This window comes from Pseudopodoces humilis, chromosome 4, assembly GCF_049639895.1.
Source record: "Pseudopodoces humilis isolate 2021_Gansu_Grassland_sample_001 chromosome 4, ASM4963989v1, whole genome shotgun sequence".
NCBI lineage: Eukaryota > Metazoa > Chordata > Aves > Passeriformes > Paridae > Pseudopodoces > Pseudopodoces humilis.
Window position 1 is genome coordinate 28,899,706 of NC_142203.1, and position 72,089 is coordinate 28,971,794.

Consider the following 72,089-nt stretch of genomic DNA (forward strand, 5'->3'; position numbering starts at 1 on the left):
TGTATGTACAGAGATGTCAAGCAGAATATTGACATGATAGACTTTTTTTTTTTTTTTTTTTTTTGACAACACATGCAGAAGGGAGCCACTTGGCTAAACTTCGGTGCCATCACCCCAGTGAGGAACTCATGGAGTTTTGATGGCAGGGAATGAGCAGTCAAAATCTGTAGAAAATGTCCAAATCTCCACGTCATGAAATAGTACAATAAATACCCCACTGATGATAATTTGGGATGTCTCTTGAGCAGGTAAGTGGCATTTTCTCACTCAAACCAAAAATATTTTCAAAAATAAACCTTGGTAGAGAGCTGCAGTTTGCACTTTTACCAGTTGACACCCCACACACCAATTGGTCAGGCATCATGTGGACCAGAGCACGTGTGAGTCTGTTCCACATGGGTGAGGTTATGCAGTTCTGTGCATGTCTGCTACAACACAGGAGGGGTGATACCGACCAACACTGTATTTTGTGGACTAAGATTTATGTAGCATTCACTGGGTTCTTCTGAGAATCTAAATGTTATATTTATGTGTGTCATTGTTTCAACTATATTATGAATTTAGCCTTTGAAACTCCTACCCATCTTTCAAACCTAAGTTTTCTCACCTAGTTTAATAGACTAATTCAGAAAGCTACACAAGTCTGGCATGTGAGAGATCAAGAAGGAATGTAAAAATATCAGACTGTCTTCTTCCCTCATTAAAAGCTTATTATTCCTACTAAATTATTTTACATTGAAAGAAAGAAGAAATGTTCCTATGGGGATTGTTCAGGCAATGAAACATTTAAAGACAAGGCAGATCAGTAGTACATAACTCAATTAGGAAGACAGTGAATCCTAGAACTTTAATCAGCTTAATGATGTTTTTAATATATCTATTTCTCCTGTCCAGGAAAGTGCTAATTCCAAAAACTTAGACAAAATTAATTATTGCAATTATGAAGGAAGAAAACATATTCAACACACACATGAAAGTAACAATATCTCTACAAGTAAGACTCATATATTAAAACAGCAACTGACATTTTGTTATTCTTGAAATTCAAAGTGTGCTAATATTCATATTTCATGGGAGTGAGTCTGCTCTTACACTTCCTGTCCTATGTTGCAACAGCCATTTTGCTCCTCTCATCGGCACATATTCTATTCCACCAAATGGAAACTACATTGCAGCATGAAAATATGTGAGCTCCTACTTACTTATAATTATTTAGTACTATTTTGTATACAATTTTGTAGTTTTTTTATCAAATTGGGTAGGAAAATGTCATAAGGACTTGATCCAAAAACAAACAATTTAAACAGAAAATCAGAGACCAAATTTTCTCTTTTTTATTTCTTTTCCTTTTTTCTTTTTCATTTCCTTTCTCTCTTTTCTTTCTCTTTTTCTGTTTCTTCTTTTTCTTCTTCTCTTTCTCTTTTTTAAACTCTTTTTAATTTTTATTTTCATTCTCTTCTACCATTTTTTTTTCCATTTAATTTTCTTTTCTTTAAGTTTTCTGTTATTTGGTGTCCTTTTACCCCAGTCTCTTTATTTTAATTTTATGCTTTATTTTAATTCAGTTTTATCTTGCTTTTGTTTTTATCTTTGTTTGTCTTTCCTTTTGCTTTTGTTTTGCTTCATGGTCATGAACAGCTACTTTCCTTACAAAAAAACCCCAAAACTGTTACATAATACTACACACAGATAACTCTCTATCAGTATATTAACTTTTTAAAAAATTAGTTATTAGAATGTGGCAACTATGCAGTAATCTTGCCTCTTCAGACTTTAAAAAAAATATTATAGCCATCTATTACTTTAAGAAGCAGAATTTTTAGTTTTCTTTTTTGGGAAGAAATATAAGTATTCTTCAAAAATAATATTTTTTTTCAATAAATACATTAAGAATAAAAATAATTGAGACTAAATCTTTGACCTGTCTCTTTCCCACTCATTACCAACTATTGTGGTTTGTTTGTTTTTGTTTTTTTTTACTTCTAGTATACTGAACTAATACTTGAAAAAAATTACAATATTGACATGTTAGTTTTTTTTGAGAAGGAAACCCATTTTTCATAAAAACCCTAAGAAGGAAAATAACTGGATGGCAATGTTGGATAGAAAACCAAACATTTTTACTTCTTCTGAAGTAATAAATATATTTTAATATTTTTTTCGTCATAGCTGCCTGACAGGAGTCATGATACATACCTTTTTAAGTGGCAAAGGAAAGTTAATGTTTGTCATAATGAAAAAAGGTTTTATCTCCTAGTCAGGTATCAATTTATCTAAGGAAATACATTAATGGAAATATTGCTGACAGTAACCACAGGTGTCTTTGAGGTTCCCACCTTCTATATGAAGTCATGTGCTTTGTTAATGCTCTTTAATTTCTGTACAGACAGTGAAAACAAAATGAGAAAAAAAAAATACCATCCCCCCCAAAAAAGATGACAAACATCATCCCCACACCAATCCAGAACAATAAAGTGATGTTCCAGTAAGAAAGAAGATAATATTTTTTTAATCTAAGGGAACTACACTTATTTTTATGTTTACATTAATATCCATATTTGTGTTTATGTACACTGTGTATTCTTAATCAAATTGGCTGGTTTATACACAGAATTTTTTGTTTTCATGTGATTCAATCATTTACAACATAAACTTCACGTTTCAAGTTCTGATTTTGAAAATACTCTAACTTTACAAGATTTCTTTTTTTTCTGGATTAAAAGTTATATTACACCCATAATGAGATACTGAGTTCACATAAAACCATTTCATCTCAGATGAACTGCAAGGCATGAGATTTCGGTATTTTAATTCTGTTGAAGATTATAGTAAAAAATTAAAACAGTATATGCAAACTCCTTATTTATTTAACTCTTCAGGCAAAAATTATTTCATATACACCACCTCACTAAGGAGCAATGATACAGTATATTGTTGTTGTTAAGTCTGTATTCAGCAGAGCTACTTGTTTCAAAATCCAAAGTTTGCCATTTGAACTGATAATTTTGGATTCTCACTCTTCAACCAGCTTTGCTTAAAGATAATGTGTGTATTAAAAAAATGTGGATTGCAGCTACTTCTCTTTTACTTGCAAATCATTTCTCAATAGATTATTTTTATTGGATTGAGAGCATTTAATACCCACAATTGTGTAACCTGGGCTGGATGCTCTGTTGCTTTAATAATTTGTGAAGAAATTGTTGATAATGAAATTGTCTTTGTCATCCACATGAAAATACCATCTCTTAGTACATGCAATGAAGCATTTAGTGTATCCCTGTATTATTGCAAAAAAAAACCAAACCAAACTCCACTCTCATGGACTTTAACAGTGGATATTTAGGGAAATCAATGTCATTTATTGCTTTAGGAGAGTAGGAAGATTAAACAAAAAGCTGTCATTAGGTGTGCCATTAGGAGATCACCAGACTTCTGCATAAACCAGGTCATCCTTGACTTCCATAAATTCTATTACTTGTTTTGGGAGAGAATGTATTATATCTTAAATCCCATGAGGAAAATTCTCACCACCTTGAAGACATCTTCTAACAAAGAAAAGTTAAAATCTTCTTTCATTGCAATAGTTTTGTTTCGTTTAAACATTGGACAGATATTAAATTAAATCATATCAATAAAATAGTAATAGAAAATTCTGACAGAGAGTATTTTTGGTTAATATGGCAACTATTTCCAGCGCTAATTCTCAGTCTAATGAATACAATAATATAAGTAGAATAATTTACTCCTTGCAAATTTTTAATTATAATTTTACATAAAGTTTAAATATTCAGAATTAATAAATCATAAAGCACAGTTTCCTCCTAGGTTATTAGAAATTTAGAGCCTTGCCAGATGTCATTTGAAAAACAATATTCAATAAGCTCTTGGATTTATTCTACAATCATGTAGAAATATCTTAATTTTATTTTTTTGCATATAGGCAAAATGAAAGAAAGTGAATATGAGAAGGTGAGAGCACAAGATCAGAAAATTTCCCCTTAATTACATTAATAAAAGCTGTAAGACTTTCTGCCTAAACTACTGTAAGTAAGATAACACTGGTATGCGGCGTTTAAACAGTTTCTCTACTCTATAATTATTTCATACATCCACTGATTCCAGCATCCTAAGTAAATGAAAAACATCATTAAAGTAAAAATGGTCAGTAAATTTTAGACATTGGTGAACATTTCATCTAAAAAGAAAAAAAAAGGCCTTTTTATTATTTCTTCATAAATTCCTTATAATTTAATTTATAAATTGTTCATAAATATATTTATAATAATCCTACTCTGTTTGAAATCTGGAACTAAACATAAGAGTTTTTTAAACTCTTATGTATTATTTTGTCTCTGAATCTCCTGATTAGTAACATGGAAGGAGTAAGTTTGAGAACCTTCAATTCTCATCATAATTTGGTATCCAAGTCAGTTTGGGTCAGATCATTCGTCACACACACAAAAAGGTGTGAGGGCTATTCAAGTTAACCTAACACCACATCACCCCTTCTGTCAGACACTCCTGGAATCTGACAGGACAATGTGTGCGCTGAGTACTTCTCCTTACAGGTCCCTGCAGTGGTAGAAGTTTAGTGGTACTACTGCTATCTGGTTACAAAGAACATTATTATGAGTCAGGTCAAAAGGCTACATTTTCTACTCTGTGGAGTACATTTTTGCAGTGAAAATATTTTTTTCCTGAAAATTTTCATAGTTTTCTATGAATTCCAGGTGATATTAGAGAAAGGAGAGGACAAAAGAGGTCTCTCAAAGAGCTTAAGTTTTAGGCTTGTTATTGAATTTTCTAAGATTGTTGATTTTGCAATGTAAACCAATACAGAAGTTTGGCAAATTATTGCAGAATTATTCCATGTACACAGTTAGAACTACACATGTAGCTTACTGTACATTTCAATCTTTGAACTGTGCATTTTATAACAGTTTTACCCACAATGTGGTATCTGCAGCACTTAGCCACTTTTTCAGATCATAGCAATTAGTGATAGGACAAAAACAGGAAAGCCATGAACTTCACCTAAAAGCACTGCAGTGCTGTGTATAATGTAAATCTTGTAGGGTGACTACAAATAACAATATAACTTTACAAGTGAGTAGCAGAGAAGCAGAAGCCATACTGAAATCACTGAGATGGCTTTAGTTGATACTTATAAAAAATTTTTCACATAACATGAAAATGGTAAGGCTGGAGCTTTGGAGCCTTGGTCTTGAGAATGGAGGAAAAGGGCATAATCCACCAGTCCAGAGTCTGGATTTCTATACCTTCTGCTTTCTCCTCTGTTTCCTGCTGCAATATTATGTCAGTGAACCAAAAATCAGGAACAGTGGTTTTTTTCTTTTCTGAGAATGCAGAGGAATTAGAGAACACTGGGGACAGAAAAGGGGTCTCATCAGAAGAAAGCCCAAGGTCCAAGTTTAGAATTAAATTGTGACAAGAGAGTCTGCAAGATGGTTAATGCTATGAAGGATATTTGGAAACTATAGCTCATTTTCACTAGAAAAATTAGATTTTCACACAGTCTCTAGTCTATTATGCAGCTGTTTTATTTCAGAAGGCCTAAGAGGTGTAATGTAAGGTGCCTATAACTATAAGGTGCTGGTTGTAATTAATCCTGTAAGATATCAACCCTACAGTTATTTCTTAAAAAAAGAAAAAAAAAAAAAAAACACCTCAGCAAACAAAAAGAGGTATGGAAGTGGAGAAGAGGGAAAACTTAATATGAAATTGGATGAGATACAAGTTTTAATGACTACTTGCAACAGGGGAAGAAATTCATTACATAACTTAATGATATGAGTGAGCATTTCTATAATGAATTAATCTGGTCATGAATATTTAACATTCAAAGAAACAGCCAAGTACAAAGCAAAACTTTTGGGGGGGGTCACAAGCACTTTTTGATTTTCCATTCATGGTAGAATTTTGTCTCTTTCCAAAGATGTGATCATCTGGAAGTCGACTTCAGTGGAAAAACTGAGTTTACTGGTTATTAGTAACCTTATTTAGGAAATGCATGTGTGATAAATGAACTTATAAAAATTCGTAGAGATCTAAATAAATATATTTGTAGCGATAATAATATAAAATATAAAGTACAGTGTGGCCCACAAGTCCTTCCCAGATCTAGTTGCGAATTCCCACTCGAGAGATAACGATCCTAGCCGGCGCCCATCAACGGAAAAGAATGAACAGGACATGAACCATCAGGCTGACAAAGGAACGAGCTCGGACGAGATACTCATCACCGGACCTGAACACCCCGCCTTGCAGGCCACTGTTGGGGAAGCAATCAGGCAGACAAAGGAAAAAAAAGTCCAGCCGAGATATCCATCAGCTCCAACCCGGATCCAACCATCCCATCCAGATGGCCTGAACCAAAATGAAATCAAGAAACACTCAGAACTTCTTTACATATGAGGAGACTCTGCCCGGACGTCTATTTGACTCTATTCTCCAACGCCAAGAAATCAATTCATCCAACAATCAAGGACCCTTGGTGAATGGTGCCTGCCTGGAATTTGGCCTCAGGACACAAAATCCCTATAAAAACCCCGGACAGTCTACCCTCCTTCGTGGATTTGGGAACACCTATACCTTTGGGTATAGACCCCTGTCCACCCAGCGCTGCGCTGTTTATTTTATTGTGGTTTTTCCTCATTGTTTAGTTTTTTATAAAAATTGTTCTATAATAAATTGTTCTTTTATTTAACCCAAATTTGCCTTTGCATTTATAACACATGTGTGAGAAATGAACTTGTAAAAATTCGTAAAAATCTAAATAAATGTATATAACAATAACGAAATAAAATATAAAGTACAGTATGACACACAAGCCCTTCCCAGATCTAGCCACGAATTCCCACTCAAAGGATAACGATCCTAGCCGGCGCCCATCAACAAAAGAATAGACAGGACACGGCCCATCAAGCTGACAGGAAAAAAAACTCCTCAAACTGACAAGGACAGGCTCGGTGACCATCAACGGGGAAGAATAGGCAGGACACGAAACATCAAGCCAAAACGGAGAGGCACCGACGAGATATTCATCACCGGACCCGAACACCTCGCCTTGCGGGCTACCGTTGGGGGAAGCCATCAAGTAAACAAAAGGAAAAATCCAGCCGAAATATCCATCGGCTCCAACCCGGATCCAGCCATCCCATCCGGATGGCCTGAACCACAAGAGCCACTCAGAATTTCTTTACATATGAGGAGACTCGGTCCGGACGTCCATTCGACTCTATTCTCCAATGCCAGGAAATCAATTCATACGACAATCAAGGACTGTTGATGAATGGTGCCTGCCTGGAATTTGGCCTCAAGGCTAAAAATCCCTATAAAAACCCCGGACAGTCTACCCTCCTGCGTGGATTTGGGAACACCTATACCTTTGAGTATAGACCCCTGTCCACCCAGCGCTGCGCTGTTTGTTTTATTGTGGTTTTCCCTCATTGTTTATTTTTTTATAGAAATTGTTTTATATAATAAATTGTTTTTATTTAACCCAAATCTGCCTTTGCATTTATAACAGATTGGTGCCGTGACTCGGATCGGAGAAACTGCGGGGAATCTCGCTGCCCAGGACGGGTACCCCCGCTGATTTTGGCGGCCTGGTGAGTTGAGAACCCCCGTAGTTCGTTCCGATATCCGAACCAAATTTAGGCGGAGGTAAAAACCACAATAAAAAGGATAAATCCGGATCGGAGAGCTCGGAAGGCACGGAGCCTTCGGGAGCCGCGGCTTACTTTGCTCGTAAAACGTCTAGTGCGCACAAGGGACACCCACGCAGGAAAATAGCTGTAAGTACTGCTGGTTGAGCGGGCGATCGGGCGAGTGTGTGAGACGTGATCTGATCACGAAGCGAGTGCGGACTTCAAGGTCGCGTTTCCATCCTCCCGCGAGGGAATTGGCCGGCCGCGAAGGAAGCGATACAGAGTGAAAGTTTTTTTTTTTCCCTCGACACACACTGGTAAAACCTGAGACCAAAGGGTGTCTCGGGAACTGATCGCAAGGTACTAAGAGGGGAAGGGACGTCTTGTCGAGCTCGAGGCTGGTAAACCCTCTTAGTAACGGACCCAGGGAGAGGTCCAGGGAAGAATCAAAAGTTCCGATTACAAGAGACCTCAGCTCAGCTCGCTGAAAGGTGAGTATCGGCAAATTTTGATTCCTAAGTACACAACGCAGAAACTGATATCGACTCACGGAGAAGTCGAAGAAAGGTAAGAATATATTTGCGAAGTATAGGGCAGAAAAAGAGTAAGCTTCAAGGAAGAAGCACAGGAGAAGATTCCTCCGATCAGGGGGAGGAATCACCAGACATCCCACTGGAAAGTCCCTTGGGGTGGATGCTAAAACACTGGGAAGATTGTCCCCAGAGGAAGGGGAAATCAAAGGAGAAATTAATACATTATTGTATAGAGGTTTGGGGAGGACAGGAGTTGAGAAGTCACCTCACTTGGCCAGTGTTAGGCACATTTGAAAAATGGACGTGTAACAAGTTGTTCTCCTATGTGGAGAACAAAGTCCCCTCAGATCCTGAGGAGAGGGAATACGCCAAGCTCTGGGTAAATGCCAGAGTAGGGCTATTTCCAATAAAGCAAAAAGAAAAACGTGAGTCGAAAACTGAGTCCTGGGAACCCCTCGATCACTTACCACCCCCGTATCGAGGACCAGCGGGACCTTCCTCTGTAGATCAAGAAATGCCCACAGCACCCTTGGGCCCCCGAGACCAACCCACTGAGATACGTGTGTCTCAGACGGGAGACTCGGGGCCAGCAGCGATGCCGGCAGCCCTTCCCCCTTCCCCGCCTGTAAACACCGTAACCACAGCAACCTCCTCGGAAGTTTTTTCTGCGCAAGGCTGGGGAACACCCTATCCATCCCTGCCGGTCCAGCCGCCACAACCGGGACCCTCCCATACAACGGAGGGGACTCCTCCCTTCAACCGGGTGGCGGCAAAATTCCCACCATTAATAACAGGGAGGCAACACACAATCACCAATTCCCCTCCCGCAAGTAGAACCCGTTTAAGAGCGAGAATGATAGATAATGAATGGGGAGAGAGTGAAGAGGGGCACCGGTTGCTCCCTCTTAAAGAAGTACCGACGGCCCCGGGAGTGATCGGTTTTGTGAATGTCCCCCTTAACTCTGGAGATGTAAGGGCATTTAAAAAAGAGATGGGGCGGTTGTTAGATGACCCTCTCGGAGTGGCTGAGAAGTTAGATGAATTTTTAAGGAGTAACATTTATACCTTTGACGATCTTATGGCAATCCTGAGATCACTGTTTAATCCGGAGGAAAGAGAAATGATTAAACAAGCCGGGATCAGAGACTGGGACAGACGCAATCCACAGGGGATGCCAGGTAACCAGAAATGGCCTAGCGCAAGCCCGAGCTGGAATGCACAGACAGAGGAAGGCAGACGGAACATAATGGATTTAAGGAGCATGATTGTACAAGGTATAAGAGAAGCGGTCCCTAGGGGCCAGAACATTAGCAAAGTTTTCAAAGAGTGTCAAGGAAAAAAGGAACCACCCACTGAATAGATCGAGAGATTACGGCGAAGTTTACAGATTTACTCTGAGACTGACCCGAACTCTCCTGTGGGGGAGGTTCTGTTAAAAACACAATTTGTTGCTAAATCTTAGGAAGATATTAGGAGGAAATTAGAAAAGATTGAGGGGTGGCAAGATAAAAGTCTTCAAGAGCTCCTAAGGGAAGCTCAAAAAGTGTACATGAGAAGAGAAGATGAGAAGCAGAAATCGCAAGCTAGAATTTTAGTAACAGCGGTAAAAGAAGTCCAGAAACAAGAACAGATGCAGGGTAAGTTTAAAAACACTACCCGGAAAAAGTCGAGGTTCTCACTGGGCAGCCCCGGCCCCACGGAGAGAGAGCCCGGAATGCTACTACTGTAAAAAAGTAAGACACGTTCAGCGGAATTGTAAACAAAGAATAAAAGATGAGAAAATTTTTCAAGAAGATTAAGAGTGTCAGGGGCTCTTTAATTTAGAGACCAGAACATCCAAGAAGCCCTTGATAAAATTAAAAGTGGGCCCCTAACGACAAGAAGTAAGTTTTCTTGTGGATACTGGGGCAGAGAAAAGTACCCTGCAGAAATTGCCATACGGATGTGTGGCTAGCAGAGAAAAAGTTTTTGTAATCAGTGCAAAGGGAGACCCCTTTGAAGTGCCTGTAATAAAAGATGTGGAAATAGAATCTGAAAATAAAATTTGCTTAAGGAATTTGCTATTAGTAGAAGAAGCAGATTACAATTTACTGAGAAGGGACATGATTGTTGCTTTAAGAATTAATATCTTGATTAAAAATTCTGAATTAGTGGTGAAAATATTTAAGTTGACTCCTAAAAATGAAAAGAAAATAAACCCTGAAGTATAGCATTCAAAGAGAGAAGGGAGTTGAAACAAATAATTGATGACCTCCTAAACGAGGGTACTTTAGAGCCTTGCATGTCTCAACACAACACCCCCATCCTAGCTGTAAAAAGACGGATAGTAGCGTCCGATTAATCCAGGACCTACGAGCGGTAAACGCTAAGACCCGGACTAAATTCCCGGTGGTAGCCAACCCCTATACTTTACTAAATAGACTCACACCAGAAGATATGTGGTATAGTGTGATTAATTTGAAAGATGCTTTTTAGACTTGCCCTCTGGATGAAAGGAGTAGAGATTATTTTGCATTTCAGTGGGAGGACACAGATACAAACCGTAAGCAACAGCTAAAGTGGACGGTCCTCCCCCAGGGGTTTGTGGAGTCTCCGAACCTTTTCGGACAAGCTTTAGAACAAATGTTAACCCAATTTGCTCTTGAAGACAGGACAAAGCTTTCACAGTATGTAGATGACTTGCTAATAGCTGGACCGACTGAAGAGAGTGTGAAGAAAAGCACGATTGCCTTGTTAAACTTTCTAAGAAAGAAAAGTTTGAAAGTATCAAAATCCAAGCTGCAATTCACAGAGCCTGAAATAAAAAATAAAATACCTCAGACATTGGATATCTCAAGGAAAAATTAGACCCGGAGAGGGTAGCAGACATCCTTGCATTGCCTGCACCAAAAACAAAAAGGCAAATTAGACAAATTCTAAGGCTCTTGGGATATTGCAGGCAGTGGATTGAGGGTTTCAGTGAAAAAGTGAAGTTTTTGTATGAAAGATTAAACACTGACAGGCTGAAGTGAACTGAACAGGATGAGTCTAATTTCCAGAAATTAAAAACTGTTCTTATGACTGCCCCGGTACTAACTCTACCAGATACGAATAAAGAATTCCAGTTGTTTGTGAATGTGAGTAAACAAACAACACAGGGAGTCCTGACTCAGGAATGGGCAGACAAAAGAAAGCCTATAGGCTTCAAAGATCTTAGATCCAATCAGTCGGGGTTAGCCTACGTGTTTACAAGCAATTGTAAACAGTGGCTCTGTTAATAAGAGAAGCAAGGAAAATAACTTTTCCTCCCCTGGTAGTTTACACTCCCCACGATGTGAAAAACATATTGCAGCAAAAAGCAGAGAAGTGGCTGACTGATTCCAGGCTTCTAAAATATGAAGCCATCTTAATCAGCTCACCCGGTTTAGAATTGAAAACCACTGCACAAAAAATCCTGCTCAGTTTCTATTCAGAAAAATTAGTACATGATTGTTCTAAAATCGTAGAGCTGCAGACCAGATAAGTTACATCAACGCAAACTGTGATTGTTTTCCATTTATACATTTTAAATGTGCTTGTTGTAAACAAATTTGAGTAACCCACTGTTGGGGAGAGTACAAACCTAAGAGACTGTGTACCAATTGTCTGACTAAAGAACAGGAGCTGACTAGCCGTTTCTTAATACTTGCCACCAGGGCGAGATTGTTGGAACTCGACTCTCCTGAGTGGTTCCTACTTTTTCAAAAAGGGGATAAGAGGGAAACTAGACTCCAAGGCAGAGGCTTTGGAAATTGAGTGCCGAAAGACAGTAAAAGTACCGTGCAGGACAGACACGATTAAGTCGTCTCGGTGGGCTACCTTTAAAAGGAGATACACCATAAGAACTACAAGGGCCCCTGAAGAATATCCCTGCTGCCGGGAAGATGGTAATCCCCGCCGTATATTTTTATACGGGCGAAGGGCAAGGCAGAGGGATACACCGGTGGGGAATCCTGATGTTCCTGAGTCTAGCCGTGTGCTTAGCCGAGAGAATGATTCCCGAGGTACCTCCGGGGGAGCGTCTCCTGGGGAAGTGTGAGCAGTGTCAGACTGCCACAGATACCAGACGAATAGTTAACTACTGTCCTCCGGAACGTTGTTTGTCTAACAGCACTCAGTATAATCTTTGTGAATTAAAGGGGAAGGTCCAGTGTTACCACTCAGGGGCAAGGCTTAAGAACGGGCAGTCTAAAACTCCTATGAAAAGAAAGACTGAAAATTCCCATTTCAGGTATAAGAGAGAAGTGGAAATGATTCCCCCAATTCCAATCTGCAGTCAATGTAACAAAACGGTCTAGATAGGGGGGGAAAAGACAATCCACCTTTTTGGCATATTATGCGGTTAACCCTTTATGTTACAATAAAGCGAATTTAAAAATGTGTACCATGGGAGGGAAAGTATATTGGGAAAGTAAAAATTTAAAACATGAAAAAAAGGCTTTTTTTAATAATGAACCGATAATCCTTGATTTGTTAAAAAGTAGTGATGACCGGGTATGTTTGCAATTCAACCAAGTATTCTGCTTCTCCAGGGATGAGGAAGGGGTAGACCCTGAAAACAAAATATAAAACAATTAACCCTAGAGTTAAAGAGGCAAGAAGCAGAAGCTCAGAAAAAGAAACTAGAACAGGAGAGGCTTAACTCTCTTAGTGAACATTATGAGCAATTAGAGAAACAATACAGCAATTGGGGGTTGCCAAACCCCAACCAGAATCTTTTCATAGATCTAATGCAAGAAATAGCCACAGAATTAGGTCTATCTAACTGTTAGATCTGTGGCGGTTTAAAATCAGCTGAAAGATGGCCTTGGAAGGGAGAGGGACTAACCCCAGAGTAACTTCTAAAAATGAGAAAGCTCTAAAATATCAAAAACAAAACAAAGACCAGAAGGAAAAGAATTCACTGATTTAGTAGGCTATACCCCGTGTGTAAGCACACTCACGGTGAATTCGGAAAGCAAAAACAAAAACCTGGCAACCTGAACCACCCGCGGGCTATTGGAGTCGCTCCCGGGGGAATAACTGTGAATGGATGGAAATAATTGAACTTTACTGGTACAAAAACTCTGGGGCCAATCCCTTCCATGAGCTAATAGGATTGAAGGAATATTAAGATGATCCGGCAAAGTTGAACAAGGGTTAAAAAGCTCCTAATAGTATATATTAGATATGTGGAAAAGGCATACAGCGAGCTACCCAGAAAATAGAAAGGATCCTGCACACTTGGAATAATTCGGTCCTTTTTCTTTACTCTACCTAAAACAAAGAGTAAATCATTGAGCCCCTCTCTTTGAGACATTAAACAGACAAAGGAAGGAATTAAAACGGAAACTACCAATAGCGGGAGGCAACCAGAAGTAGAACGAGGAAGAATGACCTGCCAAAAGGATCATTCAATATTACGGGCCGCTACTTAGGCAAATGATGGCAGCTGGGGTTACAGAACCCCCATTTATCTCCTCAACAGACTTATCAAGTTGCAAGCGGTGGTAAAGATAGTTTCCAACCACACTTCAGAAGCCCTAGAACTCCTAGCCAAACAACATTCACAAATGAGAGCTTTTGTGTACCAAAACAGACTAGCTCTCGATTATTTGCTAACCGAGGAGGGAGGAGTGTGTGGCAGATACAACGAATCCGAGTGTTGTATAGAAATAGACGATTACGGAGAAACAATAAAAAGATTGGCTGCTGAAATTAAAAAGGTAGCTCATGTGCCAGTCCAAAAATGGAATTCAATCCTACAAGCCTCCTGGTGGGACCAGATATTCGGGCAAGGGGCTTGGTGGAAGAAGCTAGTATTTTTCATCACTTGTTCAGTTGCCAGAATCATTTTCCTTCCCTGCTTAATTCCTTGCTTCATCAGACTAATTCACTCTGTTGTGCAAGGAATGCAGATTGCCACACTTCCAATTGATCCTGAGAAAGCGCAAGGGAGACCTACTCCTCTCTCTAAACTAATGAAATTAGAGGAGGAAAAAGAAAACGAAAATGTGATTAAAGCCTTAAAGAAGTTTGAAAATAAATATAACCTGGCACAAGCATATAGTGAGAATTCGTTAACAGACTGAGAAAAAGATGAATGTGAGTAAAAAAATTATAGTCCTCCCCTGCAGAATTGGATGAAATAACACGAATTTTTAATGTAATGAATTATTAGGCGGGGGACTGTGAGAAATGAACTTGTAAAAATTCGTAAAAATCTAAATAAATGTATATAACAATAACGAAATAAAATATAAAGTACAGTATGACACACAAGCCCTTCCCAGATCTAGCCACGAATTCCCACTCAAAGGATAACGATCCTAGCCGGCGCCCATCAACAAAAGAATAGACAGGACACGGCCCATCAAGCTGACAGGAAAAAAAACTCCTCAAACTGACAAGGACAGGCTCGGTGACCATCAACGGGGAAGAATAGGCAGGACACGAAACATCAAGCCAAAACGGAGAGGCACCGACGAGATATTCATCACCGGACCCGAACACCTCGCCTTGCGGGCTACCGTTGGGGGAAGCCATCAAGTAAACAAAAGGAAAAATCCAGCCGAAATATCCATCGGCTCCAACCCGGATCCAGCCATCCCATCCGGATGGCCTGAACCACAAGAGCCACTCAGAATTTCTTTACATATGAGGAGACTCGGTCCGGACGTCCATTCGACTCTATTCTCCAATGCCAGGAAATCAATTCATACGACAATCAAGGACTGTTGATGAATGGTGCCTGCCTGGAATTTGGCCTCAAGGCTAAAAATCCCTATAAAAACCCCGGACAGTCTACCCTCCTGCGTGGATTTGGGAACACCTATACCTTTGAGTATAGACCCCTGTCCACCCAGCGCTGCGCTGTTTGTTTTATTGTGGTTTTCCCTCATTGTTTATTTTTTTATAGAAATTGTTTTATAATAAATTGTTTTTATTTAACCCAAATCTGCCTTTGCATTTATAACACATGCAAAAAAAAAAAATTTTTGTTTTCTTAGCTGAAGATAGATCTTTAAAACTGGCTGCAAACACCTGAATGTTACCATTGGTTTAATATATTAAACCTATCCAGAAAGACAGAAAATGTTTCTCCTTACATGCTGAAACAGTATTGTACTCTAAAGCTAAGTATTTCCTCTTTGTTTTCTCTGAGACAAAGAAGATACTCAAGTTAGGAAGTTGTCTTGGTTCTAGAAGACAGGTGTCTGCTAGGGAGAGCAGGAGCCTCCCTTGGGATGAAAAAATGTAGACCCCCTCCCTCCAAATTATTATAAATTTGAAATCAAGGGGCTTTCAGGCAGAGATCTGGGGATAGGAATAACAGTTCTTTACTAGTATAACCAGGCAAACAAACAAACAATAACTACAGCAATAACAAGAACACAGAACCAGGGACCCCGGGACAGCTCTCTCAGCTGAGATGGGATGGAGGAGAGGTTTTGTTTTCACAAACCCCTCGGGCAGTCAGTCCCGGTGCTCCTGCAGGGCTCCGAGGAACAGTCGGCTGGAAACAGCAGGGATGAGCTGAGATCCTGGGCTGGTGGATGAGGTGTATCAGCAGCTCCGCGGCGGTGGCTGCCACACGTCCCAGCAGGACAGGGGGTGCGAGGCCACCAACCAAGAGGGGAGAAGGAGAAGAAGCAACCGCTCCGTCTGGGTGATGGCGAAAATCCCTTCTCTCCCCCGCAGCAGCTCCGCGACCCAGCACACGAACGTCCTTCCCCGAAGCCGAAGAAAAAGCCAGCTAAAAACTGTCCCCACCCTCCTTTTCTGCCCTCTTCCCCCTCCCCTGGGCCCGGCTACTCTTTGTCCGTGGTCAATCACCCCTAAGTGCCGGTAGTTAGGTTGTCCCAGCACATAATGGGTAAAAATTCCCCGGGCAGGCCAGAACGACAAAACAAAAAAAAAAAAAAAAAAAAAGGACACCTAACCCTCAACAGAAGTGTTAACCTACTTCATTAATATTGGCAATATACCAGTTATTCCCAGATCCTGCTTTTAAACTTTATAAAACTGATCTTCTTAAGCAGAAATCAGTATTTCCACATTGTAATGGCTGGAAATTTTGATCTAAGTGAAACTAAAGCCATTGTAGAAAATGAAACATTTAAGTGGGTGAAACTCGGTGATTTACTAATGCTGCAAAGTTATGCCCACCTTTTGTTGAGGAGAACATTTAGTGTAGGTTGCTCAGTGTGCAGGTGCAGCGAGAGATGCAAAATCCAAAGGTCTGGATCACTGAAGCCTGAGGCAAGAGGCCGGAAACTGGCACCAACACTTTGCATGACAAAAGGCACAGGGTCTTGTGGCCCAGCCAGGTGAGCACACACTGAGACAGGGCAGGAGCCAATGACTCAGATGGAAGACCCCAGACTTTCACACACTTAGACTGTGAGGGTATAAAAGGCCAGGGCTTACTTTGCTCAGGGTCCCTCTAGGAGACACCAGTTTGAGCTTTTATTTTGTTGTTGCACTGAAAATTAAATTAATTGAAGGATTTAGACAACTGATATGGGGAACCTGGGGTTAAGCTGGTAAGGAATCCTGGTCTGACTGTGTGACAGTCAGGCGTGCAGCTGACTTTGGTTCCAGCTCAGGTGATGCAAGTTTGACTTACAGAGTGGCTCCTGGATGGTCCAGTGGAAACTTTCTTTGACACTTTAAAGTCATTGCAGAACATGTGTAAATAATAGGTATGCATAAATATGATGAATTGGGAAAGGGTTAATATGGTTTTTATACAAAGAAGTCATGCCATAACTATGCTGGTGCACCTTACAGGACTTAGAAGCATAAGAGATTATATGAATCTGACTGACAAATATATACCTGAATGTTTTAAAAAGCTTTCCCAATAAGAGACCTTGGAAACAGTACAAAGGGATCAATCTTGCCAGAAAAAGATAGGTTACTATCATTCCTGTTATTATTACTATTCTGTAGTAATAGATGGCCATGTGTCACAACTAGGAAGAAGGATTATTTTTATCTCCCTTATGGTACAATGTCAAATTATTTTTGAAGTCCTGAGAAGGAGACCAACTTTACCATGACAAAGCTTCTAAGTGAAATAATATCTACAGGACAGGTAAAATGAAAATTGATATGAAGTCATGCTGAAGATTCTTACTGTGCCAAAGGTCTGGCCAGAAAATGACACATGGAATTGGATGTCCTTAGGTGTAGAGTAAAGCAAAAGAAAAAGAAAAAAAACAAGCTATCTGTAAATATACACTGTTGTTATTGTCCCTCTGTGAAGATACTGGTGTCATTATAGATAGATCACCAGAAATACCATCTCAACACACAGCAGTGGCAGAAAAGAAAATCAAATGTAAGGAACTATTATAAAGGAATAAAAGTTCAAAATTTCAGTATCGTTTTTTTTTAAACCATTTGGCAATGTAAGTTATAAGAGAAGGTATAGTTCTCACACTCTTTTCCAAGGATTGCTTTCTCTTTGAAAGAAATGACATGGAAGAAAAAGAAAATATTACATTTCAGTCATAGGAAACTGTACTGTTAAATACTATAGACATGGCCTACCTGTTCCAACCCCTGTTAGACAAAAAAATATATGAACCAGGGCTAAATCCTTCAGATGGCTTCAAACTGCCTTTTGACAGACACAAGATGATCAATAATATGACTACGTACATACCAATACGTACGTAATAACATATTAATATTTTACCAGCAAGAAGTGGTTTGGTTTGTTCTTTTTAAAACACATAAAGACACAAGAAGTTATCTTCCACATAAGATATCATTTAATGTGGTTACATTTTAAGTAATAGGATATTACGTATAGGACAAGGGATTTAAGGGTAAATTAAAGCTCAAATTCGTAAACTTCTAGTTCATAAAGGTAAAGTTCAAATTGATAAACCCAAAGTTCAAGTTCATAAAGTTCAAGTTCAACCTAGACAAATTAGAGGGCTGGGCTCACCAACTGTATAAAGTTTAACCAGGGAAACTCTGCTTGTGGGACAGGGCAACTCTGGACATAGAGACAGGCTGGGGAGTAAGAGGCTGGAGAGCAGTGCTATGGAAGGGGATGTGGGGGTCTGTTATGAACAAGTGTTTGAGATCATTCATACATGGCTTGGATGCAGGTGACTTTTGTAATAGAAGGGAAGATTTCATTCACAGATTGAACAGGTATCACTACAGGCTCTCCTCTCTCACGTGAGAACGTGAGCACGTCTATTTCTCCAACCCAGTATGCCACTCTGCTTGTTACTGAGTGGGGATCATTTGGAGGGTAGGGACTGAAACATTAATAACACCAGGACCCTGAATCCTTTGGCCTCTTCACCATTTAATAGAATTTGGTCTCCTCCAGTTATACAAACACACTACAAATAATCAGTTGCTGTTTAACCTGGTTTATGGCCTTAGCATTTTAGTAAATTAGCCATCTTAATCAGATCGAATAGGGTTGGTTTTTTGGGGGTAATTTACCTGTCTATTGCAAGGTTCAGAAGATTTTGGAGCCTGCTTAAACATTAGCTCAGCTTTTTCTACCTGCTTTTGCTTCCCTTTCTGTTCCTCCTGTAAATGTCTCTGTGTTTTTTCTGTTTACAGGGACAAGAATAACTCAGTCACTTTCCTAATTTCCAGTTCAGTTTTAAGTTCTTGTTTCCCTTTAATACTGTCTTTTAGGTATTGGCAGGCAGCTTCTAGACAGGTGCCTAACATTTTGCAAATAATTTCTTTATCTTGCCTGTTCTTTGAATGGCATCTAAGAACTTCTCAATGTTCTTTCATAGCTTCCCAGTCATTCCAGTTATCCTGAGCCCATTTTTCTGAGAACTTAGGGCTTAGACTTTCCATGAATTTGTTAGTAGTCAGTGATATTATCCTTTTGGATCCCTTTCAACTCAGAATATTCTGAGTTCCACAGAATTATTTGCCAGTGTCACAGAATCAGGTTGGCAAAATACCTCTGTTATCATTGCGTCCAACATTTGACTGATCACCACCTTGTCAACTAGACCACGGCACTAAGTGCCATGTTCAGTTGTTTCTTGAACTCCTCCCGGTATGGAGAATCCACCTGCCTTCTTGGGCAGTTCATTCCAATGTTTCAACGCTTTCAGTTAAGAAATTCCTCCAGATGCCCAGCCTGAACCTCCCCTGGAGCAGCTTGAGGCCACGTCCCCTTATCCTGTCACTGGCTGCCTGGGAGAAAACACAGTCCCCCACCTGCATACAACCTCCTCAAAGGGAGTTGTGAAATCACCCCTAAGCCTTCTTTTCTCCAGGCTAAACAAACCCAGCAATCTCAGCTATTCCTCATATTATTTGTTTGTCATACTCCTCATCAGCTCCATTGCCTTTTTCTGTACATCTCCAACACCCGAATGTCTTTCTTCATGAGAGGCCCAGAAATGGACAGAAGTTGAGGTGAAGCCAAAACAGTGCTGAGTACAAGGGGATAATCCTGCTGGTCACTGTTGCTGATACAGGCCAGGATGCCATTGGTCTTTTTGGCCACACGGGCACTCTACTGGTTCATATTCAGGCACTGTTGACCAGGTTCCCCAGGTCCTTTTCCATTGGGCAGCTTTCCAGCCAGTCTGCCTCCAGTCTATAGCACTGCATGGTGTTGTGACCCAAGTGCAGCACCCAGCACCTGGCCTTGATGAACCTCACACCTTTGGCCTTGGCCCATTGATCCAGCCTGTCCAGATCCCTCTGCAGAGCCCTCCTGCCCTCCAGCAGAGCAACGTTCCCAGCCATCTTAATGTTTTCTGCAAAGCTACTGAGGGTGGGTCCATTTGACCCCCTCTTCCAGATCATCAATAAAGACATTAAAAAAGAACTGTCCACCAATCTGAGGCCTGGGAACCACAGTAGTTACCAGCCATCACCTGGATTTAACTCCATATAACTCCACTCACTAGACCTAGCCACCTAGCCAGTTTCTAACCCAATAACGTACCCAAAGTAACGGTAAACAAAATGGCGAAGAAAGAAAAATACAGGATTCAGCTTAAAGTGCACCAGTATGCCAAGTCTGACATGACTGATACAGTAAGACATAGACCAGCTCTACGTTTGCACTTTTCCTAAGGCTTTGCAACTAAGTGCTCCCAGAAACAGAATGGAGAAGTAGAGAAATGCCTGTCTTTCTTTAAATGATTGTTCATACGTTGAAAACAATTTTTTTCAGAACTTTTATTTTTTCCTTTGCAGAAAATATAAAAAATCAATAAAATACTTGATTTTTGTTTTTTAAAAATAGTATAAAATTTTATCTTAATAAAGTAAAATTCCAGTATTTTGTGGATAATTACAAGGCAAAGAAAGCAAGAATATTTACTGAAAATGTATGTTCCAGAGAATGCTATGTACCAGGATTAGGAAGATAAGGCCCATCTCTCTTTGTCTATTAATGACTTTCATTCACAATTGAAACCTGTGCAGCTGGGAGAAGAACAAACTGCAGAAAAAAAGGGAAGAAATATAATAAAAAATGTATGGGAAAGTTAATGAAACTGAAAGGTCACTCACAAATCACATATGAGGAAGCCCATCTGTTTGGCACAGGTGCCTACATGAATACTAAAAACAAAGGAAAAGGAAAGCAAAGCAAAGGAAGCCCCAAAACAGAAGTGGTGATTAGAGGTCTGCTTCACTGTCAGAGTACTCCTTATTCATTATACAGCCTGTAAGTGCCATCTCAAAACTATTTTCAGAGTTTCTGTTTTGTACACAGAATCACTGGATCATGCAGGTTGGAGGGGGCACTGGGATGTCTGGTCATTAATAAGGACAGGATAGGACTCAGGACACACAGAACTGTCAGACAGAAATGGGTCCTCATTTTCTGAGCATCAAAAATTATTGTGTTTGTACTTGAAGAATAACATTGTACAAGGACTTAAAAAAAAAAAAGTATTTAAATATCTGTAAGTAAAGCCTACAGAAATGTGAACACAACTAAGAGCAGTGACCTGATCCTAGAATAGAAGGCTGATCTCCATGTGGGTGCTTGAAAGGCTTCATAAAATTTTGTATTTCAAATCTTTTTAAAATTGTGCAGAGTGCAACCTTTGTTCAAATCTCAACATTTTTATAATTTTTCTTTTCTGTCACTCCAATTCTACACACACAGTACCACCAAAGAACCAGGGTACAAACCTAATCAGTCTCTCATAATTTGAGTCACTTATTGTTCTGTACAAATTAAAACTTGTACAAAATATGGCTTGAGAAGAATTTCCTTCGGAAAAACCTGTTGCTTCCTTCAACACAGGAGGTCATCAAATATTTTGTTTGATGAAACATGGCTTTTCCAAATCTTTCCAGTTTGGGAAGGAAAAAGAAGAATAAAAAGGAAATGGAATCACTTCAGTACTTGAAGTTAGTTTTTTTCTATGCAGCACATGCATAAAAATCCAAACATATATTTAGCATCTTACATATATTGTCTCAGTCCTTGAACAGTTTATCAAGTTTTCAGAAAAGAGAACAAGTGAGACAAGAAGCAGCATTAGGCTATTTGCCCATAATTAAATGGCTTTTGCATTCATATCCATGGCAGTATAGAAACTTACACTGAACAATAGTGAACTACATGAAGTCACTGAGAAGTGATAGAAATGTTCTGAACGCTTGTATTTGAGTCAGGGTTGCAGCAGATAATTTTCTCTTACAAACAAATACTTACGAAGCTTTTTGTTATAACCTCAGATAAATTAAATTTTGATACATAATACTGTCTCTAAATTCTTATGGCAGTTTAATTGGTTTTGTTTGTTCAGTCTCTTCTAAAGTTATGAATTATTCTTTTCAAACTAAGTTCACTCTAGTCAAAGTAGTTAGGAATAAAAGATGCTGACCAAAGTTAGTCAACCAAAAGTGTGTTCCTCAATTCTGAAAGTAGAGTTTGAGCAAATGTTTTCCTAATAATTCAACTCCCATGCTTAAGAGAGGCATTTTAAAAAACAAACAAATAAACAAACAAACAAAATCACCAGCCTCTGAATTTTTGAAATTACAGATACATGAGTTATTATGGCATTACATTTCTGTATAGTAATAAAATACTCATGTCTCATTATAAAACATATAATTTGAGGAAGATTTATTTTTTGACATGTATATATACAGTGAAAGAAAATGTGATAGTATCTAGAGGGTCAGATGCATTCTCTTGTAAATGTCTTTTCCACTCCCTGATGATGGTCTAATTATTGGGCTAAATATTCACTAAATTGACATTTAGCTAAATATGTAAATTATTTGAACAATTTTTTGCCATTAATTTTTTGCTGCTCTATTCATTTTTTACTACATTTCTCATCCCTTCTCTTCAATATCCCAGAAAGAAAAAACCATAATTATTCAATTTCTGCAGTAAGGTTTTCCCTTAAACAAAATGCAGGGCTTCTGAATAGATTTGTCATAATAGAAAGACAAAAGGGTTCAGCCTCTTTTTGCAATGAATAATAGGTTATTTTTGATACCATGTGAGTCCATATTCCTCTAAGATGCAACTATATTACTCTGTAAAAACTGAAATCACTTCTCACCTTGACTTCTATAATTACCACCACCTTGAAACATCAGTCATTAACCTCCCATTGTTTCTTTCTCTCTAAGGCTAAATTTGGGCTTAAGGTATGCTTTCCCTTGATAAAGCACTTTGCAACAGAAAGCAACACAATAAAAATATTTTTTCTTCAGCAAAAAGAGAAAAAATACCTTGTTGAATTATCTTAGAGAAAAAGGTCAGTGAAAATATCAAAAGAATAGAAGAAAAACAGATCTTGGAGATACACTGCACAGTATGAATATATCACACAGCCTTATAAAGCTGCCTTTTCCTAGTTTACATGCCTAACTTTCCAGAATGATACCACACACATTCAAGTCTCCCCAGCTGTGATTTTATCAAAGAATTTAGTAGTAAACTTATGAGTTTTTCAGTACTTCTTGCTTTGAAATATTAAGCAGAAAGTTTGTGGCCAGTGACAATAACTACTGATATATACTCCAAGTATATATCACCAAGTACCCCCAAGTTCCTTAGCAGCTTGGCAGTATAAAAAGCAGAAAAGACCTTGGATCTGAGTAAACCCTGCTCATCAATAACTAAAATATCTATATATTATCAACTCTGTGTTCAGTACAAATCCAAAACACAGCCCTATACTCAACACTGTGAAGAAGGTTAACTCTTCCCCAGCCAAAACCAGTACACCATGAAAAAAATCAAAGCCCCAGCTGTAAGTGTTGCACAGAGTAGCAAGAAAATTATTTAGAAAACAGCTATTTTTGGCAGGGTTTCATGTAAAAGAATAGATATTAGATTAATACTGAGTTCCTCTGTCTTAATAAATCTGGTTTTATTTACACGTCATGATTTGATTTGATTTATGCACTATGTGGATTCTTTTGGTTTATCAACGTCCACAATACCAAATGCATGAGTGCAACATTAAAATATATGTTTCAAAAGACTGCAGAAATTATTTCTTTTTTTCTTCTGGACATAAAGGTGAAAAAAAAAAAAAAAAAGAATAAGTAAGATACCACGGATAGACAAAGATCAGTCTTATACTTTTGTTATAAAAAACTCCATGGTTAACTGATATTCCTTTGGGGATGCAGCATTAAACTGAGATTTATATTCCCTTTGGGATATTTTTATTTACACATTTACTTAAGTCCACAATTTTGCTACTTCACATTTTCTTTAAGTCTCAGATATACAGGATCTGCATATGCCAAAGAAGTCCAGCCTAAGGTGAATTCTCAATATCTTCACTGAAACAGATAAAGAAAATATTAGAAGACATTAGTTAAGGAACCAAAGAACAGGGAGGGGTCTGAATAAAAGAGCACAGAATTAATGGAACGAGAAGAGTGAAGTAGCATCAACAGCTAAGCTCCTCAGGAGCTGCTTTGAAACCAACCCTTCCTAATTTCATTAGCTGGTGCAGTGTTAGAGTCTCAGCTAGTTCAATCACCACCACAGCACCATGCCAAGTGTAGGGAACAGCTCCTGAGTTAGCCAACAAGAGCTGAACCTTGTAGAGTGGCTGCTCTACAGCACCTTTATATGTCAGCACGAAGAAGAAGTAAAGGAATTAGGAGGAGGTCTCCCATATAGGTTCCAGGGAAGGGTTTATTCACTGAAGGGTCCAGGGAAGACAAAAGGGCTGTGCAGGGGTTTTTATATGAGGGAGGTTTAAGAGGGGGTACTAATTTTTGACCAACAGGGAAAACTCAGGGGAGGATCATAGGGTGGGGTATACAACCCACAAACCAATAGGGGAACACAGGGGGTGGGAACAGTTTTAACAAGCTAATAGGGGATTTCCAAAGGGAAGGTATCATATGAGGTTGGGTTCACAAGGGATTGACAGGGAATAATTGGGAGTGAGGGGCCAGTACAAGGTGGGATTGACAACTGGAGGGAGGGAGATCTGGGATTGTTCAGGAACAAAGGGCATGGTTTTGATGGGACTGGCAGGTGGGTGAGAGGATACAATTTAGGGGCAAACCAGCAATATAGGGGGAAACAGAGCAAACCATTAACAGACATTGCAACATAACAAAATGCACTACAGCAATCAGTCTTTTGGTAAGTGACACGTCAATTAAATTTTCTGATGACACAAAGTATTCTCAATACAGAAAGGATTTGGAATCATGTAGCCCAATCCCCTAAAGCAGGTTCACCTACAACAGATTGCACAGGATTCTAGGTAAATTTTCCTTATGTTCAGGGAAGGAGAATCCGTAGCCTCTTTGGGCTGTCTGCTCCAGTGCTCTCTCATCCTTACAGTAAAATAGTTTTTCCTCATGGTTTAGATGGAACTTCCTGTATATCAGTTTCTGCCTGTTCCCTCTCATCCCATTGCTTGGCACCACCAAGAAGACCCTGGCTCCATTCTCTCCTTTCATATATCTTAAAATGTGTTAGGCATATTTCACACCTTTTGTTTGTTTGTTTATGGACCATAGCCCCTGACTATTGAAGCAATCTCCCAATTTTATCTTTCTTATGTATGTCCCCAGTGCGTATCTCAAGGCCTCTGGGCACATACAAATAGGATGTAGATATGTAGATGTGTATAGGAAATTGAGTACATTCCAGGAGGAGTAAATAGGGGTATAATCGGATTTACATTGTTAGTACTTATGTAATACATACACAAGTCCTTCCTCATTACACTGAGAAACTTTGTCCTTTGTAGACTCATGGTAATGTACAAAGCAATTGGGAGGAAGAAAATTACTGAATAGTAAAATTTTAAAAAAATCTCAAAGGTTTCATAGCATAGAATAAGAATTATATTAACAGTGTTTATATTACAGATATTAATATATAACAGATATTAATATTGTGAAAAGTCAATTCACCAAACTCTTGATTTTCCAAAGCTATTCAGACCCAGAAACCACTAGCGTTTTTTAGGATTATTGTTTGTGTATGAGTAAGCATAGGTACTTCACTTTTGAACTACTCACTAGTAAACAGAGATTACTGGATTAGCTTGCATGCTCAGTACCAGTCAGCTACTGCTGGAAATGAACAGATAAATCTTTATTTTATAGTCTGGGAATTATACATACACACATGAAAGAAACTAAATTCGTGTTGGCAAATTTGGCTTTTTGGAAATTGAGAAAGAGATTGTTTTCCAAAATGACTATATACTTCAGAGCTCATGGCAGGTAAGAAATTTCTGCCATTTCTTTGTTCTGCTTAGTAAGATTTGCACTACGGGTTTTTCACTTCCTTCATATAGTGCTGAAGCACTTAAAAAATGTATATAAATTCAATGAGATAGTCTATAAGAGAAGGATATTATGATAAATATTACAGTTGTTGGGTTAAGACTCAGCGAGAAACTAACTTATTTGTCTAAAATTCCATACAGAACCTGTGACAAGCATTGGTTCCAAAATGTTTTCCATCCACTACAAATTCTTTCAAGAACTCTCTAAATTCTAGATGTTCTCTTTAGCTATTAACATTTAAAAACCTTATTACCCACTCTCTTAAACCCAAGTGCATGTTCACAAAGTAATCAACAAAATTTGTTCTAAGAAACAGTACTACTATGCCTACTTTTAACAAGAGCTATTTTTTGTCCTCATCGTATTAAGTAACTTTTTCAAAGACTTCACAATAGTTCCTTTAAACTCAGTATGAAAATGTTTTCTGTCTGTTAAGGAAACTAGAAAAACCTGTATTCTAGAGTCTGGAACACAGGTCTGTACTGTCTAGGTTGAGCTACAAATCCAAATCCAGAGGCAGAACTGGGGGCAGCGTGGATTTCTAACTCTTATTTTCCCATGAGAAATTAAAAGTCTATCATGATTCTATTCTCATGTGCCACCAGAAAAAAAACCACAAAAAACCCCAACCAACCCCCCGAAAAACACCTTAAACCAAAAAATAAACAAATAAAAAACCCCAACAAAAATAAGCCCAGATTATTAAGGTCTCAAAAGTCTAAAAAAGCCTAATGAGCAAGTTAATAAAACCAGATTTTATGCATATTCATTTTATAAAAGCATTACCTTTTGAGATAATACTAAAAATGAAAAAAATTATTTTGTCTTTTAGTTTGTCAGAAGGCATTCAAATCCCAAATGTGAGCTTGTTTTCAGCAACATCTACCACAGCATAATTAAAACTGAGCATAGGTAAATAAGTTTCTACATAATCTGGTTAGAAGACCAAATTTGAAAACCAAGAATCAGTTATATGTTATTATGCACGTATTGCAAAAATGCACCAAAAAATTCTATGAAAATACTTTTGGCCCACTAACTAGCAAGTTTTAGCAAAAACATATCTTTTTAAAGACTTAGAAAAATGTTGATTTATAGGGAAATACATTTGTTTTACAATAAAGCATAGGAGGAATAGGATCCAAAGCTCAAAAACAGTAGGCTCTCTAAATCTATAGACTACAACTGAGAACTGAATTGACTTCATAAAGAAATCTTGATTCACCAAGCTTTGGACAGCAGGATGACAACACTGGAAAATCTTACACAGCAAATCTTATGAGAAAATTGACAAAACACATCAGTCAAAGCCTTACAGGGGTTTCTTCTGTCATTAACACCTATTGCAAGGTCAGTGGACCACAGTAAAAAGCTGCCTTATTGAGCTATATAATATATCCTCCTTATTGAAAATGATAAGTTTTGTGAAATTCATTTTCACTCAGGAAAATAAAAAGTGAGAAATGGACAAAATCTCAAGCCTCTTATCAAAATGCAAGTTTTTACTAAGAAGGAAAAACTTAGATATTAGTAGGCATGCTGCTAAAGCAGAAGACAAAAGCTGCTATGTGTCTATCTTAAGAAAATACAGCATTACTTTCCTGTGAAAAATTTAGTCAAATGATATTTATCTGACCTTTTGGAAAACAAACTGTATGGTACATTTTGCTTTCAAGTTAAATGCTGGTGCATTTACAGACAAGGTGCTCAAGCACGTTCTGCAGTGACTCCTTGTATAATATTTTGAACCTCTGAACACAGACTGCAGTGTTAAATTCTCACAAGAGGAAAGTTTGCATATAGCAAGACACTTTCTGGGAAAAAAAACCCAGAGCAAGACACTTCCTGGGAAAAAAAACCCACTACATTTTTTGTATAAATTTGTTAACACATTTGCAGACAGAAAGAAGAGCATGCACCAAAAGGAAAGATCATGAACAGGTCCATATCATTAATTACTTAAATATATGAATTAAGAATACTAGTACAAACACTTCAGTCTATAAAGGTAAAGGGAATATGGCAAAAAGCTGTGTATAAAGACCAAAAGTATGACAAATATGTTGTAAAAAATGTAAATCTAGATATAAGCCAAATTTCAAACCACTAATGTTTCAGTGTGGCAGTTAATCTGCCTCTGAATTAAAAAAACACAAACAACCACATCACTGTACGTGTAGCTAAAAGAAAAGGCTTCTAATTAATTTTTTCATTAAATATGTAGACTATATCCCAGTCTTTAAGGATTGAGTTTGGGGTTTTTTGGGGGGGTTGCCATCAGGCTGGAAAGGATAATGGAAAATATATTAAAAAAAAAAAAAAAAAAAGCATTTGTTCTGCAAGCAAAAATCAAGTTGCTTTTCAATTAAGTTGCTCCCACTAATGACAGGACACCTGTTCATACATATATAGCAATCCAGACTATTAACATTTGTTCTACCTGTTCTACAAATTTTTTCCTTCCATTTACTTAAAATATTTTTTAAATGTAGACCTCAGTTTTCATATATCTGTTTTCAGCATTCCTTATTTGGTAACAGCCATGGTGAACCACAAACTACATGATATTGAGCGTTGGAAATGCCATGATTTACTCTTTACATGCCTGTTCTGAAGAAATAACAGGGAGCTTATAAAGAGGACCAATCTTGATCCCATGTCTAAGAATAAATAATACTTTTTGTGCTATAATCTGTCATACAGATACTTGCCAAACTGGCTTGCCTGTGCACTCTTCCAGTCTCTCTAAATTTCACCAATGTCAGCTTACTCTACATGTGAGCATATTTCAAAAATTAAAAAAAAAAAGTACAATATACAGAGATATATAGATTGATAGACAGATATAAATAGATATGTAATGATAATATATGGTACATATAGATGTGTATATCTACAAATATATATATATGCATATATAGATGAAATGGAGATAGAGGCAGAGATGGTAGAGACAGACATGATAGAGATAAGGATGATGGAGATAAAAATATAAAAAAAGATGGCATAGATTAGATAGAGATTATAAAGAGAGAGATACAGATATAGGTAATGGTAGAGGTTAAGTCAGGGTTTCTATAGTTATATATCAACACATACATGCATGCAGTAATATGGATATTTCTACATGTACCTGTATACCTAGAATTTAGTAAAACCTTTGACACCATCTTCCACAGATTCTCCCAGAAAAGCAGATAGCACACAGCTTGGACAGGTGCACTTCTTGCTGAGTCGAAAGCTGGCTGGATGGTCAGGCAAGAAGAGTAGTGGTGTATGGTGTCACACCCAGGTGGTGGCTGAGTTCCCAAGGCTCAATATTGAGGCCAGCAGGTTGAGGGAAGTGAACCTGCTCCTCTACTCCACCCTAAGGATGCCATATCTGGAGTGTTGTGACCAGCATTGGCTCCCCAGTTCAAGATAGACAAGGTGCTACTGGAGAGGGTCCATTGCTGGCAAAGATGATTACTGGACTGAAGCATCTCTCTCATGAGGAAAGGCTGGGGTATCTCTTAGGAAGATATATAACTGAGATGGGAAGTAGAGTGAGTCGTTAATATCTATAAGTATCTGAAGGGAGCATGTCAAGAGGGTAGATTCAGACTTTTTGGTTGTGCCAAACAATGGAACAAGGAGCAATAAGCAGAACACAGGAAGTGAAGGAAAAATTTCATTAGGAGGGTGACTGAGAACTGTAATAGCTGCCCAGAGAGGCTGTACGTTCTCCATAACTTGTAAAACATTTAATGTGCATCAGGACAGAATCCTGAGCATCAGAACAAGCTTCCCAGGGAAGAGATGGAATCACCATCCCTGGAAGAGTCTAAAAACATGTAGATATGGCACTTAAGGACATTGTTTTGTGGTAAATAGGGCAATGTTAGGCTAATTATTGGATTAAGTGATCTTAGAAGCCTTTCCCAAACTTAATGATTCTATGATTATATATATAGATGAGATAGAGATTATATAGATTTTGATACAGATTAGATAGAGGTGAGATTAGAGGAGGGGAGAGAGAACTAGAGAAGAATGGAGAGGATATAGCTATCATGTAGATACAAGTACAGATGTAGACAGAAACCCTGTGCCTTCCTTAGAACAAAGATAATTAAAATATTCTAAGTAAACCTTGTAGGGAATTGTGAGGTTAAATGGCATTTCAGAGTTAGCCTGAGGTTGAGGGAGGCTGGTAATGACACTGTGAGGAAGCTGCAATGATCACAACCTATCATGTAATGCAGTCATAGAAGTGTCACTACCAATACTTTCCTGTGATGGATTTACTTGATGCCAAGTCCCTCAAGGCAAAGTGTCTTTAAAAAATAGACATGAACGGAATATAGTATGCGTTGTCACAATTCTAAGCGAATATTTGGTGTATTTAGTCAAATACAGTAAACTTTCTCATTCTTCTCTGCTGGGTGAGAAAATACACTGACAATATAATATCTGTTTTAGAGGCACTGCTGTTGGTTTTTAAAAGAGTATTCTTCATTTGAATTTATTGCTTTCCCAGTTTGCTTCACCTCAGGTTGCTACAGTATTTTGCCCCAAGTAAATTTATTTCTTCTCCAGCTAAGTGTGTGCTTTCCTGCTCCACCAGCAAAAAAGTAATGTACATGCAGTGAAAAGAAAAAAAGCAGTGTAAAGAAACAAAGCAGTGCATTTGAGCCACACAGTTGCAAAGAAACACTCTTCCTTCAGGCAAGATATCTAGCTATGTAGTAATGCGTACTTGTCTTGTGAGCCAAAAGAAGGAAATAAACATTTCATCACATATTATCTGCTTCATTTAATCCACAGTGGCTTTAATAGATAATATTCTGTACACAGTGTGCTTGAATAAGCATGGCATTTATTGTCTTAGAACACTTACTTGGACAGGCTGGAAGCTATATGAAGGCAATTAACATTTATCATAAATCAAACAAGGTTTTTATGGCAACCAAAAGAGCACTGCTGGAAATGTCATTTATCAGACCACCAGAAGGAGATGAAGAAATTGAGAAATCGTTTAATTTTCTTTTTGTTTTTTTCTTTTTTTTTTTTTTTTTGATTAATAAATCTTAAATATACCCATAACTGAAAATCAGTTGATGACTTCCAAAAACTGACAATTCAATGTGACATGACACCACACACATGCAGTTTAATAACCACCAAAAAAGTATTACCAATGCCAAAATTGCTGAGTTCTATTTGGAATACTGCAGGGAAGGTGCTACCTATGTGCTTATTAGCAACTGTCCTTTAAGATACATGCTGCACAGAAACAGTAGCTTATGCAATCTCTAGCACACAGAGAAAACCTGTTGAAATCACAGATTTGAAGTGTTTGACATGTGTATTTTTATTTTGGGCAGTAAACTGCTTGAGAAGATGGAGGATAAATGTGTCAATCACACCAGCATAACTTAGACAACTGGAAGAGTCTGGGTTCATAGAAATGTGGAAAAACAGCTGAATGTCAAAATTTCACAGGCAGGAACTTAAGAATTTGATTCCAGTGCTTGTCACAGCACTGACAATTCAATTTATTCTCTATTTCTTGACCCTTTGTCATGTCAAGATCTGCTGTCTTTACTAAGCTTTTAGAAAAGTGATTTTTTTTTCTCCTGCTTAAATTTTTTTCATTAATAGTTCGCTTCTGAGATAGTATTGTCAGCCTAATGACTTACACACAGCATATGTTATGTCCCTCTCAGAATATTTCTTTCAGGTGCCTCTTGTATTCCTGTAGCTGCAGTGAACAGAGCAACCTTATCTCAATGTCAGCATACTTACGAATGGAAAACATACTTGCTTCAAATGAAACTGTGTGATATATCCATATTAAAATTATACTGACCTGTAAAAAAATATACAAAATGTTTAAAAAAACCCACACCAAAACTACTGAACAGATTTCTGTTAACCTCAACAGTCTGCTTCTGAAACTAAAAAGGGAAAGTGAAGGAAAGTGAAGAAAAGAACCAACCCAGTTAATAAAAATTAATTAATATGCTGTAGATACCTTAAAACATTTAAAATAAATTCAAATACAAACACTAATTACTTGTATTACAACACAGACCTGTAAAAGTCTGTTTACAAGATATAGCATGCAAATGAATCACAGGAGGCTCTGTGATATCATAACATCCACTCCAAGTTTTTTTGATTGCAATAGGACTTTGGCACTGGAAAGGAAAGGTGATTTTGGTGAAACAGAAGAAACAAGAATTGTCTAAAGGTGTTCATAGGGTATCTGGTATTTCCTTTAAAACTTGGTGGTTTTATTCAGGCTGACATTTGAAGACATTTGACATTCAGGCTGACTGTGTAGAACGTGACAGTTGCTTTATTTGCACTTCTCCTACAAGACTATACCTTTTTAGACTAAGACCTTACAGTATTTACTCATGCAAAATTAAGCAGACTATGTGCATTCTATGTGGACCTGCACTGATTACAAAGCATTCACATTTCTACTTTTTAGCTCCATGTAGCATCTTTCTGTATATAAATCAAATCCAGAGAGCTACCAAAGAAAAGGTGAAAGCTAGGAAAGTTAAAAGTGGCTGAAATAATCTTATTCAGGAATTCAAAAATTTATTTCAAATGCCATCTTAAAAATGCTATACTCAGTATGGTCTAGAGAAAAGGATTAATTCACAAAAAAAAGCAAAATAAAAAAGATAAAACAAACCCCAAAACTACAACTAATCAAATGAACAAACAATAAAAACCACCACACCAGAAAACACAACCAACCAAACAAAAAACCTAACCAACACCCCAAATGTTGATTATCTGCAAATAAGAAACAATGCTAGAAGGTTGATGTTAATTTTCAGACAGACTCACTAGATTTGAGCCTCAGAAGTACTTTTCTGCCAAGAATATGTTAGAATATGCTAAGCCTACAGGTGACAGACAGGATTTATTTTCTTAATATCATAAGAAAAACATTTGCAGGTCTTCCATGCTGGTGGTGAAATCCTAACCTGTGACAAGCCACGTATCTGCTCTATGCAGATGAGTAGAGTAATTGCTTTTTTTCTGAGATAGAATCACAACATATTACTGGCACCTGCAAAATTGCAAATAGAAGCATATTTTATTGAGCAGGTAGCAGTTACTACCTCTCCCAGAAAAAAAAGTCCTGTTATAAAAGGTTCTGCTGGTCCATGTGGTGTTCCTGGGAAACATGTAATATGGATCCTACACACTGACCAATTTCAGTTGCACATCTTCGTCAGTTTATTGTGGGCACCAGGTGCCCTCCTGCAATACTTATATCCCACTCACACCAAAATTACAGAACTACCCTAATATTTGTGGACTTAATGGGCTTTCACTCTTTCAGCATGCAAACCATTTTTTGATTGAGAACACACTATTTCGAAAACATATGGAAAAGTCTTCATAAATACTTGCATCATCTGTTGAACTGTGGGAAAGGTGTTATTGTGTGAGAATTTTTATTTTTTTTTTAAATTTTAACCCAAATATTCTATTTATTCCATTTTACTCACCACTAGAGAATCTGGGTATCTCACCATCCTTAACATTACTTTCACAGAATTTCAGCACATTGAGTAAATTTCAGGGTGTGTAAAAAAGCAGTTTGACATATGTTTGACATATCAAATATGTTGCTGGTCTTATGCAAGACTGTTTATTCTTATGCATATTTCCACTTTACTGCCATTGTCTTGGGGTTTATTTCTCCCCCATTGATTAGCATAAAAAAATAACCATCACATCTAACCTCTCCATTGCTTTAGGCAATGAGCCATTCTAAATAATAGTTTGCACTGTTTTGTTTGCACATTTTCAACTTTTAAGCAAGCAGCTAGTGTGGTCCCATGTTTTAACTATCCTTATTTTCCATACTTTATTCAGGACAAGTTTTAAGGATGAACAGACTATACAGGACACTTTGATCTTGACTAAAACAAAAAGCAGGACTATTACATTCATACATCTTCAGGTATGCCACACATATTTAACACCAACAATAAGAGAAAACAAAGTCTTGCAGTCAACAGACTTTATCTTTGAAGAAGCTGTAGCATTTCAAACTTTGAAATCATAAAACTATTATGCAGAGAAAATTTAATACGTTCCAGTATGTGACAAGAACAGCAGAACCTTGAGGAACTTATGAAGATTTGAGGTCAGTTTCCTATGGTAAAAGGTTTCATCACTCCAAACTCACAGCACTGCCACATAACAACACATAACAACATAATAACTAATTATTGCTCTCAGGAAATTTCTCAAGTTGTCTATTCCAGTCATAAAGAAAATGCTTCAGAAGTGATGAGTGAAGGCATAACGGGAACTTGCACTTGGGAAGACCAGCATGGATTTCAGCATCTAAGCACAGGAGAAACAGATTTGTGGATCCATCCGGCACACCCTTTTATTGTGCTAGTGGAGACAACTTTTCAGTGTTCACTACATTGTATCACTATACATTGCACTGTTCACTACAAATTGACATTTTGAAAATTTCTGCTTCTTTCCTCTCCCATGGGTGCCACCAGGAAATGTGCCACAGGGAGCCAGGGATCTAACCTGAGTCTCAAGGCACTGAATGTAACAGTGGAATTTTTACATTTGAGCTAGCTGTGCCCACTCCATTGACCTTCTTCTTGTTTCAATTTGATGCCAATTGAAATACTTAAGTGAATATAGCCAATAGGCCCTTAAAGAAAGTAACAAAATGTCATTTTTCCTTGACATGACTTCTTTGAGACTGAATAATCTTTTGTTTTCCTTTTTTTCACTTAATCACAGATCACTAGGTTGGAAGAGACCTCTGAGATCAAGTCCAACCCAGCCCTAACACCACAACTAAGTGGTGTTCTATTGTGTGCTCCTTGTTCTATTGTTTGGCACCAAGTGCCACATCCAGTCTTTTTCTAAACACATACAGAGATGGTGACTCCTCCACCTCCCCAGGCAGACCATTCCAGGGCTTTATCACTCTTTCTGTAAAAAACTTTTTCCTAATATCCAACCTATAAACTGCCAAGCTTTCCCTTGGCGCTGCTTAAGACTGTCCTCTCATTCTGTCAGTTGCTGCCTGAAGAAAGAGATCAACCCCCACATTACTACAACCACCCTTCAGGAAGCTGTAGAGAGTGATATGAGTGGTAACAGTCTCCTTTTCTCCAGGCTAAACAACCCCAGCTCCCTCAGCCATTCCTCACAGGGTTTGCGTTCCAAGCCCCTCGCCAGCCTCACTGCCCTCCTCTGGATGTGCTCAAGTGTCTCAATGTCCTTCCTGAACTGCGGAGCCAGAACTGGACACAGCACTCCAGGTGTGGCCTCACCAGTGCCCAGCACAGGGGGAGAATGACCTCCCTGCTCCTGCTGGCCACACCATTCCTGATACAGGCCAGGGGCCACCATTGGCCTTCTTGGCCACCAGGGCACACTGCTGGCTCACGTTCAGCGGCTGCCACCAGCACCCCCAGGTCCCTTTCTGCCACACCATCCCCATTTCTGTCCAGCCACACCATCCCCAGCCTATAATGCTGCAGGGGGTTATTGTGGCCAAAGTGCAGGACTCGGCACTTGGACTTGCTAAACTTCATCCTATTGGACTTGGCCTATCCATTCAACGATTTCAGGTTTCATTGCAGAGCCCTCCTACCTTCCAACAGACCAACACACGGTCCCAGCTTGGTGTCATTCACAAATTTACTAATGAAAGACTCAATACTCTCATCCATGTCATCAATAAAAACATTGCCCAGAACTGGCCCCAGCACAGACCCCTGAGGGACACCACTGGTGCCCAGCCCCCAGCTGGATGCAGCAACATTCACCACCACTCCCTGGCCCAGACCATCCAGTCAGTTCCTAACCCAGCACAGACTGCTCCTGTCCAAGCCGTGGGCTGCCAGCTTTTCCAGGAGTGTGCTGTGGGAGACAGTGTCAAAGGCCTTGCTTGAAGTCCAAACAGACAACATCCACAGCCTTTCCTGCATCCATCAGCTGGGTCACCTGGTCATAAAAGTAGACCAGGTTGGTCAAACACAACCTACCCCTCCTAAACCCATGCTGGCTGGGTCTGATACCCTGGCCATCCTGTAAGTGCTGTGTGATGGCACTCAGTATAAACTGCTCTATTACCTTACTGGGTACTGAGGTCAGGCTGACTGGCCTGTAATTACCAGGATACTCCTTCCCACCCTTTTAGTGAATGGGTGTCACATTGACCAGCTTCCAGTCATCTGGAACCTCATCAGAGAGCCAGGACTGTTGGTAAATGATGGAAAGCAGCTTCACAAGGTCATCTGCCAGCTCCCTCATCACCCTGGGATGGATCCTATCTGGTCCCACAGATTTATGAACATCCAAGAGGCTCAGCAGTTCTCTGACTGCCTCCTCCTGGGTAGCAGGGGGACCATTCTGCTCCCTGACACCATCCAACCCAAGAGGACAGTTGTCCTGAGGACAAGCCATCTTCCCAGTAAAGACTGAGGCAAAGAGGGTGTTAACCACTTCTGCCTTCTCCTCATCTGTAGTTTCTAAGTTCCTTCCCACATCCAGCAGAGAATAAAGGTCGGTCTTACCCTTCTTTTTATCATTAATATATTTGTAAGAACATATTTTTATTATCCTTTAAAAAAGTTGCCAAATTAAGTTTGAACTGAGCTTTGGCCTCCCTTATTTTTGTCCTACATGCCTTAGCAACCCCCTTAAATACTTGCTGAGAGATCTGTGCCTCCTTCCAAAGATGATACATCCAGTTTTCATTCCCAAGTTCCTTTGAAACCTCATTGCCCATCCAGGCTGGACATTTGCCTCATCAACTCATCTTTCAGCACCCAGGGACAATCTGTTCCTGTGCCCTCAAGATCTCTGTTTTAAAGCATGCCCACCTTTCCTGCACTCCTCTGTTTTTAAGGGATGCTTCCCAAGGAACTCTTTGAGTAAGTCTCCTAAACAGGCCAAAGCCTTCCCTCCAAAAGTCTAATGTAAAAGTCTTATGGATGTTGCTCCTGATTTCACCAACTATCAAGAACTCTGTAATTTCATGATCACTGTGTCCCAAGCAGCCTCCAACCACCACATCTCCCACCAAACCATCTCTATTTCTAAACAACAGGTCTAACATAGTCCCTCCCCTGGTGGGCTCACCCACCAGCTGAGACAAAATACTGCCCTTTACACACTCTAAGAGCTTTCTGGACTGTCTCTTTTCTGCTGTATGAAGTTCCCAGCAGATGTCTTGTAGGTTAAAATCCCCTACAAACACAAGGGCTGGTAATCCTGAAACATTTTGTTACACTACCTTCCTAAAAGAATTAAAACTCCATCTTTGATATCAAAAATACATATTTTTGGTGTTGTGCCTCTCTTGACAGGATTTCCCCTTTAAAGAATCAGCAAAAGCACCATTGATAATGAACAACTTTTCCCCAGCTTTTAGAAATGCTGCAGGACTAAACTTTGCTTCATCTTCCTTCTGCAAAGAGGACTATTTGTGACAGCATCCCTGTTTCAGGATCCAGATTTATCTAACACTGAGAGCAGCTGTTTTGTGATAGGATAGTGAGTTGGTCAGAGATTGATGGACTCACTGGTTACATCTTCTCTGTACAGCAAGAGACACAAAGAATAACAATACTGCCTCACACAATAAATTTTAATTTGAAATTAAATTAATGAACTCTTGAATTACAACAAACAGAAACCTTCATACTTAGTTTTCCCCTTCACCTGTGGCATCCCTGCCTTAAGATGTACATTTAGTCATGTAAGTTGTTTTCTTTCCGGAATCAAGTAGATATAGTACATGCCTCCTTAGTCCATCTTTTTACAATGACCTTTAACATACACATTGTAATGAAATTGTATTTCCAGCTGTCAAGATTGGGAGGTATGTAAGAATAGTAAAAGAAGAACTGCTACAAAGATGGTACAGACTAAAGTATTGACAGAATATTTTAGGCTTTCTTGGTTTTTCCCTTATATTTTTCCAAGGAAATGTTGATGTTTTTGAGATGAATTGGCACAGTATCAGAGGATATGGAGAAAAACAGGTTTTAAAGTATGTGCCTAAAATGTGCGAAGAGTGTAAAGGACAGAATAAATATGAAAAAAAAAATACTTAAACCTGTATAAAATGCTCACATAGTGTATGAGTTTAGAGGTAATTATAAAGGGACTTTCTGGAGAAAAATAGTTTATTTTTATTATAGACACTTGCCTTCCATAGGGAATTGATTTTAAAAAGACATTTGTAGTAATACAACCTACATAGCAATGGCAATTTTAGGATTTTATGTTTAATAAGTGCTAGATTATCAGTCATAATCACATAGATTCAGTGCAAATCTATAGTGTACTAAGGAATGTTTCCTTCCAAACAAGCTTTCAGGATATATGAAGTGCTTTGACAAAACAAAATAACTAGAGCTTGTGTCATCATCTTTTATGTTTCAACTGGAAAAGAGATAATTTAATTTCAAAGTACTATCAATCTACCTGCACTAGTTAAAGAGAGCATTGTGATTTTAATTTTCCATTGACTCAGTTTTTGGGATTTTAGATACACCTTTTAATTTGTGTGTGTTTGTGTATGTTTGTGTGTGGGTAAATGGGCATATATTGCTCATATATTGTGTTCAGCTAGGTGGGCAGATGATAGTGAACATCTAGCTGAAATTTGAAATCTTGGAACCGCATGACCACTACAGGCCTTAGCTCTGTCTGCTGATATTGTCTAAATAGGAGCTTTTTCTTACCGCCAAGTTAGTTAAGACAGGCTATACTGATTTAGAGACTTTTAAACCTTAGCAAGTGAACATTTTAGAGGCTAGCAGAAGGTACACATATTCAAATGTGATAGACATTTGCCAGGAGGTAGGACACAGGAAATAGTGTAAATCTCATTGTTTTCTGGTGTGTCATATCCTTTCTTTCATGGTCCATTACTTCCCTCAGCTCCACAGAGCCAGGAGCAAAGAAAGCCTAAAACTCACCAAATGTGTCACCTAATCTCTTTTACTTTAGGTGGAAACTACATGCACTCTTGGTGTCATTCACTAATTGCACTGAAAACTAAACTGACTCTCTCTGTATGAGATTACTGACCCAACAGACTTAGGTTCAGACTCACAAAATTACAAGAAATCTTCTAGAAAACAATGGCAAGAAAACCAGTAAATGGAGGAACCATCACTTAAGAGGATTTGTTTGTGGGACTAGAGACACTGTCTTTGGAGAGGTAAAATTCTCATTTTAGCAAATCACTTCAAAAGTAAAGTTAGCAATTACTTAGCTGCTCTCTGTATTGGTCCCTTAAAGCCTGAAATGACTGCTTCATTCCAAAAATCTGATGGTTTTAGCATCTAAAAAGAGTCCCCAATCTAAAGTAGATTCAGAGTCACCTGTGTGGTTCTGTGATTAATTTGATGCTCCAGGCTCCAAACCAAAGAATGCTGAAGACAATATAATTGTTCAATTAACTTTGGTAGAATTTGGAGCAAGCATTAAATGAGCATTGATTTATTTCTGCAACAAAATAAGCAGCAGATATATATATTCCAGAATATAATGACTCCAGACATTCCTGGATACGTGCTGCCTTTCAAATGAGTGCTCAATCCAATATCCATGCTAGTGGACACCTTTCCACCTATTTTCTGAACTGCTAGGCTACATCCTTAAAAAATACTGTAGGTCAATATTAAATATACAGTGAAGCAAAAATGCTTTATTTTTTTAATATATTTTAGCAAATTATTTCTTGTCGCTATACCATACAGATTTAAGGTTATCAGTGCCAGACAAAAATTGGCATTTCCAGTATATGCAATAAAACAAAGAATCTACCTTCTGCTGTACAATTTTGAATATGACCAAGAAAATTTACAAATCAAATTTTTAAGATAAAATAATTTATATCTGGTTTTGTAGACTCAAACTGATGGAATTAATTATAATTGTGGGTAAGACAGATGGGCAAAAGTGTACAATGGTCAAATGCTATTTGTTATACTTCTTCAGAAGAGAACATTTCAACTAGATGTTAGCTAGTCCCTTTCTCCACAATACCATTCCAAACATCTGCACCAGACCTCAAGACAGTTATATAAGCTGCCCCTCCTCTCTTTTCTTAAAACCAAGCATGCATTTTGTCCAGTGAAGGAATCACAGAACAGAAATGGAGTTTTTGAAATCTTTTTTTTTTTTAGTAATCCTAATTATCAGTTTCAAACACATAATAATTTCAATCAAATTATCCTGTATCTGGTTTAAATGTATCAGTATATTAAAGATCCATGTTGCTTTTCTGTTTTTCAAATTTACCTTCTCACTGGAACATCCAAGTTAAGGTTTCCAGTATATCCTTTTTTTCTTAACAACCTGTAAGGCTACGTTTCTTTTTGATTTTGTATTGGGTTTTGTGTTGTGTTAGGTTTTTTGTTTGTTTGTTTTGTTTTGTTGGTTTTGTTTTGTTTAACATACAGCTCTAAGTCATTTCTTCCCATAAATTTAGATCTGGCTTTATCCAAAAGAAAAGGTATAAGACTTAAAGTAAAGCTCCAGGTGGAAGCATTACTGATCACCATAAAGACAAGAATATATTTGCAAATTCAGAGTTTAAATAGAAAGCATCTCTGTTGTTCTCAATTTTTCCTGTGTAATGTATGTGAGAACAATACTCTCATGTACAATATGTAATTTCATTTCAAAGCCAACAATCTCTAAAAGATTCTAAGCTGAACACGGTTCTTCTCAACTGACAAGGTCATATTGCTCTGTTCAGAAATAAACGCTTCAGCAGGAGAAAATTAGTATGGGAAAATCAGTCTCAATCCAGTAAATACTTGAGAAAAAATAATTGTACATCTAATTTCTAGAATACAGACACTTGTCCACCCTTAGTACAATAGATTAAATAACATCACAGAAAAATTATCACTTTATTCTTTCAAGAAAAAAAATAGTAATAGTCCCCTGAAATGCACGGTAATGAGGGAAATTTTCATTTTCATTGAAATGCATAACAGTGCATTCCCCAAAATATACAGAGGACTTAAGTGCATTAGACAATGTTAAATTATATACAGATCTCCCATAACATGCCTTACATGTCAATGTAAGGCTCATATTTCAAGCTCCAGTGTAAGAACTTTTAAAGGTTAATCATATAAGTTAATGCAATACTTAGGAAATACTTAGGCTTAGGAAATGGCAGTGATTGCTGGAGAACACTTCACTCAGTGTCTGTTAGTTGCACTAAAAGTGTATCATACATTCTGCAAAACAGCCAAATGTCAAGACTCAGACACAGGTTGAAAAATTGTTCATTACATATAAAAGCTCCAGTTAATAAACACAAACTCCCAGAATGCCAGGAAAAAAGGCTTCTAAAAGCTGATTTATGTATTTTATTTATATTAATATTTTAATCCTTATAGTTTCTAAACCCTTGAAAAAAACAGATTTCACTTGAAAAGAGTCTTAAAGTTGACCCACAGTTGAAAAAAATTTACTACTGGCATTCTTCTTTATTTTAGCTTTCTTACAAGTTTAGAACATAAAGGATAGACAACTGGACACCGGGGTGCCTTTGAAACTAGATGCAGCTGTTGGGCTCCAAGGCTCCAATGATCAAAGCCACAACGTCCTGCTGGAGGTTAGTCACTAGTGTATCCCAGAGAATAACACTGAGGCCAGTATGCCTAATCTTTGCATGAATCATGTGTGAGATGATTCAGAGTGTACTATCAGCAAGCTAACTGATGCCAAGTGAGAGGAGTAGCTGATAGAGTAGATGAGTGCATTGTCATTCAAAGGGACTACAACAGGCTGGAGAAATGGGCTGGCAGTAAACTTTTGACTTTCAGCAAAGGGAAATGAGAAATCCTGCTTTTGGAAAGACACAGTTACAGGCACCAGATCAGACTGGGTCAGACCAGCTGACCGAATCAGCTTCTATCTGACCCAGAAAACCAGGGAAAAGGTCTGGAGAAAGGAAGACTTTCCCTTATGAGCCCAACTGAGCTAGAGACTATATAGTTAAACGTCACATCAACAAGACCATGGGTCCTGGTGGGAGTGCTAAGTGAACTGGCAGATATAGAATCATAGAATATCCTGACTTGGAAAAGACCAAAAGGATCACTGAATTCCAGCTTGTGGCCCTGCACAGGATCACTCCAAGCATCACACCATGTGTGTGCACCTGTCTAAATGGTTCATAAAATTTTGCATGCTTGGTGCTTCAACCACTTCCCTGAGAAGCCTGTTCCAGTACCATGACACCCTTTCTAGGCAGTTAATCATCTTTGGAAGGTCATGACCATCAGGAGAGATGCTTGACAGTTTGAAAAAAAAAAGTAAATATCACCCCAGTCATCAAAAAGAGACAGAAGGATGGCACAGGGAGTTAGAGGCTATCAGACTTACATTTGTTCTCGGAAAGGTGATGTAATGGCTCATCTCATCCTGCCAGCCATCTCTAAGCATGTGGTAGACAAGATTATCAGAAATATTTAGCATGGATTAACCAAAAGGAAATAACAGAATCATTTAGGTTTGTCATGGAGTTACTTTACCTTTAAGAAAGTTTAAGTTGCTGGGATCTGCCTGGCGTTTTTTCTCCTGACCAATTATCGGTCATTGCTGAGAATTGACAGCAGTTTAGGCCATTGAAAAGTGGGATCAACTTGTGAACCCTACCTTAAAGTGTAAAACCAGAGCTCTCTTGGTTCTCTTTGTTTCCTGGCTGGGAAGGGTGGCGGAGCTCCAGGCCTCCCGTTCCCTGCCCAGGCCATGCGGCCGGGCGGGGACTGGGCTGGGCCCAGCGTCTCCCGGCCGGGGGATGCGGGCCCTGCGGAAGGTTTTCTCCGGGCTCCGTCCGGGCCGGGCCGGGCCGATCTCTGGCTCGGCTGCAGGTTTTTTGCTGTGGCTGGATTCACTGGAGACTGCTGAGTGAAGAAGGAGAGGGGCTCTGGGCCTGCAGCGGGCTGGGCGCGGCGCCTACACTCTTCAGAGCAGCCATGAGGAACTTTCCATCGCAGACGGCTCCAGCTCCTGCACCGGCCGAGGCCACAGAACTACCTACAACAGCCTGGGCAAGATTTTAACTCTTTCATTTCCCAGATGAGACTTGCGGATTAATCTTTTTATCCAGACAGAGAAAAGAGAGTGATCAACATGAAAAGAGACTTTATAAACTACTAGTGACAGGAAAGAAAAGAAGCTTCAGAAAAGGTAGAGAATTAAGAAGATGCTTTAATTAAGCTGAAATATCTTTCTGTTAAAACTATGGAAATGGACAATAAGGTCTTGAAAACACTCCTTTAATTCATGACAGTATATAGGGAGGAATAGAGTGTTCAAAGTGTAAATTTTGAGTAAAAAGTAGAGTAATTATGGTACAGTGAAGTGCTGGAAGATTTGAAGCCTTGAGAGGCAATGAGAAAACTGTTTTCTGGTGAAGCTCACGGAAACAGATGAAGAAGACTTTTTTTTGCCTTTGAATAACTTATCCTTAAAAAAATCCCATCCCTAGACTCATGGCCCATATACACTTAAGAGTGATGCGAAAAATGGGAGGAGTGGGCTCTAATAACAGCAGCTCTGGGCAGCTAACATTAGAGCAATGGAAAACTATAACAAAAATAGTTTTTCTTGTGAGAAACTCCATAAATTAACAGGAAGAAACTTCTGTTTCTCTATAAAGACTGGTGAAAAGACTGTAGCAAGAATTGGGACTGTTTTAACCATCAAAGTTCCAAAGGTTTTGTCTCTTTTGTCATGTGAACAAGGGAATAGTGGGTAGACAGGGGATGAAAAGGTTTTTCTGGAAGTTTATTCTGGTGTTCTTATTGTAGTTTGTCAATAAACTTTCTTTTTTTTTCCCTTTTAAGTTTTATGCCTGTTTTGCTCTTGTTCTAATCCATATCTCACAGCAAGAAATAAGTAATTTTCTTAGTTATTGGTTTAAAACCACGACAAGGTTGGAAAAGACCTCTAAGGTGATCAAACCCAAACTTTGACTGCTTACCACCTTACTAAACAGACTGGAGCACTGAGTGCCACACCCAGTTTCTTCTGAACATCTCCAAGTATGTTGACTCCACTACCTACCTGAGCATCCCGTTCCAAGAGTTAACAACCTTTTACAAGAATAATGGAAATCATGCTTGAACAACCTGATTGTATTCTAGGAAGGGACAGCTGACTGAATTGGTAACAGGAGAGCAGTCAATGTTGTCTTCCTGGATTTCAGAAGCCTTTCATCTCTGTCTCCCATTATATCCTTATATGGAAGGTCAGAAGATGCAGGCTGGATGAGACAGGTAGATTGAGAAATGACTGACTTGTGAGTCCTTAGAGGGTGGTGATCAGAGGCACAAGTCAGAAGTGGCACAAGAGTCTAGTTGGAGACCTGTCACTGGAGACACATCCTTAGGTTAAATACAGGGCCCAGCATTGTTTACTTACCCATCGATGACTTGGGTGGAGAGCAGATGCCTCCTTCGCATTATCCCTGATGACACAAAGCTGGGAGGAGTGGCAAAAGCTGTATGAGGACAATCCTGGACAGCATGATCACAGTGACCCTGCTTCAGTAGGGGTTGGACAACACAATTACTGGTACTGCCTACAGTCTCAGCCATTCTGTGAACGGTTCTGTTCTAATTCTCTGAGCATTCACAGACACAATTTGTATTTCAGGTCCTTACATGGTATTTGATGAAGGTCAAACACAAAATACCATTAGTTAGACACATTTTTAACTTATACATACAGTTATGTAAAGTTCTATGAAAAATTCTGGGGTTTAGTGTTCCTTTACTTACTCTAAGTTGTAAAGGTACATTTCCAATTTAGACTTCACAAAGATTTACCTGTGTAGGCACCCTTTTTGATAGAAACAGGACTATAGAGGCGGTAACCTCATACAGGGGCTTCTGATTATGGCTCTGAGAGGACAACCCTAACTTAGCAATGATTTTGAAACAGCAGAGCTTTGCTGAAGCAAGCAGAATTCTAGGCCTCATTCCTACTTTTCTTATTTTCCTGTGTGACGTCGTCTATGTGAATGGTGGCAACCCTGTATTTTTTAATCCCCCTGCAAGCTAAGACAGTTCAGACAGCTAAATTTTGTGGAAAGAAAAATGGGACAAGTGCATACTGAAGTCCTTTATGGAGAATACCGAGGATGTCTGTTTAAGAAATCATCGTGGGATAACTGGTAATGGCAAAGTATTTGTATATTCTTATAGAAAAGTTTAGTGCAGATATTATATATTAAGCATATTAAGCACAAGGTTCCTTTGGTGTTCAGCATGTTTATGTCTAGCTAGTAACTGACTTTTTCTGTATTCTACATTACCTGCAGGTGCTTTAATTTCACTTCGCTGTCAGCAGCATCTCTTTTTAGAAAAATACATCAAAAAATCCTTAGAAGCTCAGTATTAAACACCTATTTGCTCTTGGGACTTATGGAAAGACTTCTAGCCTTCATTAGCAAAATCAGCTCTCCAAGGCAGATCTTCACAAAAATAAACCTGTTTCTGCAATTTCTGTCAGTAAGTTAAAAAACCAATATTTTATGCTAAGAGCGATTCTTACCTCACTCCATGAATTTAACAGTTTTGCTAATATATCTGCTTTGATCTCCAATATTTTTACATATTCTTTAGGAGTCTAATTGATACTGCTTTAGTAAAAGACTACAAGATTCCATTTAGTGCTTGAATTGCAAGAAGAAGAACCTTTGCAGAGTGAAGGTATTGTTCATTTTTCAGAGATACATTTGGATAATTGAGAACATCCCTCGTGACTTCTGAAGTGCCCACAAAATTTTTCAGCAGAGTGGACAATCTCTTTTTAATGAGTCAGAGTACTGAGTATTTCAATATTTTTATCAAACTGAGCTTTAGAGCTTTTTAAAATCACAGAATCATGGAATCACAGAATCATATGGGTTGGAAAAGGCCTCTGAGATCATCAGGTCCAATCTCTGACAGATCACTACCTTGTCAATTACATCATGGCACTAAGCGGCACGTCCAGTCATTCCTTGAACACCTCCAGGGGTAGTACTCCACCACCTCTTGGAGCATTCAAATGTTTAACCCTTTCGTAAAGAAATTCTTTTAGATTACCAAATGAACCCCCCCAGCACAGTTTGAGGTTAAGTCCTCTGATTCTACCTACAACTTTCAGGTAATTGTAGAGAGCAAGTTTTACATGGGCCCATAGCAAAGTAGCAGTTTAAGTAAACATGCTACATACATTTTACTATACCAATTCATTTCCAGGATGTAAAATCCAGCATGCACTAAAAGCAGCAGGAGAAAAGAATTATGGAATGGAGTCATTAAACTGTTTCAATTTAGAAGACTTCTGGGATGAAAAAACTCCACAAATTCTTTTAAGCAAACAAACAAACAGACAAAAACATCCCACAAACCAAATCAAACAAAACAACAAAACAACAATCTTCCCCACTACTTTAAAATAAGTTTTAAAATAGGTTTTAAAATTGGGCTTTTTTGGTTTTTGTTTTTGTTTTTCAGAAAGAAATATGTGCGTGTGTACAGGTAACATTCCCCATGTGGGGGTAACAAGTGCTACTTGTTATATAGTTCATAACTGAACATAATACTTAAATATATCAAAAGCAATGTATCCGAAAGATACAAGTAGAAGCTGAAAAGTATAGAAAAGAGACCAGCCACAAGGTTTGTTTTGTATATGGGGATAATTTTCCATATTGAGTGAATTTTTCTATTAAGGAAAATATTTTGTCTGCTGGAAGATGTTTACAATGTACTTTCTATCATTTGAAGACTGAAAACTTGGTACTGTGCTTCCAGACCAAAACCACATGTTCTCCAAAGACAGAAAAGGTACTACTCAGTTTGAACAGAATAAAGTCAGTATTTTCTTCTTCTCATCATCTTTTTACCTCTGTTTTAATTCCTTTTCCTTGAGAGGTTAGTCTTCATAAAATAAGGTGCTGGTTCAGTGCTATAACACATTAAGACAGAGAGGGTAATGGAGTCCAGTACCTCCATTAGTGGAAGCAAATGAAACTGAGATGCTCTGACTTACCAGCCATGAGGATAGTACACGATGTACAGTTGCTAAAATTTTGTAGCTAAGCAATAAATATCTGACAAGACAACAAGAGACAGCAAGATATCTTTCTAGAGGTCTGCCTCACAAGTTGTCTTGTCTTTCTGTTACTAAAAATGACTTTGCAAACTTTAAGTTGCGTTTAAGTTATAGTCCTATCTTTGTGGTCATAGCTTTAAGTTATGGTCCTAACTCCAGGCTAGGAGCAAAGGGGGGAATTAATTACAACCAAAATCTATAATAATGGAATATTTAATTAGATTGAAGATCTTTTCAAATGAAAAGTGTAAGCAGACATATAGGTCTGTCATGGTTTTAAACCAGTAACTAAAAAAGATTACTTATTTCTTGCTGTGAGATATGGATTAGAACAAGAGCAAAACAGGCGTAAAACTTAAAAGGAATAAAGAAAGTTTATTAACAAAACTACAATAATAAGAACACCAGAATAAACTTCCAGAAAACCCTTTTTATCCTTTACTACCCACCATTCTCTTGTTCACATGACAACAGAGACAAAAACTTTGGAACTTAGGTGGTTAAAACAGTCTTAATTCCTGCTACAGTCTTTTCATCAGCCTTTGTAGAGAAGCAGAAGTTTTCTTCTGCTAATCTATAGAGTTTTCCACAAGAAAGCTATTTCTGTTATGCTAGCTGCTCAGAACTCTTATCATCAGAATTCACTCCTCCCATTTCACATCACTCTGAGGTGTGTATGGGCCATGAGTTTAGAGATGTCATTTTAAGGATGAGTTATCCAAAGGCAAAAGTCTTCTTTATCTGTTTCTGTGAGCTCCACTAGAAAACAGTTGTTCTCATTGCCCCCCAAGGCTTCAAATCTTCCAGCACTTCACTGTATTACAATTACTCTACTTTTTTACTCAAAGTCCACACTTTGAACACTCTATTCCTCCCTACATACTCTACCATGAATTACAGGAGTTCTTTCAGGACTTTATTGTCCATCTCCATAGCTTTAACAGAAAGATATTTCAGCTTATAAAGCATCTCCTTATTCTCTACCTTTTCTGAAGCTTCTTTTCTTTCCGGTCACTGGTAGTTTATAAAGTCTCTTTTCATGTTGATTATTCTCTTTTTCTTTCTCTGGATAAAAAAGGATTTATCTGCAAGTCTCATCTGGGTAATGAAAGGGTTAAAATCTTGCCCAGGCTTTTGTAGATGGCTCTGTGACCTCTGCCGGTGCAGCAGCTGGAGCCGTCTGCGATAGAAGATTCTTTATGGCTGCTCTGGAAAGTGTAGTCGCCGTCTCAGCCCGCCACAGGTTCAGAGCTCCTTTCTGTCTTTACTCGTCAGTCTCTGGTGAATTTAGTCACAGCAAAACCTGCAGCCGAGCCAGGGACTGGCCTGGCCTGGCCAGAGCCCGGGGCAAGCCCTGCAGGCCCCATCTCCCGGCCGGGAGCCGCTGGGCCCAGCCCAGCCCCTGCCCGGGCCGCATGGCCTGGGCAGGGAACGGGAGGCCAGCTGGAGCTCTGTTACCTTTCACAGCCAGGAAACAAAGAGAACAAGAGTGCTCTGGCTTTACATCTTAAGGTAGGGTTCACAAGTTGATTCCACTTTTCAATGGTCAAAACTGCTGTCAATTCCCAGTAATGACCAATAATTGGTCAGGAGAAAAGACTCCCATCAGTCCTCAGCAACTTCAACTTCCTTAGCTTCCAAAACCACCTTAAAGGTAAAGTCACCCCATGACAAGGTCTGATATAACAGGAGAGAAATGGACACTTCAAAAAAGGAAGGAACATTAGTTTAAGACCAGAGCTTGTTGTCCTAAAGAAAGCAGTAAGTTCTTAGAAATAAGAAACACTCTTTTTTTAAGAGTTTAAGTGAGTTCTTAAGAGTTTAAGAGTTTAAGCAAGTTTTTAAAAAAACAGAAACACTCTCTTTTTATATATAAACTTTTATGGTTTATGTAACAAGGCCTTTGAAAGAGAAAAGCCAAGCTATTTAGTTCCAGGACGTGCAGGCTGCAAAAAAAAAATAAAATTAGTGACTATTGGTGTTCTAGTCAGGGATAAAGAAATGGACAGGAACAAAAACTATTGTGGTAACATTACAACTTCAATGAAGAAATCATTAAATCAAGAGCATAAATTCATGTTTCTTAGCATTACTAAGAGACAGAATTGGATGGTAAAAACAAAAGCCAAAAGTTTTCAGTGGCTTGGCATTCAAAGGCTGGGTGGTAAGTATGTTATCCCAAAGGCACTCTGTGGCTGCTGTGTTTCCATGATTTCTTATGCGCTGTACCAGAGAAGCAAAACTCCTGATACACAGTGCAAATCAAATGCTAAAAAGGACAGAGATGTTAAATATTGGTCTACTCTTGGTTATCAGTTTTGTACAAGTGGTGGAAAGTTATATAGCCAACACCTGTGTGACCTGTGTGCCCTGAATAACGTTCTCGGGTATATTCTACTTAATGGACAAGGTGAATGATGGCTAATGGCCTGCCCTCTCTTTACGCTCTATATATATGGAATAGGAAGTATTAAGAACAGATACTGATAAAATATATTCGGATACTGATAAAAGATACTCAGAGGAACACAGACCATTAGTGCCATAACCTTATCAAAGAAAGTATATGTGAAAGAAATTTATAAAAGACCGTACCTACAAGAGACACTTGTAGCTACTACGGAGAGTATACAGATCTACAGAGATGAAGGAGTAGGAGAGAGAAATTACTGTCTCTGGATGTCAAAGAATTACGAGTAGAATAGATTATTAAACCTGTATAGGCAAAAATTAACTGGTCTATTTTTGTTTTGTTCACTAAGTTTTAAGTATCCCACATGAAAGTTCAAAACCAAATTCATGTCTAATACCTACTATGGGACTGTGTTTTATATTTTTGCAAAGAACAATCATTCTTGACACCCAATGTGGGGCTTACAGTTTCAAGATAATGACAGGTTTGGGTGCTAGATTGAGTTTATGTCTCTTATTGCTGTTTAGTGGTAAATGAGCAAGCTCCTGTGCTTGCCATGGGGCTCACTTCCTTGGCTGTACACTGGACTCCCGTGCTTGTCAGCAGCTGCTTTTTGCTTTCTCCAGTCACTGCAGTGCTGTACTGCTGATCACCTCCCTCTGCTGTGCCTGGGAACGTTCTGATAACAGCCACAGCAATGTGCCTGGGCTGGCAGGTGGCCAGGGCATGGCTGCTGTACCCGTGCTGCTGTCCCTGTGATGCTGTACTGAACAGGCTGCAATTCCAGTGTGAATTTCAGCTGAAGGGACTGTGACCGGTAAGTAAGCCCACAGTGGAGCAGGACACCCTGAAATATCTGTGGAAATATCAAAGCATTTGTGGCCATGATTGTGTCTTTGTGGCAGCAGGTACTTTGAAATTATTCTGGCTTAATGGTAAATCCATGCTAAAGAAGGCACACCTCAAAATATCTGTGGCTATGGATGTCCATGCTGCATCAGAAACATAAGCAGCATCAGAGGTGGAGATATGTGCTGGTTTTGCATTAACTGGTATTTGGTGAGGAGGGAAGAAGCCATCCATTGAAATTATTTTTCTGAGAAGATGTTAAGAGCTTCCTCTGTGCCTGGCAAAAGCCAATAGCTGGCTAGCTCTGAGAATTGACATCTTATTGAACTCTTTAGCAGCTGGGTCCACCTCTGTGAAATTCACATTTTAAAGACAGGAAAGTCCAGGAAAGCTCTCTTCCTTCCGGCTTTGAAGAGGTAAGTGGGTGGCAGTCAGGCCGGCCCCGCTCCACCCCGGCGGTGGCTGGGCAGGGGACAGGAGGCTGTGCGCCCTGGCCAAGGCTGGGCCGGGCCGCGGCTGCAGCATCTTGCTGACCCTAAGCCCTGCCCAGCTGCCGACCCGTACTGAGCCCGGGTCCGTCAGGCCCCAGGAGCGGCTGCGGGCTGTGCCCGGCTCCCTCCGCCACAGCCTGTGTGGCCCCATTGGCTGCCGGGCAGAGGGACGAGAAGCCATCAGCCCGCAGCTGAAAATGAGGGAAGCAGGGGCTGGAGATCAGTCATGCAGCCAGAGCAGCCACCACCCTTGTGGTCAGGCCCCTGGGATGTTGGCACAGCCCCCAGCACACCCTGAAATCCACCACCGTGACTGCTTCGGCCACTGCCCAGCAGAAACCATCATGACCATCCTCAGGCCCCAGGTGAGGCATTAACTCTTTCACAGCACCGATGAAATTTGTTATGATGAAAACATTAATCCTCTCTAGAGTTAAAGGACAGAGTGAAAACATGTAGAGGACAACATGAAGACACCAAGGTCACTAAAGAAGGAGTCAAGTCCCAGATGGAAGGAGAATGAGGAGATGCCTTAGTATTGCCCTGAAAGTTCATGTGGTAAGGCCATGGAGATGGGCAATGATAGACTAGTATATCCCCTTTAATTCATGAGAAAGTATGGGGGGATGGAGCATTCAAACTAGACATGTACAGAGGCATCCATAATGAAGCAAAGCTGATGTTAAAGTAGCTGTGATCCCCTGAGAAGCTTGAACAGAGGGAGAGAGATGAGAGTGATGATTACCTTTTGCCCCCAGGGAAAGAAGAAGAAGAAGACCTCTGTTCCCAGAGATGATGATGATCGCAGAGATGAATGAAGAGAACCTTTGCTTTTGAACAGCTCATCCTTAAAACAGTACCCCATAACGTGACATGGCCCATGAACTCAGCTGCAGGAAGGCTGTGAAAATGGGAGGAATTTCACAATTGCAGATTTTCTGGGCGGCTGCTATTTGTAAATTAAAAAGCCATGAGAGAACTGCTTCTTGTGGAGAAGTCTCCATGGCATGGTGAGAGGAACTCTTGTCCCTACAAGAACTGATGAAAGGCTATTGTAGAGGTGGTAACTGATTGAAAATCCCAGGTTTTGTCTCTACGTTTCAGAGGGAAAGAAAGGAAGTTGTGGGGAAGGGAGGAGAAGTGTTCTGACAGTTGTGTTCTGATTCTTATTGTTCTTTTATTTCTGTTAATAGAATTTTTTTAAACCTTTTGAGTTTTGAGCATGTTTTGCCTTCCTCTTAATTCATATCTCATAGCAAGAAATGAGTAAATGATTCTAGTAGGTGCACTGGTGATTTTAGCCAGCACTAAACCCATTATATTATTTGGTACATTGGCTGGGAAACGTCAATTGTCAAACCTAAACCACTACACTAAAATGGAGTGTTTTGAACTGAACACCTGGTTTTGAACTGAAACTACCACAAGATAGTAGTGGGTATCTCTTTAAGTTATTACAATCCAGGGTTTGACTTGCATATTACACAAATTGCTACAACAGGAACAACCTGAATCAGTGGTGGAGAAACCTGGCGAGAGCCTGTGCAAGTGCAGCGGTGACCTTACCTGAGCTGGGTTTGGTGCCCAGTAAGTCAACTTGACACCACCTCCCCTGTCCTGAGTGACCATCATAAGAGATGGAGGCTGAAGTCATGGACTAAATTAACTCAATGGATATTTTGTGGACACTTACGGGCATTTATGAACATTTTATTAATATTTCATGGGACTGGTTCACAGATTAAGGGAATTATATCTGTGTATTCTACCAAATAATAGGAAAGGGAGTTATTGGATAGCTTGGGATACGAGGATGATGCAAGTGGTATAGAATCAGGAGTGAAGAATGTGTTTGTTTTGGCTGAGATAATTTTTTTTTCATAGTAGCTAGCATGGATCTAGGGGTTTGATTTGTGCTGGAAACAGTGTTGATAACACAGGATGGTTTCATTATTGCTGAGTAGGGATTACACAGAGCCAAGGCCTTTTCTGCTTCTCATCCCACCTCAGCAGTGAAGAGACTGAGAGTGCTCAAGTTGTTGGGAGGGGACACACAAGGGATGACTGACCTCAACTGACACAAGGAATATCAGAGAATTATGGAATCATTAAGGTTGGAAAAGGCTCTAAGATTGAATCCAAACATTAACCTAGCCATGTCCATATTCATCACTGAAGCACATCCCAGATCCCACACCCATGCTTTTTTTTAACACTTGCAGTGATGGTGATTCCACCACTTCCCTGGGCAGCCTATTCCAATGCCTGGTCACCATTTCAGTGAAGAATAAGTAGGCCCAAAGTAGATCATTCCTGATGTTTGTAGTCATCTTTAGTATCACTCTACAACTCAAATATCCCAGTAACATACTACTATGACCGTCAATACTGTAGGCTTTGGAAGCATGCAGATACTCTTAAGCTCTCTAATATTCTTTCATGTTTCACTTCTTTTCTATATCACTTATCCATTTACTTTTTGTCAGTAATATAAGACTTCTGAAGACAATTTCTTTCCTCTTACAGAATAAGACAATTTATTTTACAGAGCAGTTAAAATTTCTGATCTTTGCATGTTTATCTTTTCTCTCAACAACCTACATTTATTTAATATAATCTTTAGTCATGCATGCTCCAGTTCATCAACAGAGTCTTTGGTTCTCACAAGTATTCATATTAATAGCTTTGTAGTTTCAAAACAAGACATGTGTATGACTAAGTAGGTTATAGAAAACCACTGCAATGTAATTAGAAGGACAGCAACTACAGCTCCAGTTGAACAATGAGAGTAAGGAAGACTGAAGATATAAATAGATGTTCCAAAGAGCAGGTAGTCATTTATAAAAAAAAAAAAAAAGATAATTGCATGTGTTCCTTTTCTGTGCAATTAAGGCAAGGTAAGTGTTTTATGTACTGTTTTTTGGTGAATAATAAGGAATCTCATCTAAAGTCATTGTGACTGTGCCCCAGGGAGAAAGCAATATTTTATCAAATCCAGTCTGATATCCTGCAGCAATTTTCAACTTTTGTGCTTTTGTTTGCATTCTTACATGAATCCTTTTTCTCACAACAATTGCAATAACCATACCTTTGTTTTCTCCACTAGTAGCAGTTATTCATGAGTAAGATATCTGGGACACAGTTCTGAGGGTATATAACACATATTCTTATTTCAAAGCAAACGTCTCTTTGAGGTTTTAGCAGTGTAAATGAGTCAGCAAAAAAAAAATTCCACTGTTTACTCCAAGCTTTAGGATAGCAATGCTGTGTTTTTGCAAGTAAAAGGTACATATCTCTGAATACTTGAATTATTACCTTGTCACAAAAGTAATTCTAAATACATTCTAGAAGATCAAATGGAAAATCTTGAAAAAAGCTTAAGGCAATCTACAAAATTTGGAGTAAAAAAATTAATCTACTATGCCCTTTTCTTCACATATAAGGGTGGACACTACATGCAAAATCTTGTGTGCACAGCTTTTATAATTAAACCTAAAAATAGAAAAAAAAAATTTAATGCAAATTATTAATATAACAGCAATAAAGAAAGGAAGAAGGTGAATGTATAGGATTTTTGTTGTGGTTTCTGATAGTTTCCAAAAATATATTTTTCTTTTATCATTCTGGTTTTGAAAGGAAATATATTGGAATTTCAATGAATTACACATTCTATTTCTCTTAAATGGACTTGGGGAAAAAAAAATGCTTTGAGAGGAAAAGAGTGGAAACTATTCCTTTAAAACAGAAAATCTGAACATGTCACATGGGCAAAAGGAAAATTATTAGAGGAAATCTAACTCCCTCATGTAACTAATACGCCTGAACACATAAGGACTATTCATTTGAAATTACAATTGCACTCCACAGAGCAAGAAGAAAAAAAACTGACCAAAAAATCACTGAAGTATTTTTGTATCTAGGGGACCAAGAAGTAGTGTACTAAGCAAGAGCTAAGCCTTGAAACCGTAGTTAGGCCACAACATCGGGAAATAAGTAGAAAATTTAACAAAGCTTATTGAAATGAAAAAGTAATCATTTTGCAGAAAAGTTCTGGCAAAATCATTTGTGAAATGGGATCTCCATAAGGTAACTGTTTAGCTTTTCAAATGGTCTCAGAACATTTCCCATTTCTAACAAATTCTGTTCTTCTCCAGGAAGAAACTCCTTATCCTAGGTGACAAAATTATGGAAAAATACTTAAGTAGCAATATGGGAGCCACTGAAAAACTGCACCAATATTCCTAGTAATTTCTGTGTTTCTTCAGATTCTTGAGGGAATTTGATCCAGATTCTTCCAGTCCTACAAGTCTATTTACTTTTTCAATCAACATGTTGTCTTAAATAAAAAGGATTTGAAACATCTACTCTTTAAAGATCTTGATTCTGTAGCCCAAGAGTTTGTCTCACAAACTAAGAAAACTGTCTGATCTGAATAGATGTGTATATATTGGATTATAAAATCTATTTGACATTTGTAAAGTCTGTCTGTAAATGTTTACTCAAGTAATTTTGCCTACTGTGAGTCTGAACATCAATTCTAACAGCCTATGCATGCTTGTAATGTCTAACTGAACTTAGCACTCATAAGGTTTTCATACCATCCACATTGTCAGCAATGACAATTTAGCATCATTAAAGATCAAGACACTGAATTTTCCTAAAAACATTAACATAAATGGCATTTCCTAGAAAAAAATTAACTTTAAAATGCCCAAAAGACTCCAACAGTTTTCATAAAAGCATTACCTATTTATCATTCTGCCACCTAACAGTGTGCTTCTTGTTTGCAAGTAGTTATCTCCTAAATCTGCAGGAATTTCTAATAGGTACAGCAATAATGAGGATGATAGCATAAAAATCTGGATGACATAGATGAGTAATGAAGAACAGTATACTATCAAGCACAGATGCTAAATTTCTGAAATATTCCAAGCCTCTTAAGGATCTACAGTTCTCAAAGTAAAAGAAAGGATAAAAAAATTATGTAAACATTGTGCACCTACAGCTTAATAGCCAGTTTTCAGAAGTTGAAAGGAGCACTTACTAACAACCCTTTCTACAGTGGGAAAAAGACAAAGTATTTCACTGACAGTTTGTTTCTTTCTCTATTTTAATAGGTTTAATAGATTTTTACCTTCCTGTAAAAATATTTTTCTATGAAGCTATTAAAATGGGCCCATTACTCCTGTCAACATGACTCCAATCATATGCAGAATTAAAGAAATTATTTACTTCTTCATATTTCTGTTTGATTGATTGTTGTGAAATGCTATGTTCGAACAACCAGTCACACATTTTCATAAATGTCAGTTTTGTGTTTAAGTCAAGGCTGTTCCAGATTATTTCTCCCACACAGTATTTCAATTTTTATGAATCACTGTTGTGGGTAAACCCCAGGGGGCATCTAAGAACCCCAAAGTCACTCAGTCATGCGTCCCTCCGTACTCAATAAATTAAGGAAAAGGAAAGGAAGTAATTCAATATAAAATAAACGAACTAGCATGTTATGAAGAAAATAAATTCTACATTATCAACAAAATTCTGTTATGAAGAAAAATAACTCTTTGCTAGCTAGTTCCAGTACAGTGTTACAATCAGGTATTAAGTCATTAATTCCTCTACCTGACCTTGCATGATGGGGAAAAGATTTTTCTGGTGCAGGACAAAAATTACCACTGTGTAAAATTTTACCAGCGTAAAGAAAATGTAACAGTCTCAATAAAAAATATATTGTGCAACAAAAGCTACTGAATAAAATATATACTTTTTTTCTTACTTACTCGTTTAACATATATTTTATGCCATCATATGACAGAGTATTCCTGTTGTGAGGTGGGGTCAGCTGCCTTAGCTGTGTCCCCTACCACCTTCCAATGTCTTTCCAGCCTGTTTGTTCTGGGTGGAGAGCGTGAAAAAATAAAATCTCAACACTGTGCATGCACAATCCACCAATAACAAATACTTCATTTTGTTATGAGCACTGTTTCAGTCACAAAACCAAACTGCAGCACCATACAGGCTGCTATGACAAAAATCAGCTCTATCCCAGCCAGGTACAATAGAGATTTGAACAAAAAATAAAATCTTAAGAAAAGTCCACATGATTTTATGATATGTATGTACTTAAGACTATACATCCATATCAAAGTGCCCTTGACATTTAAAGACATTACTCTCAAATAGGGATTAATTTTGCAAGGTCTGCTATAAACATTACAGCAATGAGTTACCCCTAGCAACCATGTGTCTTCTAGGTTATCATCCTAATAGTGCAGTACAAAGAAAGAAAAAAAATCCATGCCAAAAAGCCACATCTTCATGAAGAGGGAAGACCATCACTGATCTGAAGTTTTAAACTTGTAGCGACTTTCTTTCTACAATATTGTTTGTGTGCTGCCATGCCTTTTAACTTTAAACAAATACAAAAACTGGCACAACTTTGCCCTTTTCTTCACATATAAGGCTTCAGTCCTAAATATTTCTCATTATTAAAAATAGGGGAAAACATATTAATTGAAAATTGATAATATAATTGTTGTCATTTAAACTCCTTCATCATCAGGTACTTTACATGTCTTGTATTATGAAGATTTTTTCTAGTGAGAAACAACATCCTCAGTACTTTCAGGAGATATTATTCAAATTAGCGTGAATGTTTCGTGGCATTAGGACTCATATGGAATTATTGGTGCCATGCTAATAAGTAATTTTCTTTTTATCCCCAGTTATTAAAAACATTGACATACCATACCATAAAGACATTCAATATCTTTGCAAAACTAAGGTGCTTGAACAAAATAGCCAGAAAAATCTAAGTAGAAAAAAAATTTAAAAATAGGAGTATTGAGCATTATTCTGTTTCCAGATGCTCTGTTTAAGCTATCACATATTTTGTACACTTTAGAGTGCTTGTTATGGCTTGTGGCTGAGTGAACTTAAATTGCTTCAGTGAATGATTTAATCATGAGAAGATATAATTACACTACTAAACTCACATAGAGAAATAAGTACCGGTAGAAAAGTCCATTCAGAAACTATGGACTTCTCCAAAGAAAGAAACCTAGAGATCTCCAAAGAAAGGTCTACTTCTTAGTATTCATTTCTAAGTTATTTGTATAATTGTATTCAAAAGAGAGTTTTTTGAATATTAAGTAGGTTTTTTATAAAATTTTGGATGAGGGGGTCACAATCTTGATCCAAATAAATCCAGCAGTGCTTTCATGGGTAAAAAGCTATAATTTCTATGTTTTAAACCAGCAGCAAAACCTTGAACAGAACTGTGTCAAGAAGCTGACATAAGAAAGGCTTGTTTTGAACAGTGCAATGCCTTTGCAAGCCTGCATTATATTAAAATCAAAAGTATTTTTAGTACTTCAGATTCACACTATGATTAAATAATATCCAGACCTGAGTATTAATAATACATGAGAAATCTTAGATGGGATTCTCTGCTTTGAAGTGTATTTATATGCGCCACCCCCACAGTAGCTATGCAATACTTTAGTTTCCCAGTGGGTAACATATCTTTTTAACATCTGAAAAAAAGACATTTCAAATGCTGGATTTTTGGTAGGTTTTTCCCTTTATATATTGGCATTTGTGCTCATAAAAGGTAACTATTTCTTTTCAAATACAAGTGAATGGCAATTCTCCAAAACAGCTATTTCTTGACATATGCTTGTCAGTAAAGTTCAGAATATGGGGCATCCAGAAACAACTTCTCAAACACTCTGATTGCAAATCTGACTCAACAAAACAAAGCAAAATCAACCTGCATACAAGACACAAATGCAACAAATCTCAGCACACACATAAACTTTCAACATGATGCCAGCACACAAATTGGGGCAATATGATAATCCAAACACGGAATACTGTTCATTGTTGTTCAATTGATGTGAACAAAACAAAGATATCTTGAACAACATGACAGGTTTGTTTTCTTTTTTCTTTTAAACACAGTAAAGGTGAAAAAGTTATCTCTTGTAAAACTGACAAGATCTTGGAGTGAGGCACCCATACTGTAATAACATTATTATGTCACTATTCATTATAATAGCACAGTATCTTTGATCACCTTTAATGCTGCTTTTGAGTGCACTCTGTTTTTATGAAATGTGATTTTCTTACATAGAAAAAAAAATAGTTCAAAAGTATATCCTGAATAATAAAAAAAGAGAAATACCATAATTTTGCAAAACTGTCATGCAGCTCCTGCTTTTATTCCCACTACAATCCCATTATTTCTGTAGACTTTTCCTAAACATTTTGATCTCTTTCCCTCCAAGACCAATGCTTTTAAAGTATACCTTATCTGTTCCAGAAATGAGTCTAAAAAAAAAGCCAATACAAATTATAAAAATAATAAAGTTATTTCTGTATATTAGTATACGAGAGCTTGTGTCTAACATTTCTTCACTAAGGGAAGGTCTGTTTATTAACTACCTCCCAAGCAAATTATACTTTTTCTGTGAGCATATTATACCCTTCTGCCTCCAATCAGTGATCAAATTAAATAAATTATTCTAAACCATAATCTTCAGATATGTTACGCTTTTTCACTACAGCTAAAGTGTCAACAATACAAGATATGCTACTAATATATGAGATGTATGGAAGCTGTGGTGATCAGCTCCAGAAGAAATGATAATACTGCAGAAAAATACTAAAAGAAAACAGAAGAGCAAGCAAAGTAAACAAAATCCCAAAAAATCCAAGTGTCCTGCTGACTCTGGACATGCCTTTGACAGTGACCATATGAACAAATGGAATGCACAAGCACCTCGATAAGACCAAGTACAGTGACACAGACAAGTTCAAATCCAAATAATATTTTTATTCTTCATTTAATACAGTCACTATGATTTTAATTTTATATTTTGACAATAGATTTGTACATAAAAGCTTATATATTTAGTATCTTTTACATATGTAAGCAAATATATTTATCATCTCTACTGACATTTATTGCAGTCAAAATTCATGAATTTCTAGAAGGCCTATAGCTAAGGACTCAGCTTTTTCCCAAAAGAAAAAAAAAAAAGTAAAAGTTCAGTTAATTGCTGACATATTTTCCATTGTGCTTCCATTGGGTAGTAATTTAAGAAATAATATTTTCAAGAAAAAAAAATTGATTCACATCACTACAAAAAAGAAAATCCATGATGGAAATTTAAAGGTAAGGCATTGAGTAATTTAAGACAAACATTGATTATTATTTTTTTTTTTTAAGCAGGTTTAAGGACTATGACTTTTTTTTTTCATTATTTTTCTCCACTTTCTTTCCTTTTCTCACTTTCTCTCATCATTTGTCGTAAATCTGTCCTAAACAGAGCATCATTGATAATTTGTTCTGTATTACTCATTTACCAGAGTACCCTTTACGCTTTTCTATTTGCATTTCTAATTATTTTCTGGCTGATGTCTTTTTGTCCCAAAAGAGTAGAGAACTGCAGATGTTGATGATAATACTTAACTTTAGTGTAATTCATGTTTTACTGTTCTGTGGAGGTTAGGGAACAGATGTTGAGAGTTGTTATGATAGCCTAGGTACTTTATTAATTACTGTGCTTAATAAAAAATGAACTATACGAAAATAATCTGTTTCTTTAGGGGGTAGTCAGTGCACTAGTATATCTTCTGCTAGTGAGACATACACAGATGCTCACTGGAGACATGCAGCTCTATTTACTTTCACTAAGCAGCACGATGCGTTTTTCAGTGCAAAAATCCAATCCAATTCATCACAAAATTGATGAATACTAACAATTCTGTTATTGCACAATTTACTGGGACTTGATTAATTTCCTCCTGGACAGACCTGTTAAACTATTTCTACCCCAAGCTTTCTTTGAACAAATACTTATAATCCTGTCTCTGTGACAGCATGGATTGGTTGTGCTGAATATTCACCAGTTATAAAAGGTATCTCTTCTGAAACCATAGTGCTTTGGAAACTATTTCAAGAATACCTGCTAGTTTGTCATCCATCTGCCTGAATCCAGCAAGGGTTTTAGATTTTTTTATGCCATTGGAAAGATGGAAGTGGACACATTTTAATAGAAATGTGCAAGAAGACCTGGTATCTGAGTGAGGATTAAAGCTTAGGAGTATTTGCATTTGTAACTACTGATAAAACGTGACTTGTATTAAGTAATTTTTCTTCTCTAGAGAAGCCTCACAAGTCACAGAGGTTTTTCCTCTCTACATGGTACTGACTGCACAATGCAGAAAACTTTCAAACAACTGTGCATGATAACCTGTGTATATCCAAGCAGTTCATCTGCCTGAGGGCTTTGCATCTGAGAGCACTTCAAAAATCTCCAGTAACAGATGCTAAGGAAACCTAATAGCTCTAAAACTGTACAAAATATTACCATGTTGTCCCCATGAGATAGCTAAATATTCCAGTTATTTTGACACTGCTGATGCTCAAAATCTCAGGATCCATACATTTAATTTCTGCATATGATTTTTCCTGTCTTTCACATCTGTGCTGAGTTTAGCACTGGCTAAAATCGTCAGTGCACCTACTAGTATTATTTACTCATTTCCTGCTGTGAGATATGAATTAGGAGGAGGGCGAAGCAGGCTCAAAACTTTAAAGGTATAAAGAAAACTTTATTAATAGAACTAAAAGAATAATAAGAATCAGAGTAAAACCTTGAGAACACTTCCCCCCCACCCCCACAACTTATTTTCTTTCCTACTGACAACATAGACAAAAGCTGGGATTTTCAATCAGCTACCACCTCCAACTCTTTCATCAGTTCTTGTTGGGAGTTTCTCTTGCCATCCCATAGAGATTTCTCCACAAGAAACAGTTCCCTCGTGGCTTCAATGTCACAGCAAATCAGCTGCCTGGCAAAGGAAAATGTTCACAGCATGAATGTCCTTCCCATGCCTTGCAGCTTTCCCAAAGCTGCTTTCATGGACCATGTCAATTTATGGGGTACTGTTTTAAGGTTGAACTGTTCTAGCATAAAAAACCAAAAGTTCTCTTATTTTATCTCTGGGAACAGAGGCTTTTCTTTTTCTATCTATAGAGCAAAGTTTCTCATCTATCTCTGTTCAAGCTTCTCATTGGATTCCAGTTTTTCAGCATCCACACTCTCCAGCACAAGTGCCCTTTTCTCATGGGCTGTGGGTAAATGCTGCATCCCCCCATGAGCTTCATGAATTACAAGGGAAAACCAAAGTCTGATATGTCAAAAATATAGCATATCACCATAGCCTTACAAAAAGAATTTCAGCCCAAGACTAATGCATCTCCTCAATATCCTCCTAACTAGAATTTGACTCCTTCTTTACTGACCTTAGAGTCTTACATTGTTTTCTCTACATATTTTCACTGTTCCCTTTTTCCCGATTCGGGAGAGAATTGATGTTCATTTGTTATCAAGCTTTATCAATTGAAACAGTTTTTACAGAGTTCTGCAGTACTGAAAGGTGGATCTCCTCCAGGCTGTGCATAGGGGGGATCACTCGCTGTGCCTCTCACTGCTGGTCACTTGGTCTCTGCTGACACCGCGTGAGCCGTGCCGGCCTCCAGCTCCACTCAGCACTTTTCTTCATGCGGAACACTGAAAACAAGAAAAGCTGGTGCTGCCGGTTTTACCTTTCTCTGCACACCATGGCTGGCTCAGAGAGCTTAAACAAGGTTCATTGTGAGCCATGCTGAGGCCGCAGCAGCCGCGCGTCATTGCTCCGGTTGCACCAGTTTTTCGGCCCTGCAGTCCCAGCCACGGGGCTGCTCCCGGACCGGGTGATGGCAGCCACTCCCGGCCCCCAGCTGCTCCCAGCCTCGGGGCCGCTCACAGCGACAACAGAGCCTCTGGCTGGCACGGCCCTGCAGTGCTGCTGGGAAAAGGACCGGGGAGCTCTTCCGGGAAGGGGCCCGGCCCTGCGGGGAAGGGGCCCCAGCAGCCCGTCAGGACAGGGCCCGGTGGATGCCCCAGTGAGGGGCTCGGCAGCCCGCTCCCCTCCCCTCAGCGGACAGACAGTCTCGGCCGGGCCGCATGGGATCCGCCCAGCCCAGCCTCGCAGGCCGCGCAGGGCCAGGGCAGCCAATTACATCTTCAAAAACTGGAAGCCGAGAGAGATTTTCCAGGCATGCCGACCTTTAAAATGTGAATCTCACAGAGCTGGATCTAGCTTCTAAATGGTTCAATAGGTTGTCTATTCTCAAAGCCAGCCAGGTATTGGTTTCTGCCCAGCACAGAGGAAGCTCTTAGCAGCTTCTTTCAGAAAAATCATTTCCATGGGTAGCTTCTTCCCTCCTCACCAAATATCAATTAATGCAAAACCAGCACAACATCCCAGAGAGTGGGAGAGGGATTATGTGGTGGGCAAGAGGGTTTAAATGCAGAAGATGGTCCTTTGCTGCCAGTGTCTGGTGGCTTCAACCAGCATAGTCTGATACAGTCCCTTGGGAATTTGTGCAGAGCAGTGCTACATGACCATAAGTGGACTACACTTTCCACAAGTATAAAAAAACTTCACAAAGCATACTACAATAAAAACATCAAACCTCATTGAACAGAAATATCATGCCGCATAAAATACTACTCTTCAAAAGACCATGGTTCTGTCCTCATGGTATAACACAAGAGAAATACTGACATGTTTGTGGGTCTTAAACACTTCTTTTGTCTATTTATTACTGAGTTCATCAAATGGCAAAATTTGTTGTATATGAAACACTGCTTAGTTTACAGTCTTAGACACTAACTGAAATGCACCCTAAAAGCCCCAGAAGAACCTGATTCTGGTTTTAGGACTGATTTAGATAATAGTTTTCTCTCTAGTTCCTGTAACCTTGAGAAATTATTTCTTCAATAAATAAAAAAAATAATATTTTATAGAACCGACTTTTCTGGAAAATAAATTTGTTTTCAGCCAAACCCAAGCTGTTTCCATTTGTGGGGACTACTGACCCATATGGTCTTCATATCCAACTCCATCCCCCTTTCCCCACCCCCTTGTAAATATCCATGAAAAGGAACAAATGCAAGGATTTTTTTTTCCCAGGCCTGAAGTATACCATCATTCATTCCATACAAATTACATTGCTTATCATTGTAAGTGCTACTTAAAAAGTAAAGTCCTCCTAGTTATCCTGGTATATATATTTGCCTTTTGTACTGTGTATTTTGCAGGTACATCCTTCCTGTTGTATTCCTTTTAATACTTAGTTCTCTCCCTACACCCACACATCTGCACACACTCACATCCATACACACATTATTGCACCACACAGCACACATTCCTCCTCAACTTCTGAAGTACAATCAGTATAGAAATATTAGCATGATTCTTTTTTCCTTAATGCAACAACCAAGCAAAAAATGTTCAGTCTTAAGTTTGTCCACAAACCATTATATAATTCTGTGTCTGAGAGGATGACCTTCTTCTATTAGTGTTGCACATAATATAAATTCCTCAGTCAGAGACAGAAGAGAAAGAAGGCATTTGAATATTTTAAATTAGTACCAGACAAGACACAGATAACTAAGAAACCTGACAACAGGAAAAATCTTTTCATCAAAGAGTCACCAGCCTATAAAGGTCAAGATGAGTAGAAGCCATTACTGACCAGTCTTGTCTACATGGTCCTTCTTGGAGGGAACAAATTGAAAACAGATGTGAATGTGACTAACAGGAGTGTCTGTGCCTGCAGGGATGAGCAGGGATGCCTGTGTGAACTACAGCCTTCTGCTTTATAAAGACAAGCAAAAAGACTGAGAAAGCTGGTGGATACTACATTAATGACTATTCACAAACATCTTTGAAGGGTCATTTTTGACCAGAAGGAATGCTTGAGGACTGGAAGAAAAAAAATGTCACCCCAGCCTTCAAAAATGGGAAGAAGGACCTAAGGCACTACTGGTCTGTCATTCTCCCCTTCATTTCCTGTAAAGGTGATGGAGTGCCTCATTCTGGAGGCCATTTTTATCAACAGAGATGGCAAGAAGGTGGTCAGTAGTCAACACAGATTCAATAAAGATAAATCACACTTGACCAACCTGATTGTCTCCTATGATGAAACAAATGACAGGGTAGATGCAGGGAGAGCCGCGGATAATGTCTACCTTGACTTCAGTAAAGCTTTTGACCTTTTCTCTCACAGATTCCTCATAGGCAAACTCAGGAGGTGTGGGCTGTATGAGTGGACAGTGGGAACTGAGACTGAATAAGGGTCAAAATCTGTGAACACAGGGTCAGGTTGGAAGTCTGTCACTGGTACTGTCCCCCAAGGTTCCATACTGGGCCCACATCGTTTGCGCTATCCATCAGTGCCTTGGGTGGAGGGCAGATGCCTCCTTAGCAGGTTCACCAATGACCCAAAGCTGGGAGGAGTGGCCCAGAGGGCTCTGCAGCACTTCAGAATGACCTTAAAGAGTTGGACAGAGAAGAACCTTCTGAAATTTAGTCAAGGCAAAGTCCTGCAAGTCCTGCACTTGGGAAGGAACAACACCAGGTACCAGCACAGGCTGGGGTGACGTGCTGGGAAGCAGCTCTGCAGAGAAGGACCTGGGGATCCTGGTGAACCACAAGCTGTCCATGAGCCAGCAGTGTGCCCTGTGTCCATTAGGAAAAGCATTGCCAGCAGGTCAAGGGAGGTGGTCCTGCTTCTTTTGCCAGCCCTGGTGAGGCTGCATTTGGAGTTTTGTATTCTGGGCTCCTCAGTACAAGAGAGGTATGGGACTCTTGGAATGGGGCCTCTGAAGTGCCATAAAAATGATTATGGGACTGGAGCATCTCTCTTATGCGAAGAGACTGAGAGAGGTGGGCCTGTTCAGCCTAGAGAAAAGACAACTGAGAGGGGACCTGATTAGTTATGCCTATAAGTATTTGAAAGGAGGGCGTGAAGGGGGATGGAGCCAGGCTCCTCTTGGTGATGCCAAGCAATAGAAAAAGAGGCAATGGGTAGTAAATGATGCACAGGAATTTCTGCCTGGACAGAGTGGAGAGTTGTGGACTCTCCCTCACTGGAGGTATTTAGGAACCCTCTGGACAATATCCTTATCTAATGTGCTCTAGGATGATCACACTTGGGCAGAGCAGGGAGATTGGATCAGATGACTCACTGTGGTCTACCTAGTTCACTAATTCCTAACTGGACCATTCTATGATTTTGTGAGAGGCACAATTATCAACTGGTGTTAGCTAAGCAATGTTCAATTTGCCATGTGAATTCCTGGGCTGATTTGTTCCTAGCTAGCTATAATCTGGAGGAACATGTAGCTGGATGAACATGAGCCAGACAAACACAGATTTAGTAATAACTATTGTCCTTCCAAACTAAATATTGCTTACCAGCTCTTTGGAAAAAAACTAAACTGGAGCATCTCCATCATTTTGTTTATTCTGATTTATTTTTGGTTTTGATAATCTAGTATTTCGATGCAAACTTGTTTTCTTTCCACCATATATTTCTGACATAAAATAAATCTTCAGTATTTCTGAAAACTAAAGTGAGACCAGAAATTGGAATCAAAACCCCATAGAAACACAGTATTCTTGTCATAAGTGAAAAAAACTGTGATTTCATTAGGAAAAAAAAAATGAGTAATGCTTTGTCCTCTAGCTTCACAGAGTCAGACTTAAATTTGTACTTATTTGCTCAAAGTTTAGACATAATTTCAGGTTCCCTACTGCACTTAATATATTTTTGTATATAGTAACTTTTGGGAACTTAACTGTTGTGAGATATAAGATAAAATGGCTTTTGTCTCAAATCTGTCAAAAAAGGATAGTTTTTAAAGTTTTCTAGTATTAATTTTGAAGTAAACTGGAGGGTTATGAATCACTGCAGTACCATTGAAAAAAACTTGCATTTACCCTTCCCTAGAGTGGAGACATCATCCTGCCTTTGTCCTTCATACTTTGTGTAACTAATAGGAGAGAAGATTGGTTATTCTCATATAGAAAATAGATCGTTTTAAAGTAAGAAAAAGATTGTTCAAGTGAAGGGATGTCATTTTCCTGGAAGAATTATTAAAGTGGTAGCCAGTGTTGTTACTCTAGTAGAATAGGAAGGAAGCATCACAGACACAGATTTGCTAGTGAAAAGACAAATTGCTTTTTTCTGAAATTTGCACATTTTGTTGAGATGACACATTCTCTGTTTTATTGATCTTCTTTGTCCATCTTCCAGGGTCTTTTCTTGACTGGCAGATAATGTACTCTCTCTTCATCCCTGAAAATGAATGATTTACTCCACTGCTTGGTCACAAAAAAAAACCAAGTCCCTCCAATTGAAGCAGTGTCACTGGTGCAGCAAAGAATGTTAGTTTTAATAGGTAAAAACAGACCAATATGTGTATGACTCAGTGATTTTGAAAGAAAGAGTCCTGTGTTCAGGTCCTCACTGACTCAGTTGTTCATATTTCTTTTATGAAACAGTCATCACCTGAAAGAAAAGAATTGGAAAAAGAGTTTTGCTGCCTGCTTTTAGCAGTTTAACTGAATATTATTTTCAGTACAGTATAGCATCTAAAAATAATATAATCTTGTTGAATAACAAGAGCTATTATATTTTCTGTTATTAATGAACCCCACAGTAATATTTAAAATACTGACCAATAACTTTTGGAAAAAGAATGCTGCAACAGCCTTCTTATTACATCCTGATAAATGGTATATACCTCAAAAGAAAAGAATGACAGATGATTCTTAAAAGATATCTTCTGTCATATTATAAAATAAAAAACAGCCAAACCAGTGACCTGAAACTGGAGGAGGAGATAGAAAAAAATGTAAGGAACAAGCCATATAATTTTCCTCTTTAACAAGGTAACAGCTAACTAGTCTCAGAAAAAAATTACTTTTAAATCTTTTTGATAGCTGGGCTAGCAGTTTTCAGCTATCAACACCAATAGTAGGTTGTTAGAGGCTGAGGTTAAATTTAAATTTCTTTAATACAACACTAAAACACAGATCTTCAGAAAAGACTTAGTAAAAGATAATAAGTGGATGACTCTCTAGTTAGTAAACAGTCATATTTCATAGTTCTCTGCTATTCAAGAAATTAAATTTGATATTTAATTAACCAAGGGCATTAATGTGTCATTTATTAAAAATATATCACTACAGAAAAGTCTCAGTAGTTTGTTTTTACATTATCTCATCTCAAAGTGACCCATTGTAACTTGCTATATTCCCAAAAGCAGCATGAGGAAACAGATTTGACAGCAAAATTGCTTACCATAATATAGCTAGTTAAAACATATTTGTACACTATTTGGGATTTTTTACATTTTATTGGAAATCTGGGCTGCACCAAAAAGAGAGAATACCAATAGTTACAAAAGGCAATTTCAAAATACCAGTCTGTTGGTTACTGGGGAGCTTAAGAATGAAAACTTTGTTCCAAAATGGGATTCTTGTTACAAGTACTGCAATTCCCTTTAGTGGCTTTTGTAATGTAGTTAGCTTGGCTTTACAAGGTGTTAGGAATATACAATATGCAACCATAGAGAAAGTCAATTGTTATTCATCCACCTTCATGAAATGGGTTCAAAATTCCTCACTACAGAGGCTAAATTTATATGCATAGCTTTTCTGAAGGGTACTGTCAAAACACAGGGAGTAGAAGGAAGAAAAATTGTAATGTGTTTGTAAAGAATGTTATGTGGGATTTCTTTAATCTTAAAATGTGCTTTAAAAAATTATCATGATCTACTTTTTAAACAAGAATGATAAATATATATGAAAAATAACTCTGATCTCAAGATAAATCTCAAGAAAAATGTCGTATTTGAGATGTAATCCGTAAGTCCATAATGTGTATATGTATATATGTAAAAACACACACACACATGCATATATACATATATATATACACACATATATATGTGTGTATGCTATAAAACCACATTAAAATTGTTTCTGGTACAGAGACTTTTATTTTTTAATATATTTTCCTATTATTCATTCATTTAACACATTCTGGGTTCTCTGACTTAATTCTAATCCTACAGGAAGAAAAATCCCAGATCCATTACATTCAGTACAAACATTAAACATGAGCAGAATGCTCTTGGTCCTCTTTCCTGACTCTGATCCCTGTAGCTGAGGTCACACTGCATGCCTTCATCTTGCAGAGCTCTGCTGCTGACTTCCCTGCTACGAGAAGTTCTGTTGTGTTATGTCGCAGCACTGCCAGATCCCTTTGTCTAGTGGGTCTCAACCGCAGGCAACTCCCTTAGCTTACTGGTAATACTCGGCCATGACGTAGTGAGGCTGTCTAAGACAATGATTTCTGATTCTTCAAAGAGCCTCTTAACTTTGTGATTGCTTAGCTCAACTTACCAGCTATTATGGAAACCAGAAGACTGTTTTAGTAAAGTACAGAAGTGAGTTTTGGCATTTTCCACTTCACTGTCAGAAATGAGATAACCAAGTACAAACCGTATGCCCCATTTGTTTCTCTGTCTCTCTGCAAGGATCACCTGATGAGACACACATTCACTTTTCAGGACTGGAATATGGTCCTGTCTGCAAGTCCCTGAAATATACTATGAGTTAAATAATTCAAACTGTGTAAATCAGAGGTAGCATGTCAAAAATCATTAACATAGAGATGAAGGCTTCCACTGGGTGCAGAGGTTTTGTGCCTTAGAATCCTATTTCCAGTATAGATACCATGGCCTATTTTGGCTCCACAGCTGGATGAAATCATTGTGCATATACCCTGTTCTCCACGCAAAGAAACTTAAAGCACACAAACACAGTCAATCAAAATGCCCACTCTTTTGGATAGTGAAAAGGATTGAAAGGATTTTTCAGGATTGAAGGATGCAAAACAGAGCACACACTGTACATAGATTAAGCAGTCTGGCCAGATTTCTACAGAAGATATTATCTGCTTCACAAACACCATTAAGACAATGGGATTTATTCACTCAGTGAAGACCCAAATATCTAGGCTGGTTTGAATTCAGGATTAATAAACTTTAGCACACATTCTTTCCAGTAGACTACTGCATCATCAATCCATGCAAATTCAATCTTTAGATTCATACTCACATACAAATTTCATGACTGGAGAAGAACTCTCTAAAACTACTACTTAGTCTTTTGGCAGTCATAAATAAAGTCTCATGAATTCATGAGTTCTCCTTCCCAAAAGCTCATGTATGAACTGGAAATAAATGCAAAAAGAAATAAAAATGCATGCATATGGAAAGTTGACAATATATAACGGATTCTGAAGATGGATGTATGGTTACTTTGTTTGTTTTGGTTTTTTTTTTTACACCATCCAGAATTTTAACTGTCTCATTCTTAATCAAAACCCACTACATTTTTGTACAAACCAGATTTTCCAATACCTAAATAATAAATAATAATTTAATTTATTTCCCTTCCAGCTAACAAAAATACTGGGGAGATCTATGGGTTGTTTGTAAAAGTGAAGTGGTCCTTCTAGATAAAGAGGTTAAGAAAAACAGCTTTACAAAAGGACTTATTAACCGTGAAAGATTCTGAGAGGACAGAATACTGAGTTTTATTATTCCCCATCTCCTCTATTCTGAGCATATCATTTGGTAAAAGACTTAACACTTTTCGTGAAACTGAAGGGCATAGTGAATTACCATATTAATTTCCATTTAATCAACATAATTAATGTATTTATTAAATTAGCTTGAATTTACATACTGTAGTGCAAGAGTACATTAATTAAATTTAATTAGAATAATCTTATCTGGTACAATAGTTCTTACTCCTTTTTTCTTTATGTTTGCTTATTGAAAACCTCTATTGTAGGATAATAAGGAGTTTATAATTGCTTGACTACATATCCCCGCCTCCATTGATGCACTTTTCTGGATGCAGCCCTGTTGATTCAAATGTGAAAAAGGTATCTGTCTGTGACTGGGAGGAGAGTGTAATCCAAAAACCGTGGGAGCTGTCAATTAAAAGTGAAAGACTGCTTCAGGAAGTCCCTCCTGACCCTGGGCACAGAGTCAGATGTAGGGACCAGTGCTAGTTTGGTCACATTGCCTTGGTCAGATTGCCTGCTGGCAGTACATATACTTCTGGTGACCCACATAGGTGAGGGACACCATATCCTTTGACAAATTGTCCCACATGGTTTTTCAAAAACTATCCAGTGCAAGTCTTTCCCAAAATAATTAAGGTTGCCAAAACCAAACCCAGGGTCTGACTAAGGGCTGGTGGTTTTTTGTCTGATACCCATTTGTATGCTTCCAGTAACAAAACTCTCAGTGGCACCCACAACACACATTTGATCTCTCTTGTATAAAATATTAATCTCTCCTCTGAATATAGTTAAGCCTTTACAGAGCATTTTTATTGTTATTTTTGGAACAGAAATAAATGAAACAAAAATACTGAGAGAAGAGAAAAGGTTCAGTTCTTTCAGCTGGAAATCTTGAAATGGCTGTCATACCCACTCTCTTCTCTAGAACAGTAAAGAGTTAATGCATTGCTCTTCCTCAAGCACCAAAGATGAAGTCGTGGAAACTTTTAGGTTAGAAATGACCTCGGAGATCACTGAATCTAAACTTAGACTGATCACCACCTTTTCAACTTGACCATGGCACTAGTGCCACGTACAATAATTTCTTAAATGTCTCTAGAGATGATTACTCCATCATCTCCCAATGCAGTCAATTTCAAAGTTTAACAAGTCTTTCAATGAAAAAATTTCTTTCAATGACCATTCAAACAGGCTGGTTAGAACAGAATGTGCCTGGAAAGGGGGCTGTATAAAGGTATGGCAGTGCCTTTCTAGAGCCAGTTTTCCTTTTCAGATCCATGTTGACTGCACAAGATACTGTGCAAGCACCAAAATGTGATCAAGGAGCAGACTAGGGGAATTGAGACCATCAAAACATCCTGAAAGCTTCCTGAACTATTTCCAGAAAGATACAGAAGCCTGGACTGTGCCTGCTAACTCATTTATGTGAAAAGCAAGAAACCAAAGCCCAGGGGGGAAAACTGATCTCTGAAGTTACTCCCACAAAGACCATATGGCATACCCCAGGACTCTGGACACATTTTTGGCTGAATCAATGCTAAACCCAGAACTGTTGACCCCTTTTCCTGTCCTGTATCACTGCCCATGCCCCCTTTTTTTTTTTCTCTTGCTTTTTTTCCTCTTTCTTCCCTCTTTCTTTTTACTCTATTGCTGTTTATTATTATTGTTATGTGTATATAAATATATATATATATA